Here is a 72,089-nt window from a genome sequence, read left to right as displayed (position 1 = left end):
TGTTTTTCTAAGAATCTAGTTACCTTTTTCTTTTACTTCTCTGCTTTGATAGGAACTTCTAGTGCCACTGGGTGAAAGAAAATTATTTGGGACAGTTTTTTACAGTCTTCCTTGGACATTTTCCATGGTATTTAATTTTAAGGATGTGTGCCCAGTACTGTGCAGTAAGAGAGGCAGTTGAGTTGGCTGAGGCTAATTCTCTGCCTCCCAGTATAACAAGTAAGGGTTATTTTCGGCTGGTATTCCATGGTCCATGCCACCCACTCCCCATTAAGCTTTTATTTCTTCCCTTTTGTAATCTTCTATTTCATTTTATCTGTCTGTTGTACTCTTTTACTTTCACAAATCAAAATCCCCATCTTCACCTTATTTCTTTTCCCTGTTGTTGTTCATCTGCAGCCATATTTTTGTCTGGTGAAATAGGGCATCTTTGCCACTCACTAGGAGAAATAGTAATAACAAAGTGTTTGGATCAATATCTCATCTGTTCAGAAGAAATGTGTAAATCTATGCCTTAAAGGGGCTACATACCATCTGTTTCATTGAACAGCATATTTATCTACTAGATTTTATTTACATGGGGAAATTTCATTTCAAAAGCAGTGAAAGTATTACGTAATCTTATTTGGTAATGCCAGAATCTAAATTTCTATCATTTCCTTGAAATATATACTACTTTTAAAAGGCTCCTGAATCATCTGCAGCCAATACTGTTGTGTTGCAGCTTTTGTTAAACCAAAGTGATAATTAAACAAAAATGAAAAAATAGAAAGGTAAACAAAATTGAAGAGATATATAGTAGCAGCAAGGAGGTGAACAAAGTGTTCTTGACTACAAGCTACCACAATTCCCTTACTTATAAATATATTTCTATAGTAGAGTCTAATAATTAGATTTGTAAAACCATCTTTGCAACAGAAATCCATTTCACCTCTCATCATCAATGAAACAAATTTTAGCAATTATAAGATGCTGAAGAGTCAGTTTTTCTATTACTGTCCTTAAATAACTGCTTAAAATGAAGAAAAACTATTTCTGGAACGAATTTCATATAGGAAACAGGGTTGAAAGGAAAGTCACAATTCCTTCTCACAGGCCACAGCTGAACCAACTCTTTTTAAATGATTCCTAACAGACTTAGGTTTCACTTGTTCCTGAAAATACAAAACTAAACAACCCACCATGCCCTCCAATTTCTGTTATCAAAATGTCCTTACTGAAATAAACACATTCTACCAGTACTTGATTATTCTTACTTTGAGAAAGTTTTCTCAAGGTTTAACCTGTTAATACTGGTTTAGGTAAAATAAGAATCGATCTTTTGGTGCCAAATCTTCAAAGCCCTGGAAATTCTTGGGGAAAAGCTGGCCAGCATCCCCTTATTGTGCAGTTCCAAGAACTCTGTCGGCTTTAGACAAGGCATTTGAAATGTGATAGCTAATATGAAATCAGTCAGTCCTTCGGAAGCATCTTGCTTACAAATAATAACAATTCTTGGCTGGACTTCATTTGCTTTTTGGCTGGTATAAATCCCTACTTGGCAGGGAGCAAGCTGGTAAGATGGACTGTTGTTCAAGCCAGTTCCCTTAAATGCATGTGAACTTAAGAGAAGAATTTTATTTGATTTATTGGTTCTTATTTCCTAATTGCCACATCTTCCAGCAAAAGACCAACAAAAGGGAGCTGTAAAGTCTTCGTCACTACATTGTGGAATTAGTTTAAGTACAAATGTAATAAGTCACTTCTCTAATCCTAGCGTATTTTAGTTTTAGACTTTAAAAAACAATTTATGGCATTAAGGAATTAAGGTCTGCTTGAGACTTCTGTGTGAAACTAGAACTGATTGGTTAAAAGGTGTGAAAATAGCAGTATTGTTTCCAGATGTTCGTGAGAGCTGTATTCTTGTAATTGAATCATGTCTTTGCATGGTTCTTTATCACATTACTTCTGAATTCATGCACTGTGACTTTAATTTCAGTATACCACATGACTTACATCTGTTTATTTATTCCTTTTCATCCCCTGTGTCACACTTCTTACTAGGCTTTTGTGACATATTAAAAACAAAGGTTAACTCATCTTTCTCATGAGCTTTTTGAACAGCAAATTTACTGGTGTTGGCTCTGACATAAGTATATCAGCAGAGATGAACAAGAGTGTGTTTCTGTTCTTTCACATTTAGGTTGGTTCAAGCTGTCAGGTTAAATGATTTCTACATTGCTAACCTTAGCTCAGGGGAAATCCTTGGCCCCATCTACAGAGCTAAGAAAATCAGTTTTATATGCAGACAATCTTACTGCAAGAAAAAGGCATGGGTATACACAAGTTACTTTACTTAAGGGAAATCATTATTTCTCCTCCATAGTAAGGATAGTTCTAATTGCCCATTTTTTAAATGGAACTGAAAACTTAAAGTGTAATCACATATACCAATTTTCAAAATGAATTTGAAATATTAGTACAGTTTTTTCAGATGTGTGCATTCTCATATAGAGAAGCAAAACATTTAGTGTTTAATAGTCCAGGGAACAACTTTCAAATAACATGCAGAGAATGCAGGCAGTTGTTTACTCTTTATTTACTGGTTGCAAAGATATCATAGATGTGTCTGTTTATACCTACATGCACATTATATACCTAGACAAACAGGATTATACTTCATTACACTTTCTTCCTGAACTTTTCCTTTACATGAAAACTAGTGTGAAAATATTTCAATCACTTACATATTAAGTCTAATCTAATATATTCAATAAGCTGTTGGCTCCATTTTTTCCATTGGCTTTACATGTACTTTATCTCAAACCCAGGAGATACCAGGATCTGGCTGGTGTAACATTTTGTGAAAACTCTGTGTGTTTTCATGGTTTATACTTCTAAAAAAGTACCTTCTGATTTCACTATCTGATTCAGACAGCTGTATTAAGATGGAAAAAATCCTTTTTAAGGTGTCAGGTCTAGATTTATCCAACTTAATTTTTGCCAACTAAAAGTTAGAAACATAGATGTTGGGATTAACTCCTGGCTCTGAAGAGGAGCAAGATGGGTGCTTCCCCATTCATTCTTATTAAGACTGGTAGGAATCATGCTTTGAACGAACATCTCTCTGAGTATAGAGAACTCTCTCTAAACTGGTAGTTTAGACATGATGCCTAATGTTTAGAAGACTAATAGCAGGTGAGATCAATTCAACCCTCAGGAAGCATGGCTGGGATCAGCTGCACTTAATGTCTGGTTTCTAAATTATCATCATTATTTATGATGAGCCACAACACAAGTAGCTGCAAATGATTCCCAAACCTTGTAAAACAACAGTTCACTGCACTTCCTTTAGTTTAGTTTTGGACAGTCCTCTGCTTCAAAGAAATATTGGCTTAGCTATGATTCAATGTATCGCTGGTAAATAAGGCTGTAAGGATGTTTAACATTTTTAAGTGGCACATTTTTTGTTTATAGCCCTGGCAAACTTGTTTTCTCCTCAAACAGCTCTAAAGACAATGTTCACCACACCATTTAATGAAGAATAGCTGTAAAAGCATCTCCAAAAAGACAACAATGATGGTCATTGTTCAGATAGTAAATTCTTAAAAATAAAAGCTTTAGAAATAAGAAATTAATCTTTCATTTTCCCACCGTGGAAACTTCAGTTGATGTTGTTGGAACGACTGTGTCCACAAAAATGAAGAAAGAGAACACAAACCAAACATGCTAAAGACTGCTCATGCCTTCTGCTGTCAGTCCAGTTCTAGATAAATCTTCTAATATTTTTTGTGTAAAAAGGTTTGTCACACAGATGCCTCTCTAAGCCTTACCTTGCTTGCTGGTAAACTTGGATGGAAAGAATAATTTCATGTGTTTGTTGTGGTCTTGTCTTCTCTGAGCTGTGTTTTTATACCTTGACCATCTCTTCAAAGACATCCCTGGAGAGGATTCCCTCACCAAATATACATTTGAATGAGGATTTAGTCCAGGTGTTTATGCCTTTCAATATGCTGTACCTAAAACTCTTTTTTTCTGCTTGTTTTTTATTTTTTCCTCTTCTCCTTTCTTTTTTCTTTTAATACAATTTCAGGTTTTTGAAATGTGCCTTCTTATTATAAATAACCTCTATTATCATGCTGTTTAGCCATGCTGGCTTCCTTCTTTGTGATGTTTCTAAAAGTATTTTGGCAAACAGTGCACATTTGTTTTGAATTTCTAATGTGTTTTCTGCCAACAGTTTGCAGTTTTGGCTTCCTCTTTTCATTTCTCTCTAGAAGTTTTTCTCATTTTTAATTTAATTCTTATTTTTGAAGAAGCACTGCTACAGTAGCTGTATTGCTTTTCTTACTCCTGAAAAGATAATTGATATTTATTCATCAGGGTCTTTGAAAGTAAATTTTAAACCAGGTCTACAAAGTTGTCATTCATTTTGTCTGAAAAACTGTCTTGGTTTCACACCTGAAAAGTGATTTCTATCCAGCCTATATAACAGTAGATGGAATCTTATTATTACAATATTTCCCTTAGCTTTTCCCACAGTCACTATGACTGTCCTAGCTGAGCAATCTTGATACTATACTTTTTCTATTTGGGCCTTGAATTTCCATGCCTGTAAAGATTGTATGTTACTTGTAATTCACCCATTTAGCTGATTTGACTGTGTTTTATCAGATTAAGCTATCCCAAACCAGGATAAAGCATTTTGAAAATAAAACAGGCAGTGTAAAAGAAGTCAACCACCTTGAAATCCCATCATTTTTAGATGAAAGGTACTTCTGGTAAAAGCTAGGAGCCTCCCAGAAGGGTGATCTTAGAGTCTAATTGCTTATAGAAATTGTAGCTATATATATATATCAGTGCCATATGCAAATGTGTGTTAGTGTAAGATGTGACCCTGTGTACTGTTATTTACTGTAATCATATCTCTGAGTTAGGGGTTCCTTCAAAGCTTCTCCAATAGAAAATAACCTAAATATTGTTAAAGATATCTCTGCTATTATGGGATTCCAGGCAAAGCAGATGACAAAAATACAAGCAGGTAAACTGCAACAAAATAGTCTAGAAATCAAATCAATAATGTAGCAGACATAACAAAAATATGAGACTGGTAAGCAATACCTTGCCTGTGCCTCAATTCTCTTTAGTCCAGAAGGAAAATATTAACAGGACTTTGCATCCTGTTGCTCTAAGAATTGGAAGAAACATTTTTCCTGGTTTGTCCAAAAATCCCCAGAAACAAAGAAATTAAATATAGCAAATGAGAGAAAAAAGGAGAAACTTGACCTAACTTAGAAGAAGGGCAAGCCAGGAAAAATTTAGTCCACCTCTGGGATGGTTGGAGAGTTTTATAAGCAAGAGTATGCTTAAAATCCGGGGGAGATAAGAGGAAAACTGAAAGGCTGAGAATACCTTGAGCTCTCTCCAACAGATAACAGTAATATTGCCTGCTGTTCCCAGCAAGTGAAATTGAATTGCTTTCTTGCTTTTAAATTTAGTAGTATTAGTGTATTACTCTCAATAAATTGAAGTTTGGATGATAAATCCCAGTGTAAAAGCTACTTTCAATTCTCCATTTATTGGAAAGGAAAAAGCTTTTGTGTAAGACATCACCATTAGAGTTCTCTGATTTGTCATACAGCTCTTAATGGAGGATGTTTAACTTGCCTTTAAGTTCTGCTGCTATCTTGCTCTAACAAAACAGATAGATACAAAGAGAAATAGAGGAAAAGAAGCAATCTGGAAAATATGGCTTTTTGTTGACGTTTGCAAGACTTGAAAGGACTAATCTTTTTGTCAGCCATCCAGACTCTGGATTGACAGTCAGCCAAAACAGTTACTCTGGATGCAGACTGAATTTACGCATTTGGTATCATCTCATTAGTCTTGTCTAATCCTTTTTTTCAAGTGAGTTCAACTAGGCAGCAGTCTCATTTGTTGCATCGGTTCCCTCTAGTGTCCTCAGTAGTTCAGAGGTGATGGTAACATGCTTGCTAGGATTCTGGCAGTACACAAGGCTTGCTAGCAAAGCGTAGCCTCTTCAGCTCTTTCTCTTATGGTGCTCTCTCTATCGCCATTTTCATTAACGGTTCCAGGTTACCAGAACATGTTATGAACTTTTATACCTGCTTACCTGTATTTGACCTCACAGTCAAGATATACCTGTTAAACCTAAATTCCTACAGAATCTGTGCATTGGGGGAGTCTGCCAGTCCTTATGGGAATCGAAGGCCGGTGTGAACTTCATGGAGCAAGGTATGAGCCTGTTCTATAGGTGGGCTGAAATGCCCATTGCAGTGGATCTGCTGTGCTGAGTTTGCTAAAGGATATTAAAAAAAAATACAGTAATTTATAAGGAAGTTTTAGTCTTTCCTGCTCCAATGCTTGGCTGTAGAAAATACAGATATATTCTGGTAGCCAAGCAATATTTTCATATTTCTTTTACAAATGAGCTACGGACTATCTGTTTATAATGAAACCCAGCTTTCACAAAAACAGGCAATTATCATGAATAAGTTTAACTTTTCCCATTCCAGTCCAGAAACACCAGCTTTACTGGTCCCTTTAATTATAAGGGTGAGCAATGATCCCCTGAAGCGAAAAGGAGTTACTGCATGACATTTGATGATATACCATACAATGACTCAGGGGAGACTGTATGTCATTGCAATTCAGTGCTGCACATTTTCTGGTGCCTATGCATTGTGAAGTGATGAAAATTCATTCTTCACTTTATCAGCAGAGGTAAAATTACTTTAGTTAAGTTAGAAGAGAGAAAACATCAATAATTTAAGATTTATCTTCTTAATACTGGCTTAATTTTAATGAAATTTAAAGATGAGCACATTTTGATTAAAATGATGATAAACTCACAAGGCAACACTCTTTCAGCCTGCTCTGTTAGTAAAAATTGCCATGTTGAATTAGTATAAAAAATATATTATACCTTTTCATATGTATATGTTACATATTTATCAGCAGAGGTAAAGTAAAATTCTGCAATAAGCTCAGAGAGATAAAATATAAATAATTAAATACCTGTCTTTCTAAAACATAATTAGCTATTATGAAATTTAGAGATAGAGCAACTTACTGAAACAATAAATGTTATTCATAGTATAACATGCTTTTATTATCCTTTGTCAATCAAAATTCACCTTACTCCATAAGCTGCAGAAGCAAATGCATCATTATTTGGTTTCTGCTTGTATCAGTTGAAAAATCTCCTGTTGGTACCCAGATACAAAAGGACCTAAATTAAACAAAGATATTTGTCTCTAAATCATATTTTTTAGATTGTCAGAGCTCTTCTGTTGATCTCTGGCTTTTCCAAAGCAAGATATAACAACATATTTCTTAGAGAGATATCTTAATGGGGTAAGTGGCTGTGGCAAGCAATCAAAAGCAGCAGAATTTCATGAGTCTTAGAAGTGATGTTACAAAGTCACATCTTTATGTCACTGAAATGAAGTGCACGAAAACAACAGACTGAGAACTGTGCCTCTACCTTGCTGTAATTCAGGTGTTACACAACAGGAATTGCAGCCATTGGGGAAGCTATTGCAGTTCAAAGGAAATACAGGCTACTTCTACACAAGTTCAGTTTACTTTAGGTATCTAACAAACTGTAAACTGTGCATTAAACAGGAAAAACTTTTTTATTAACTTCAAGGGCCTGTGTATCCACTGTAGCCTAGATGGAGAAGTCAGTAAGGCACCCACACCACTTGTTTAAATATGGTTCAGATGGCAAGTAGCTGAAATCTTCTATCATCAGCCTTCAGAGTCTATGTCATAACAGTGCAGACAGTCCATAAGCAGTCTCTTACAGTCTCCTGGAGGCTGTCTTGCTATAACTGTATAGCTTTCATTTTGGGATATCCACAATCCAGAAATGAAGCAGTGAATATTTCTGAAATAGATTCTAACTGAATAAAAACTACAACCACTTTCCTGCACTTAATATTTCTTTTGCTCCACATGCTAAGATGCAAAGATACCAGAAATAAAAACTGAGATAATGACACAAGAAATCCAAAACTTTGGGCTTATTTCATTACCAAAAACTGTCCCCATGCGACCTAGTAGGAAAAGTGTTTTATGCTCTGTGTCCTGGTTTTGGCTGGGATAGAGTTAATTTTTTTCCTAGTAGCTGGCGTAGTGCTGCGTTTTGGATTTAGGATGAGAATAATGTTGATAACACACTGATGTTTTAGTTGTTGCTAAGCAGTGCTTACACTGGTCAAGGACTTTTCAGCTTCCCATGCTCTGCCAGGTGCACAAGAAGCTGAGAGGGGGCACAGCCAGGACAGCTGACCCAGACTGGCCAGAGGGCTACTCCATACCATATGATGTCATGCTCAGTATATAAAGTGGGGGAAGAAGAAGGAAGGAGGGGGGACGTTTGGAGTGATGGCATTTGTCTTCCCAAGTAACTGTTACGTGTGATGGAGCCCTGCTTTCCTGGAGATGGCTGAACACCTGCCTGCCAATGGGAAGTAGTGAATGAATTCCTTGTTTTGCTTTGATTGCATGTGCGGCTTTTGTTTTACCTATTAAACTGTCTTTATCTGAACCCATGAGTTTTCTCACTTTTACTCTTCTGATTTTCTCCCCCATCCCACTGGGGGGGAGTGAGCAAGCGGCTGTGTGGTGCTTAGCTGCTGGCTGGGGTTAAACCACAACACCCTGAAAAGTACGGTTTCTAAATACAATTAATATGTTCAGAAAGTCTGTCAGAATTATGAGAGTTATGAAGTTTTTCTTAATTTATAGGAACTTTAGAGGGGAGCATTACAGCTATATCAACACGGCACACTGTCTAGCTTAATTAGTCCAATGGCTGCATATTAAGCTGAGAAGAGTTAGGGAGTAAGACTGAGCACATGCACCCAGCTTTGCAGCATGCAGTCCCCTGCGTGGTTTTGGCCTAGGGCCAGCTAGCACTCTTCCAGATAGATAAACCCCAAAACACATCTGAGCCTTTGCAAGGATAAGGGAGCATTCTCAACAGAAAGTTTGGACAAGCTACCATGTTCTGGTGGATAACAGAGTCTAGCTGTATGGATGCAATCCATGGTGTACCATTTGGCTCAAAAGCTAGAGAGTGCTCTGGACTGTTTTCTTTTCCAGTATAGACATAGGTGGCGAGTCCCTACTAGGGCTGTACCGCTTTTGGGGCCCAAACACAAAAGCGTCTCTTTCCCACACTATGTGGTTCTACTTCTTCTGGTATTGTTTTCTCTAGACAGCGTCCCACTGTGCTGTGTAGACCCAGGCTGAGATATCTGAATTCTTGTGTGTGTCAGGCTATGCCTGTCTCTCCCTGTCTAAGTTTCTTATCCACAAATTGTGCACTATAACCATTAAATTCTCCCACCCTTAACTTATAGTGTCAAGTTACAATGTAAATTTTTTTGGACTGAAATTATCTACTGAAAAAAAAAAAAAGACTCATTTAATTTGGTGTCAATCTGATACCTTTTAGAAGCTGGAAGCATACGCAGGACACACAGTAGTAGATGGGGTCCCTTAGTTCACTAAGGAGATCACAAAGCAATCACAGACAAGTATTTGTGTAATTCCTTTCATAAGTTTATCAAGCTGAAAATTAATATTAAATTGGTTTGTGTCCTCACTGCTTCAAGAGGAAGACTGCCCCAAAACTTCTCTTTCTGGCCATTAAAACATTCTGATGCAAACTCAGAATTTCACTTAGTTATTTGCTCACATGCTTGCAGTGTTTGTTACCTCATATAGTTCCTTGTTCCCCACTTGGTATTTACTGCCTGCTGTAGTTTTAAAGTCAATCTCCACGGGGTCTTATATTTTGTTGACTAAACAGACTGAACTGCACATTCACCTGGTCCCTGTGTGACAAAAAGAAAAGAAGAATTTCCTCAGTTGTTGGTCTCTTTTTTTTTATTTTCTGATGCAGATTTATTCATCACCAGCTTACACCTCTTTGGACTTGCACAGGGTCTGCCTTTCAGCTTACTTTTCTTCCTTCATGACCTATGTCCTCGGTATATGTAGACATGGTGTGGAAGCGCCTGAAAACTCAAGATGCGACATGCAGGAAGTTGCACAGTGTTTATGGTAAAAGGGCTCATGGTATTAACAAAAAATTACGTCTTGTCATCTAGTGTACTGAACAATAAAATTCATATCTCTACTGGCTTGAAATTCTAGAAAGGAATGGGTATAGAATTCAAAAGCAGATGTTATACCTGGGCTGAAAAATAAAAAATGACATTGATAATGCTTAAAGTAATTTACTGTTCGTTGTTTACATTTATTGCAGCATTTTTTTAGACTTTAGGCAATTGAATTGCCTCATCTGATTTTATTTTCTAAATTGTAGCTTAATTTCTCACAAACAGATTTCGTCTTCTCTACTTAATAATGCATGGCAGAACTAGCTGAGTATTTGCCTTTGTTCCCCAACAAATTTTAGAATAGTTCCAAGACATCTGAAGTTTTCTCAGGCAAAAAACCATATGATCTTACATTTAGGGTTCATTAAAGGTTCCATTATTTTTTCATAAGAAAATTACAAGTGATCTCATAATCCTCCTTTTGGAAATAGAGTGTACTATATGCAAAAATAAAGGCAGAACATTTTCTTGTTTGCTGTCTGCTGGTCTGCAAACAATTTTAGAAATATCCATTTTCCTAATGTAGTTCTCTTTAGCAATGACACTCCATATCATTCAGTGAAGGCCTAAGATAATGTCTTCTCTTTAATAACAGAGATTTAACCTAGCAAAAGTATGGTAGCAAATACAGCAGGATACACAGTTCCTGACAGTAAGTCACCCTTCTTTTTTAGAGTTTGAATTGTATAAATATCATAGACCCCTCTAAATAAAGATTCCTTGAAACAGAAATATCTATAGAGTACAATGCAGTATTTATTTCACAGGTACCTAGAACAGCCCTAAATGCACTTACTAAGCTACAAAAAGTGGTGCAACTATGTTTAGGGGTGTCTATATTTCCAAACAGATCCTCTCTCTGTTTTGGTCCATAATAGTGCCAGTACTACAGTTATCCATACTGCAAATATATATCAGTTCATTACCAGGCACTGGTATGGAGTGAATCCTTGGGATTCACTGTCTTGGGATGAGAAAGCTCAGAGAGGAGAGGAGAATCTGCACCACGCTTTGCACCCTGCACACGGTGAGTTTGTCCACATCATGTGCCTGAGAGTCAGGCTTTGCCCACATTGAGTACAAGAAAGACAGAACATACATGATATAGTGCTCTGTCCAGACTGGTTCCAGAAGGCTTCTGTCCTGACCTGATTTGCCATCCCTGTATTTTGCTATGCAGGCCTGTCTGCAGCTGTGGGTATCACTCGAGGCTAGGCAGAATGCTGCAGCTTACTCCCATGTTGGGTATGGCTACATACGCTCTGTAGAGCACTAGGAATTTAGAGATTATTTTTCTTTGGGGGTAAAAGAACTGAGAATGACCTTCTAAAAGCTCATGCAGCAGAACAAATTTCTGGCAAACTACATTCTAGTTAGTCACCTACTAACCAGTTAGTTATTAGTTGGTGCTGCTAACTTATAGCTAAAGGATAGGGGTTGACAGCCATTTTCCCTGTCTCATATGTTGTCTTGCAAATTGGAAGTCAGCTCCTTGCTCTTTCATGGCCATTTAAAAAAAAAATTGCATTTAGGGTACACCTACAAGGATTATTGTGCACAATCATCACAAGCTTGCTTTGCTCATTTGCCAAAACAGCAGGATACTAGCCTGCTTCAATCAAGAGAGGTGTAACTTTAATTAGAAATTAGTGCCATACTGAGTCAAAGATAATACACCTGCACTTGGCACAGCATAAGAGTGTCTATCTGCATTTTGTTGTTTAACATGTAGGCAGAACATGCTTGTGATACTACATGGACCCTCATTTATCTATCAAGTCCTGTTCTGGACAGACTGTACTATTAAGTGACATAGTTTTCAGACAGTGAATGTTGTTGGAAGAATATTACAGGCAGGTAACTGAAAAGAAGCTGCTGTTAAAACATAAATCAGTTTACCAAAAAATCCTCTTTATATAAATTTATATATTCAAAGAGGTTCTACACAAAAAATGCCAAAACATAATTAGATGTTAAACTGTCCATTTCAGGACATGGCTCTGGAAATTCTCCAGAATATTGCCCCAAGACAAAGAGTGACTTTCAATGATGCAGATGGAAACCATTTTTGAACATTTAGCAAATCTGGAATTTAAACATTATTTGATGTGACAAATAGGTGAAAATAAATGGCAGTTGTCCCTAAGTGTATAAAGAAATAGATGATAATATCTATCTGGTATCATATAATACTTTTCATCTGTAGATCTCAAAGAGTTTGCAAAAGGAGGTCATGACAACTTCAAAGGTGTTTGGAGTTTATTCAAATGTGACAGAATGGAAGATTTGTCACATTTATATTCTACAAAGTGGTTTCTGAAGTGCTGTAGAGGATAACACACCTGAGACTTGCCAGTGAAAAAAGTATTACAGCAGATAAAACTCACAAAAAATAGTGGAGAGAAATAATCTATTTTAATGTTGTTTTTCACAGCATTTTTTGTGGGTAGATTTTTCTTAATTTAGCAGAATATACCTGTTCATATATCTCTGTCTGCTAAGAGACATTACACTCCTTTTAAAATATAAGTTTAAGTATTCTTTCCAAATCAGGGTTAGATGCTGAAGAGTATTGAATGTATACTTATTTGATTGTTGTATTCTGAAAAAATCATAGCTGCTGAAAGACTTCTTAAATGTTAGATAGTCCAGATTATAGCAAATCAAATGAGAAACTATTCTCATAGTTCAGCAGTGAGGTTTATGAGGACAGATACAGAAGCTCTGTCCAGGGATGAGTATTTGTTGGAGATGAAATATTTGGTATGTGGATAGTTCCAGTCAGCAATCTGATGTCTTACCATCTCAGGAAAATACTCATAGTATAAATACATCTGAGATATTTTTAATTGTAAGAGGTAAAAAATAACAGTTACAGAACCCATGAGTACATATTTCTATAGTCTTTCCCAAATTAATGTCTTTTAAAAATAAAACTGATGAAGGCTCCATAGTAGAGAGCAGGTAGAGGTCTACTTGAGTAGAATGGACTAAGCAAAATAATTCGTTTTTTTTCACTCAATCTTCGAATGTATCAATGGATCTTCATGATCCAATGCTAATTATTTAGATTAACAAAGGGGTGAAAAATGAGAATCACAAAATTATAGAAATGTTTGTTGGAAAGGACCTCTGTATGTCAAGTAGTCGAGCCTCCCTCATGAGGCAGTTCTGTCAACATTACATCAGGTCAGCTCTGGCTTTGTCTAGCCAAGTAATCACAGAATCATAGAATCAAAGAATGCTTTGGGATGGAAGGGACCTTTAAAGGCCATCTAGTCCATCCCCCCTGTAATTGGCAGGGACATCTACAACTAGATCAGGTTACTCAGAGCCCCATCCAGCCTGGCCTTGAATGTTTCCAAGGATGGGGCATCTACCACCTCTCTGGGCAACCTCTTCCAGTGTTTCACTACCCTCATTGTAAAAAATTTCTTCCTTATATCTAGTCTGAATCTAACCTCTTTTAGTTTAAAACCATTACCACTTGTCTTATTGCTACTGGCCCTGCTAAAAAGTCTGTCCCCATCTTTCTTATAAGCCCCCTTTAAGTCCTGAAAGGCTGCAGTAAGGTCACGCCGCAGCCTTCTCTTCCCCAGGCTGAACAACCTCAGCTCTCTCAGCCTTTCCTCATAGCAGAGGTGCGCCATCCCTCTCATCATTTTTGTGGTCCTCCTCTGGACCCTCTCCAACAGGTCCATGTCCTTCCTGTACTGAGCACCCAGAGCTGGATGCAGGACTCCAGGTGGGGTCTCACCAGAGCAGAGTAGAGGGGCAGAATCACCTCCCTCGACCTGCTGGCCACACTTCTTTTGATGCAGCCCAGGCTACGGTTGGCTTTCTGTGCTGCGAGAGCACATTGCCGGCTCACGTCCAGCTTTTTGTCTATCAGTACCCCCAAGTCCTTCTCTGCAGGGCTGCTCTCAATCCCTTCATCCCCCAGCCTGTATTGATACCAGGGATTACCCTGACCCAAGTGCAGGACCCTGCACTTGTCCTTGTTGAACCTCATGAAGTTCATACAGGCCCACTTCTTGAGCTTGTCCAGGTCCGTCTGGATGGCATCCTGTCCCGCACGTGTGTCAGCTGCACCACTCAGCTTGGTGTCATCTGCAAACTTGCTGAGGGTGCACTCGATCCTGCTGTCAATGTCATTGATGAAGATATTGAACAGCACTGGCCCCAGAACAGACCCCTGAGGGACACCACTCATCACTGTTCTCCATCTGGACATCGAGCCATTGACCACTACCCTCTGGATGTGACCATCCAACCAATTGCTTATCCACTGAACAGTCCACCCATCAAATCCATATCCTTCCAATTTAGAGAGGAGGATATTGTGGGGGACCGTGTCAAAGGCCTTACGGAAGCCCAGATAGATGACATCTGTAGCTCTTCCCTTGTCCACTGATGTAGTTACTCCACCATAGAAGGCCACTAGGTTGGTCAGGCAGGAAATGAATGAACTTGGCAGTTTCACAGTCCCTCTAGCCAACATGTTACAATGCTGCATTATCCTTATGGTGAAAATTTGCTTCCTTAAGTCCAACCGGTACCTTCCAAGCCACAAGTTTATGTCCCTGTCACCTGAGAGTACTGAGAAGAGGCTGAGTCTTTCATGTTTTGTGCTGCTTTTCAAATAGTTGCAGGCAGATATCAGATCATGCCTTAATTTTCTCTTCATGAGACTAAATAAGCTGATCTCTCTTCACATCTCTTCAAAGGCCATATGCTCTAGGTCCCTGACCATCTTTGTAGCACCTCTTAGAAAACTGTGTACTCTTTAAAGTCTGAATGGATGCAAATGGCTAAATTTCCTCTTAGAAGAACATTGGTCAGTTAAGTGAAGACATGGTAAGCTAACTGTGGATGATGGCACTAACATCAAAAGGAAAGAAAAACTTTGTGCGTAAGTGCATTGTGTGTAGCTGGCAAGGTTTTCGTAGCAGGGGACTGTGGGGGTGGCCTCTGTGAGGAGAGGCCGGGGCTGCCCGTGCTAGACACAACCGGTTCCAGCTGGCTCTAATGGACCCACCGCAAGACAAAGGTAAGTCCCTCAGCCAAGATGGTGGCGCCTCTGTGATAACATATCTAAGAAAGGGTAGAAAATACCTCACAGACATGGGAGGAGGGAATAAAAATAGTAAGAAACAGTAGTGTGAACAGCAAGGTCAAATAATAAGAAGGGAGAAGGTGTTGTTTTAAAATTTGTCTTTGTTTCTCACTACCCAGATCTGTCTCAACTAGCAATAAATTAAATTACTTTCCCCCAAGTTGAGTCTGTTTTGCCTGTGATGGTAACTGGGAAGCAATCTCCCTTTCTTTATCTCAACTCATGAACTTTTTCACTCTATTTTCTCCCCCTGTCCTGTTGAGAAGGGGGAGTGAGTGAGCACCTGGGTGGGCAGCAGGCTGCTGGTGAAGGGTAACCCACCACAACAAGAAAGAACAATAATTGTTTATGCAGCTTGGACAGGATTCCTGCATTATACTTACATTAAATCAAGAAACAGAAAGCTAATAAAATTCTGTATCTCAGCTAATGATAAACAACCAATACTACTGAAGTCAGTGAGCCGCTGGCTGCCACTGGCTGATGATCTGGTTCTGTTTCAGTTCCTGAGCCACTCTGACTTAATCACTATGAAAATTTATCAGTGGAAATCTCTAAGTGTTATGAAAACACATATTCACTTTTTTAAAAACACATCACACTGATTTGATGGACACAGATGGTAAGAGAAGCAGAAGAGATATACTAGTGAGCTTTTTTTTTTTTTTCCCCAGTGCTTGGTGATTGCATTGGAAGTGGGGTCCATTATTAGAAGTGACTACAATGGAGGGTTTCCTTCCTGTAAAAAATATTACTTTTCAAAACTTTGCTCTGGCCCAAATCATTCTAAAACAATGTCATTGATCCCATTGATCCTTAGTCAGGTAAATTACCATTATTGATAGATGTGAGATTCCCTGCCAAGTATTTCAGTAGGCAACTTCTGTGCTGGGGTATCCTCAGGATTTCAGCTGTTTGGCATTACTATTCTGTGGATCGTACACCTTAATCCAAAAGTCATGCCAGCAGGAGGGAGTCAAACTTTCTTTAGAGCCAATGTTCCTAGACACAGGGTAAGCAGAAGTAGAGTTAATCTGACCTGAGATTATGTGTCACAAGATAGATGTTGCAATCTGACTATATATATCCATGTCTTCCTGTAAAGTCAAAGGAGAGAACAAACATTCCTTCTAACACAGGTATGTAAGATGCAGAAGATCAAACTCTGCAGCTGCCCTTATTTCTCAGTTTGCTAGATAGAGCAGTTCAGGCTCACATGCTCTTGTTAATAAATGAATGCAAGCAACCTTCCTACTTTACTTTTTTTTTTTAGTTTGTGCACCTTGTCTTGGCTAAGAGGATTTGGCACATTCTCTGGTCTTGAGTCATTCCAACTGTTGCACCTGCCTCAGTCACAGACTTGAGGTAAATTGTATTAGGGCTGGAGACCATATGCTACACCATGCAGACCACCATGCCACTAGGGTGGATTTAGTAAACTGTATTAGGGCCATGGATCCTGGCGAAATTAGGAGAGAATCCAGCCCAGACTTTCTTGGACTCCTTCCTTAGATTTGGTGGGGATTTGCTGAGCTGAGGTTGTTTCAGTCAAAGCAGTTCTTACAGCTTTAGAGAATGACATACACACATACAGAAAGGGAGTAAAAGGGTTCCAAATCCTCTGAAGTTTTAAAGTATCTTCCAGACTTTCAGGCTTCTTGACATTTTTTTTCCTACAGTATATAGCTACAGCTGCCAAAAAATCTCTTCCCTTTTCAGCAGAAGTCAACACAGACACAAAGTGCAGAATTTTAAGGCCTCAGACTGTAACAAAAATTATTGACTGTAATGAGGATGCAAGAGTAAATAGAATTGTTAACAATGGAATAATTTACTTGGTACATACCTCAGCTTTCTACACAGCAACTTCTCCCTATCACTTGCAAATGTGCTTGACAGCCAGTTAACTTTTAGTTTACTACAGTGAAAACCCATGCTACAAATACCAAATTAGTTCAAGGACCAAGATGTGTACTTTTGAATTATAGCTGTTATGTGAGTTATTCTCCACCCTCTTACTCTGATGATGGATGAACTAAGATCTGTAAACATTCTGTTTCAGAACAGCATACAAAAACTGGTGCATTTGTGTAAGGGACTAAAGGTTAATTCAAACTTACCGTCTGAGGGATGCTGTCAGTTTGTATTTAACACAGGGATTTCTGGATTCTTTTCTCATTTTTTATGCTTGTCAAATAATTTCATCCACATGCAAAGCCTTCCAGCACACAGATGCCCTGACTAAGAAGGGCAAAACCAGTTTGAATGCTAGGGTAGTTCTTGCCCCCTGTAGTTTGTTTGTTTGTTTGTTTGTTTTCCTTCCTTCCTTCCTTCCTTCCTTCCTTCCTTCCTTCCTTCCTTCCTTCCTTCCTTCCTTCCTTCCTTCCTTCTTCTCTTTCTTTTCTTTCTTTCTTTCTTTCTTTCTTTCTTTCTTTCTTTCTTTCTTTCTTTCTTTCTTTCTTTCTTTCTTTCTTTCTTTCTTTCTTTCTTTTTCTTTCTTTTCTTTCTTTCTTTCTTTCTTTCTTTCTTTCTTTCTTTCTTTCTTTTTTCTTTTTCTTTCTTTCTTTCTTTCTTTCTTTCTTTCTTTCTTTCTTTCTTTTTCTTTCTTTCTTTCTTTCTTTCTTCTTTCTTTCTTTCTTTTTCTTTTTTTTTTTTTTTTTTTTTTTTTTTTAAATACAAGCCTTCTGATACTATTTTCCTGATAGCCAAATTCCCATTCTTTCCCACCTATGCACCTGGTAGGAATAAAATGGACAACCAGAGTCATCTCAGATGGGGTTACACTTCACTCCTCTTGGTCAGCTCAAATAAGTCACCTCATTGTGTGAGGCAAGATCTCTGATTCAAAATGAGTCTCCTTGTTCTGATTGTCTGTGAAATCTCAGTATGGTTTTACTTACCTTTTTAGCTGGCATTAGTCATTATGTTGGGTGCCTTCAAAACATGAAAAAATATTCTGTAGTCCATTCCATTCTTTGCCAGCTCTCAGACTACGACTGAAATAACTGTACAAGGATTAGCAATGGGATGCAGTGCTGTTAAAAATATTGCTTAATTTCCAAAGGAGATCTGCAGTCAGATCTTGCTCTGACGATTGTGAAGGACACCTGCCTATTTACTGAATGCCCAGAGAATTCAGGAATTTACAGTACAGATACTGGCTCACAAAGCACCTGCAAATTAGGGAAAGTGGATCTTGCCCTTAGTGCTGAAGTATTTTTAAGATCTTGGCTTTAGTATCTCGGTCTCTCATGCTAACACAGCAGTCTGTCTGCTACTGTTTTGTACAGAGCTGAAGTTGTAGATCTTAAAAAAAAAAAGGTGCATTTTTCTTACATCTTACACTGGACAAGGATTAAAATATATTTTAAAACTTAAGGCAGCAAGTCCTAGGTTTGTGAGGTGAGAAGACTTCTGGAAAACAACTCATACCTTCTGTCTCCAGAAGTTCTTTGTTTAGGATCCTTAGGGTACTTAAACTGAGATTTATTGCACTTTTTTTTTTATTGCTTAAAAGTTATATTCACTAGTAAAAGATACATACTCAGTAACACTGAAATAGTGTTTGAGTTACAAGTAAAGAAAATCTTAGGGTATTGAACTATTTGATATATAGTTTAGTAGCACAGGACACTGTACCCATATAGCAGTTGCCATGGGAAAAATATGCATACTGATAGAAAAACTGCATTAAGCATTAGTCAGTCTGCTACACAATAATATTACTCATATGAGTGGACTTTTTAGATTAAATACTTGATGTAAAAAGTTGAGCAAAAGGGAAAAAGACCAGAAAATATAATTTTTCATTGAGTTTCTCTGATAGTACATAGATATTCACACAGTTTCTAACTTGGCTGATTCAAACTCATTGAATTAACAGGAGTCTTGACAATGGTCTTGCTAATTTTTCGTAACAGTCATCAGCTCAGTGTGTGCCCAGACTACGCACACAATCATGGACAAAATGCAGAATTTTTTGCACCAAACCTTTTGCATAGATTTAAGTGTGTGTTTAACTGCTTTCCTAAGCAGAGGAGGTCTTAGTGGTAGTGATTTTTCCCTGTCAAGTGTTATGACCCTTTGGTATTGGTATCTGTCTTTTGACAATTTTAATGTTTAGGAGTTGATGGAAAGTCTCAATTTTACAGTTTCTTATTAACTGGCAAATTTTACAGTCAGGATGGGATGAACCTACTGCTGACTTCTGACTTCTTTCACAAAGTTAAGCATAAATGTTTTGCTTGATTCAGGTTTCTAACTCAGGTGAAATCTCCAGGAGTCAAGCAGAAAAAAACATCCACAATAATTAACTCGTTCTGTACCAAGACTGTTTTTATGTGTTCCTTAGTAATGTGGGGAAACGAAAATTCACTCTCTCCTATAGGACTTCACAGACTGTTCTTTGGGTCCAGTTTTCACATTAATCTGCATTCTTAAACTTTAGATATTGCCTGGCACCATTCATATCTATCACGTACTGGCCTGGCATAAATTTGCAAACAACTGCAATCTGTTTTAGATTGTTACCCTTTAGAAACCTTCACAAATTTTTTTACAACTTCTAGTGCATTAGCATGTATACCAAACCTTACTGCACTTGCAAAGTGTTTGTTTTTCACAGCTGTCATAATAAGCATTTACGTCCTTGAACACAGCTTCTCCCATTAATCTTTTGACTAAGAAGTGTCTTTTTCTAATTTTGCCTTGAACTTCTAAATGTTAAGTGTCTGCTTTATTTTCTTTAGTTTTCCTGACCAGCCAGAATGGTCAGGGACCATGACACCATTACTCCATGTATATGTCTGAGTCCTGAGGTCATCACCAGCCCTGACTGGCCTCCAAGGCCTCCCCCCACCTGCCCACAGCCCACGACCCCATGTCAGCCCCAGGGGGCCTTTAGCCCCTGCCCCAGTGATGCCACAGCAGGGCCAGCCTCCAGCTCCCCACAGCCCTGCCCTGCCCGGCCATGGGCCCCACCAAGCCGGGCCCCCCCACAGGCCCGCGTCCTGGCCCAGACTCTGCCCAGCCCAGTCCCCAGGGAGGTGCCCAGTGCCTGGGGCTGCCCTGGTGCCCCCAGCTGTCCTGCTCCTGGCTGAGGTGGTGGGATGGGCCCTGGCTGCTGGACCCTGACCTGTTGCCCCCCTCCATGGGGAGCCCCTGCTGCTCCTGGCACCTGGGAGCCGAGGGCTCCTGCTGTGCCCTGAGAGTATGCTCCTTTTTCTGCAAAGCAACCTAGTTCTTTGCTGAGGCCATAACCAAACCCCAGTGCTGTCTCAGCATCTTACAGAAAAGAAGTCTACAATTTTTTTTTAGAATCTGAATTTTAAATCTAATCATTAGCTCCCAACATCTTCCAAGAGAAAAATAAATAACACAAGTGTTTGGTATATTTGTAAATGGATTTCATACTTATCCACACTTACAATAGCATTTTAAACATTCTGACATTTCTTTTTTTAATGAACCATATTGGTAGTTTAGTTTTAAATGTCTCTTTTTGCATAAAGGACTAGAACATTTTTCCACCTACAAATTCAGATTTCTGGAGTAAAACCACAAACTGGCTAGCCTATCAGTAGATGATAGCACTCAGCAAATTGTTCACCAATTTTTGCTTCAAAGCAGCATGTCACTTTGCTGATTTTATTTAGAGATCATTTGTAACTTTGAGAAAGCTAGTATTTGTATGTCATCTCTGTTCTTTAGTTATCTGTCTGGAATTGGTATGAAAACTCACATTTTACATTTCTTAGTTCATTCCCAGCTGATAAAAAACCCCAAATGCCAGCCACCCAGTGATGGATGTTCATTGTTTTGTGGCATAAAACATCGTTCTGTGTTAGTTTCTGAGATGAACATGGAGAACTGACTCAAACCATAGTGCTGCAGAGGTTAGAAGCTGCTAGATGTTCACACCGACAGAAAGATTCAAAATAGTAAGGAAGATCAGAAAGGAATAAAAAATTCCTAGAAGAAATCTTTGGCGAAAGACATATATACCTTGTTCTCAGCTTTCATGTACTGTTCCTGTAAGAAGCAGGACCAGGTAGGGCAGAAGCCTCCTGGAGAGGGATGATTGCTCTTTCCTTCAGCAGCTGCTCAAGGAGAGAAGGTTGCAGGAACTGCATGACATGGGAAACAAGCAATCAGAGAGGCACAGCAATGATGAGGTGGGGGCTTGCAGTTAGTACAGTCACTGACAGATTACTAGAAGGAGAAAGGAGGGGACAGAAAGGTTTTGGGAATGGTGGAGGGGAAAAGGTATCACATGGATCAGAGGAGATTGTGCAGATTTTGCTGCATCTCAGAAAATCTTTGAGTTAGGCAGCTGAAGCCAAGTCAGCAAGAAGAGGTCCATGGGACAGGCATATAGTATCCAAAAGCAGCATGGTATAAAATTACAAGCTGTTCAGATTTTACTTGATACAATTCCTTTGAATATTTTTTTACTTGAGTGAACTGGTTTATATTTAAAAAAAAAACAACCAACCTGGTCTTTTTTGACTTTAAAAGCCATTCTGATCTTCCAGGGTATCACTGTAAGGAAAAAGTCCATGTGGAGTTGCCTCAAACCTGTGGGCTCCTATCACACCATCAGAGACAGGGACTTGAGCCTTTCAGAAAGGGACATCCTAGACAGCTGAGCTGGATATTGCTTTCACCTTGGGAAAAGCCAAGTCAGCTCTTTCAGGAGGACCCACAGACATCTGTCCTGCATTTCAGTGTGTATTGGGTTTACGTGGCAAGGTTTTGGTAGCAGGGGGGGCCGCATGGGTGGCTTCTGTGAGAAGATGCCAGAAACTGCCCCTGTGTCAGACAGAGCCAGTGCCAGCCGGCTCGAAGATGGACCAGCTGCTGGCCAAAGCTGAGCCAAACAGTGCCATTGGTAGCACCTCTGCAATAACATGTTTAAGAAAGGGAAAAAAACGCTGTGCAACAGCAGCTGGTAGAGAGGAGTGAGAATATGTGAGAGAAACAACTCTGCAGACACCAAGGTCAGTGAAGAAGGAGGAGGAGGAGGTGCTTCAGGCACTGGAGCAGAAATTCTGCTGCAGCTTGTGGTGAAGACCATGGTAACACAGGTTGTTCCCCTGCAGCCCATGGAGGTTGATAGTGGAATAGATATCTACCCTGCAGCCTGTGGAGGACCCCATGCCAGAACAGGTGGATGTGCCCGAAAGAGGCTGTGACTCCACAGAGAGCCCACGCTGAAGCAGGCTCCTGGCAGGACCTGAGGACCTATGGACAGAGCAGCCCACGCTGGAGTAGGTTTTCTGGCAGGACTTATGACCCCGCGGGGGACCCACGCTGGAGCAGTCTGTTCCTGAAGGACTACAACCCATGGGAGGGACCCACGCTGGAGCAGTTCATGAAGAACTGCAGCCGTGGGAAGGACCCACATTGGAGAAGTTTGTGGAGGAGTGTCTCCCGTGGGAGGGACCCCACGCTGGAGCAGGGGAAGAACGCGAGGAAGAAGGAGCAGCAGAGACAATGTGTAATGAACTGACCGCGACCCCCATTCCCTGTTCCCCTGTGCCACTCGGACGGAGGAGGTAGAGAATTCCTGAGTGAAGTTGAGCCCGGGAAGAAGAGAAGGGTGGAGGGAGGTTGTATTGTTTTTTTTTTTTTTATTTTTAAATCTGTTCTTATTTTTCATTATCATACTTCATTTTTAATTGGCAACAAATTAAATTCATTTCCCCAAGTCGAGTCTGTTTTGCCTGTGATGGTTATTGGTAAGTTATTTCCCTGTCCTTATGACAACTCATGAGTTTTTTGTTATATTTTGTCCCCTTTCATTTTTGATGGAGGGTGAGTGATAGAGCAGCTTGGTGGGCACCTCATGGCTAGCCAAGGTCAACCCACTACACAGCGTGAGAACATCAATGCTTATTATCCTCTTAAGAGAAAGTAAGAGAGCCATGCAGGCAGTGAAGTGGGCAGCAGCAAGGTGGATAATGTGGACAGCTTTATCAACTTACAAGACTATGTTATGTTTTTATGTCATGTTGTTATTCTAAGATTCAGGAAATTATGCTTAATGTATGTGATGTTATGCAACTTCTAGTTGATACGAAAGGGCGAGGAATCTCCCAGATTGCTCAAAACAGGCAAGTTTTTAAGCATTCCTTATGCTGAGGAAAGGTGGATCATCAAAAAGCTGGCAAGTCAGTTAAATTTTGGAATGAAATTTACAACCTCCTGATGAGACCATATTTGAAATTGAGTAATCAGAAAAAGAAAGTGTGAAACAAATAGTTGTTGATGTGATAAGGAGGGGAAAGCTCCAACTATTGAGGCCCATCTGTTCCATTAAACATGTCTGCCTGCTAAAAATTGTAACCTGAAATAGGGTGTCAGACCAGGGGACATAACAGAGTACAAGAAAGGGCTCAGTAGAGCAGTATACAGTGAGTTGGATTCAGTTCAAGATTATGATGCCTAAATGTAAGCGTCCACTTGTGTTTAAAAGCATTTCCAGTCTTTTAAAATAACATTTTAGTCAGTGGAGGCTAGTCAGTACTGGGGGTCCTGAGAATGATTCAGTTGTCCACTGTAGGAACCTAAGAGGTGTTCAGTTTCCTAGAAAGATGCATCTGGATGTTCCCTTGATGTCCTTGGGTGTCTAGGATGTTCAAATGGGGCTGTTAAGTGTGACACGGGACCTGTGAGAGACCCATGTCCTTCTGAAACAGCAACTGAAGGCAAGGTGGGAAATAATACATTTAAAACAACAGTAGGGATCCGTCTACCTTAGCATTTTAGTTTAGATAAGGAGTGCTTTTTTGAAGAAAATCTCCAATCATTCCCATCTTCAAAGCTTTGGTTCACATCACAGAGCAATCTTGGATCACATCAACATGACTTTACTCAGATGAAATTAAACTAGAAAGTGTGCTTCTGGAGTGCATTTATTGTGCTCTAGCTGCTAGCAGGAGCTTAGTCCATGGAACTAAATTAGAGCTAGCCTGAAATAAGTCCCCTGAAAAGCATTTGGAAGTCTGGTCCTCAGCACCTACTGTTTTTCTCTAAATGTCCACTCCTATCATATCCCAGTACTTGCTAACATAGATGCAACTTTTGTTTATGCAACTGAAACTTACTCTTCATGCTTCAGGTCAGCTGCAGACCCCTGAATTTATGCATGGTAACTTCAGCCTAAGTTTATGTGTGGTAACCTCAGGCTGAATTCTACACCACTTGACAAGATCAAACAAAGGGATGTCTAACTTCGTAATTCCTATCCAGGACATGAGTTTGAATGCCATATTATTAATTACAATTACCTAATTAAAAATTGACTTCTAAGGATGTTGCCATAAATTGTCCCCCCTAAGCCATAAGGACTTCTCAAGAACACAGATATTAGCCATCCACCAAACTTATTTTATACTATATGTTACTGACATAATCTATGAAGATTCATTCTTCATAGAATGAAGACAAAGAACGGTCCTAGTCAGAAATATTAAATTACATTCTATATGCTTCAAGAATAGCTAATCCTTGTTGAAATATTAAGTGTTAAAATCTCAGGTGGAATGACTCTCTTTTCTGTTGTTTAAGAATTCAAGTGAGTCATGTATAATGAATCATCTACACGAATGCTAAATAATGTTATCTGCAGAATTGGAGACTCAAATACTGTATATGAAAAGGAATTAATGTAAAGATCATCATATTGAATAGCACAAATATACTTATGCCACATCTTAAAAAAGGACTGGAGTACACAATTTAGGGCCTCTGCCCAGAAAATTGAGATCCTCACAGAATCACACTATCATTGAGTTGGAAGAGACCTGGAGATTGTCTAGTCCAACCCAGAGCAGGGTCAAGTAGAACAGGTTGCTCAGGGACACGTCAAGTCAGATTTTGAATGTTTCCAAGGACCGAGACTCCACAACCTCTCTGGGCAACTGTTCCGGTGTTCAATCGTCCTTACAGTAAAAGAGTTTTTTCTTAAGTTTAAATGAAATTTCCTGTACTGCAGTTTCTGCCTGTTGCCTCTTGTCCTGTCACCGGATACCACTGAGAGGAATCTGGCTGTGTTTGCTTTACTGCTTCCATCAGGCATTTATACACGTTTATAAGATTCCCTCCCGAGCCTTCTCAAGGCTAAACAACCGTAGCTGTCTCACCCTCTCCTTGTACTACATATGTTCTAATGCCTTAATCATCTTCATGGCCCATCACTGGACTTGCTCTAGGATGTCCATATCTATTACTCTAGGGAGCCCAGAACTGGAAACCACACACCAGATATGGTCTTACCATTACACAGTAGATGGCAAGGATCACCTCTCTTGATCTGCTGGCAACACTCTTCCTGATGCAGCCCAAGAAGCTGTTGGCCTTCTTTGCTGTGAGGGTACATTGCTGATTCATGGTCAATTTGGTGTCCATTAGGATGCCAAGATCCTTCTAAGCAAGTCAGAAGTCTGGCTGAAGTCAACATAAACAACATCTGGTGCTCTTCCCTTGTCCATTAAGCTAGTCATTTCATTGTAGAAGGCTATCAGGTTGATCAGATACTCTTTCCCTTCATAAACCCATCCTGACTACTCCCAACCATCAGTTTCCCTGTTCAGACACATCTTAATCCTGAAGGCATCCCAGGTCTGTAGTTACTTACGTTTTTCAGCATGAAGTTCTGCAGCTGACCAAAGTTCTATTGCTTTGCTTTGGAATTGCTTCTGGCTTGTTAGGAATTAGTCAGCTTTTACATACTTGCCCTGTATGTAAAAAGTGGTAGGATCTTTTTAATCAGCATTCCTCCTATTTTGGCTCTCAGAGCTGTAATTATGCTAAGTGTTTAGATCACTGGCCCAGGACGGAAAATACCTTGTTCACTTCTCTTTTATTCCTAGGTAGATAGAAACCCACATCTGCTAAAAGTCACAGGAGAATGTGCTAATGAACTGGCTGTAGGCTTTGCTGAGGGAATACTCTATGTCCTCTCCATTTCTCAAGGCAACAGAGAAACCTCTGAAACTGTACTTTAAATTCTGTTGGATGGGTAGTTGCGCTGACTCACAGACCTAGGAAAACCGAACTGCTTTGTGTGAACTAAATATCCTAAAAATACATGCAAGAATAAAGAGATTAAATGCTAGGCCTTATTTTCACTGAAGACTGGGTGGTATATTTATATAATTCCTCTTGTTAAAGAACACAGGTAAAAAGGGGTATATATCAGACTAGAGGAAACCAAGGAAAAACAAGTGAGCTTAATCATATTTATCAAGTAAAGAAGTTGCTTAGTTGAGCACTTCCATCTTAAACTTTACTGCTCTCAGTAAGCAAAGGTAATTTGGGAGGTGTGAAAAGTACTCTAACAGAGGATCAGATACCAGATACCTCTGTGTTTTCTATTTTACTCCTTGTGTACTAGGTTCCCAAAGATGGGGAGACAACATGTGATCAGCAGGCTAACATAGTTCCTCAATGCCCCCTGGCTGAACAAATATGTCAGCAAATATTGGATATTTGGTTGATTAAATAAGCCCATACCTGAGATCTGAGCATTAGTGATCTTCAAAGTTGACAGGAAAATATATTCAAGAAAGATTATAGCAGTCCGTTTTTCTTTTTTTTTTTTTTTTTTTTGTAACCAAGATAATGGTATTGAATCCATGTAGGAATCCCTCTGTTTCATTTGGAGAAGCATACAAACATTTTCTGTTCTAATTAAAGGTGACGAGTTAAGAAAAAAAAGGTAATTCAGGATCCAGAAGACATTCCCTTTTGGCCAGATTGCATGGCAAAAGACATATTTCCCTCTCTTTGCCTCCGAAGACAGAAGAAAAAGATCCAATTCAAGACTCGGAGAGGATAGACTCTATGTTTCAGGCTTCTTCTCTGTTGGATTTCATGACCAGACAGGAGACTGGGTTGCTGTCTCAGCCATCGTATTAGTTCCCAGGGTTACAGTCTGAGTGGGGAAGTTGAGGAAAGTTCCACCACATAAGTTGACAAAATAAAATCAGAAAGATTTCATTAGGATGCCAATGAAATTGGTATTTTGGTATTTTGGAGCTGTTTTGCCAGGAATGGCCAGAATTTTTACTACCTCAGTCTAAAATATCTTGTGCAATTACTATTGAAAATAGCCACTCTGTCTCTCTTCACTAGAAATTTGATTTACATGGTGAAATCCCCACCTATGTACTGAAGATGTCTGGGATCTCATTCTATCTGAGACAGGCAACAGGCATCATTGATTTCCTACATATCTCAAATTTGCCAATAGAGTACGTTACATGAATCTTCCTGATTCTTCATAATCTTGGAGTTTCTGCATCATAAAGGTATTTAAGCATGTATATAACTTTGAGCTGTGAATAGGGTACAAAGGACTCTTGTATTTTGCAGAACTGGAATTTTAACTCATGAAAATTATATTTCCCATATATATTTCCCAATATTTTAATATTTACTCCATGTAGAACTAATCCAATTTATTCTAATTATATAAGTATTTAAAAGACTGTTATGTACATTCAAAATGTGAAGCAAATGGAAAAATATTCATTTGTTTATGATGGGATTTTTTTTTAAGATTAGCTAATAAAGTGTTCCCCATTATTTTGTAATGCACTCTTGAATCTGATTTTAATGGCTATTGTAAGGGCATATTTTAAATGGAAATACAAACAAGGCCCTAATGTCCACATCTGAGCCTGCCAAGCTGTAGAAAGTAGCCCTTCTGTCCCATTGCAGAAATAAGACTAACACTAATCCTGCACTTATGTAACCCCAATACATAATGCATCCCTCTAAATATTCAAATAAATTGGCCTGGAATAGCCTGGACCTCTATAATGAAAATTGTTATGTTAATATTTTACTGATTATTGTATATTTTTTCATGGGTTATGTTTATTAGAAATATTTTGAACTGAGAAGAATGAGTAAAATTAAGTAATAATTAATTTAGCTTTGGCATTATTTTGTCTGCAGAATGAGCAGCTTATTTTTATGGAAAAAAATTGTTTCATTCTATATGCTAGACTACTTCTGTTTAGCATAAAAAATATTGCTTTAGGTGAATCCAGTACGTCTTTGTAGGCTATTGCAACTTTAAATTAGGTCTTAAAGACTTAATAGCACTTATTACTTTAAATAAACCTAATAAGATCAGGCTATTTCAGCGTAATTTTATTTTAAGTGTATTAGTTGGTTATCCACAGCTGACAGGGACAAATGAGTTCTGCTCAGGGCACTCTTTCACCTGCATCGATCCATGCTAAAAAGACTAATATAAGTTATACTGGAATACGTTGTAGACCTAAAAACAAGAAGTAAATATAAGATAAGGAGGTTAGCTAAGAGCTGTAACCATTGCAATTGTTTACACGTTTTTTTAAGATGTGAGCACTAGAAACAAATACTAAAATGACTTGTGACTTTTAAAATGGTTATCTTTTCCTCCACTAAGAGAGATTTTGCATCACGTGATTCAGCATCTTGAAATGTCAGTAGCCAGTTTAGATGGAGAGATAACAAGCAAAAAACATAAATTAACTTTGCTTCCTTAAGTCTAGCAGGAACAAGGAGAAACATTAGGAATAATTGATAGTGACAGGATGAGAGAGATAAAAAGAGATGGACTGGGAAGTATTTAATGACTCTTTGTGGTATTACATCTGTCACACTTTTTGTGCTACATTAAAGTTTCATTATTTTCATATTTCTTGTGTTCATATTTTCCCATCCCCTTCTTTCTGCTAAATTTACCAAGTAATACAATGTAGATAATAGAGAGCTATTGCTGCAAATGTCATTGAATCTGTTACTGGACTGAATAAAGTATCTCAGCCATGCATTACTTTTCATAATACATTTTCAATTAGTGGCTTTGGAATTCCATACAATATATACTCACTGTCTGTTTTTTTTTAATAATTCTGTACAATGCAGTGAGTTATAAAAAGAAATAGTGAGACTTTCGTTATGCAACTATTAAGAACCTGAATGAATTTCATTTGGCCAAAGAAAATTATTGCACAAGTCTGTTTACTGAAGAAGTTTATTCCTCTAAGGGCTTGTCTTCTACCGACTCTTAAAACAAATGGATTAACTTTGCTCGTCTGAAAGATAACAGATATAATCTGAGGGATTCAGGTTCCCCTTGTTTCAATCTTCTTTTTTTCATCTCTGTTCTTTTACAACCTACACATATAGCTCAGTGTTTTAGTAATTTGGAAAAATGTAATGTCTGTCCTACGAAGCTTTAAAAATTATGTGTTGTTCAGGGATTTGCAAAAGGCTCACCAGCTCTGATTGTTCAGTCAGTCTGGAGAGCTCAGGTAAGACAAGGTATCCCTCTTCAGCAGCAATGCCAAAAGCCCATTTATGTCCCCATGGGTCTTTGTGGTCTCCACCCCTCTGGTAATCTAGTCCTAATTGGACCTCTCATTGGAGTCATGTGTTCCCAACAGTCACTATTAAGGCTAATTGGTCCCTGCAGTACAGCTAGCTGGGGCATGCCCCCAGCTGCTCCAGTGGCAGCAGTAGGCATCTCTTCTGTTTGGTATGAGAGTAACAGGGTGCATGGGGTACTGGTGTCTGGTAGGGCTTAGTGCTTGATGGGATTGCTTATGCTGGGTCCCTGTACCCTAAATGTTCAACAAACACTTTTTTTCCCCTGTTCCTCCTAGCCAGAGGCAGGGCACTCTCATTTCAGGAACTGATTTCACACAATTTGTTAAGCAGTTGTTTATAAGATTCCCTTGAACTGGGGGTAAACTCACAGCTCGCTTTGGTGGCTGCTTCTGCTTTCAGCTGTTCCTTGATCTGTCACTTATCTCCTTGGCTTATACTGCTAGCTTGACAGTTGGGCTTTTGTTCCACTTTGCCATTTTTTCCCCAGGATCTTGGAGCCACCTCCAAAATTTCTTTCAGATGAGATCAATTTTCAACTATCTTTCGCTTCTTTTTCTGTTTAATGGGTTACTGCTGCAATTTGTTCTGATTTGCCCCCCCTTTGCCATCAGGTAAGGTTTTGCTAACATCATTGTCAACCATGTCCAACCCATGCCAATTGACACACTTGGGCAGAGAACTGCAGAACTTTCACAACTCCCAAGATCATGAAGTCCAGCCTCCCTGCCATGGGCAGGAACAGCTTTCACTAGATCAGGTTGCTCAAAGGCCCACCCAACCTGACCTTTACCACTTCCAATGATGGGGCACCCACAACTTCTCTGGGCAACCTGTTCCTGTGTCTCATCACCCTCATAATAAGAAATGTCTTCCTTATGTCTGGTTTAAATCCACCCTCTTTCAATTTAAAACCATTGCCCCTTGTTCTGTCACTACAGGCCTTTATAAAAAGTCTCTCTCCGCCTTTCTTGTAAGCCCCCTTTGTACATTGAAAGGCCACAGTAATGTCTCCCTGGAGATGTTGTTACGGCAGCAAATGCAAGTTAAGAAGCTGAGCTGGAAGGCAAAGTCTGGCTTGGGCTGAGTACTAGACTAGCCTAGTACCTCTGCTGTTGCACAAGCACTAGATTCCCTCAGATGAGTGAGTCCTCAAAGGTGCTTACATCTTCAATCCCTAGGTGATCCTGGAGAGGTGTGCAATCTAAAATGCAGTCTTTGCTCTCACCAACAGTATAACTGATGTATTTTCATGAATTCTTTGATGGAATTTTATTTTTGTGTGCAAATTCAAGACCTGATCCTGGATGTGCCATTCCTTATATAGTCCTATGGCAACTATGGCTACCCACTGTCCTTAAATGGACCTCCAAAAGCTTTTGGCAGAGTTTAACTGATGTAGTAGCCCTGAATCTTCATTTTAATTCTGCAGCTTAGATCAAGACTGTGTTTGTTGACCTTCAAGGCTTACTATAAAACTTATTCAAGTTCTTGCCTGAAGATGTCATTGTGAAGGATTTATAGTGCTTGTTCTATGGGGTACATCTGTACTCATTAACATTTCTCAATATGTCAAAATTCATTGTTATCTATGTTATACATGTGCTTGGAGATTTAATGATAGAAAGACATTCATAAAACTCGCATTAAAAAAAAAATTGTATTTCATTTGAGACAGCATGTGCCAAGATTTGTGGAATCTTGATTTTGCTGGTAGTATTCTCTTCCTAGGTTGTAGTAATTTTCCTAAGATTTTAAAATTTCTAAAGAAAATGTCTATAATTTCTAACAGTGTTTCTCTTAATAGCTTCTGATTATTGAGACTATAATGGGCTTCTGTTTATTACTGAAGATATTGGTTACATTTTAACCTGGGAAAGCAGAAATCTGATTTATTAAGTAAATAATACTATATGTAGATTATGGATACATCAGGATTTGTTGTGAAACTGGAATGCATCTTAAGTACATGCAGCTAATAAATGGAACAGTCCACTGCCAACAGGACCTAAAATAATTCAGAATTCTTCACTCAGCTAAGTACAAGGTTGACTGAGATAATAGCACTGGAAGCAGAAATTCAGACTGATGCTCTCCTGATAATGCTCTTTTTTTTTTTTTTTTTCCCCCACAACCAAAAATAAAAATAAAAAAGGCTCTTTTCTTGTTAGTAATTATGAAGCATGACTCTCTCAATGATTGGTTGCAGACAGTTTGCTGTTATCTCAAATATTTAATCTAGAGATGCTCTGAAATGTTAAAATACACCCCACATGTAAGTACCTTTTAGAACAGAGAATAGAAAACAGCATCCAGAATTCATAAGAGTTGTACTAGTCATATTCAGCCATAGAAGCTGTGTAGTTACTGACATTGACTTCTTTATGACTTAGATTATAGCCTTCTCCTCACTCCATTGTCCATGGAATACATCATTTCACTTTTATGCCTGTTTTAATCATTATATCCCAAACTATTCCTCTGTCAATACAATAGTGTCATTCTCTAAGAAAATCATTGATAGTACTCTACAGTTTTGAATAATCTCAACCTGTACTCATGCAAGCATGAATAACATAGACAAAGCTGTTTTAAGGATTGCAAGATTACATCTGCTGATAAAGTTGTAAGCTCTCTAAATTACAATTTCAGTATCAGGAGAAAACAGGAGGAAAAAAAATTCTCTTCTGTGTGATAGGTAACATTTTAGATTGCAATTTATGTGAAGTACCTTCATTCAATTAAAACATTTACTGAAATATGGAGAGCACTGCTTTTGTAGTTGTTTTTATAGATATAGTACGGAAGTGTTTCTGCACTATTATTTACAGATATATCTGTTGAAATGTACTGGCATTATCTCCTTTGGAAATAGTGTTTTTAAAATGATGTTTTCCTTCGGCTGGGGCTGCACGGCTAGAAGGCGCGTCCCCTGGGTGGTGGATAGGGGATCCCTCTCTGGAGGGTGCACCGGATAAAATTGAAGAAGGTGCCGCGAACCAACGCAGCCTAAGGGAAGGCCACCCTGACAGAAAAACCACTGGCCCTCCAAGTCATGGGGGTTGGGCAGGAGGCCAACTACCTCCTCCCGGAAAAAAAAAAAAAAAAAAAAAAGTTGCAGAAACGACGAGCATCAGAAATGGCGGAGATGGAGAAAATCGGTAACGAAGTGAGGAGGAGGAGATGGAGCTGGATCGGTTGTGTCCTGAGGGGGAAACCGACGGAAGACTGCGCTGTGGCCCTTGACTCCAGAGCACGCAGCAGCAGACCGATCGAAGTGGAAGAACGATGTTCGCGCCTTGTGTGCCTCCTGGCACTGAGAGAATTCAGATCAGAAAATGATGTTTTCTTGACAAGAAGAGAAAAAAAGCAAATGTGGCATTTGCAATTTACGGGGACCTGGATGTAGAAACCCTTCTGTTCAGTAGTGATGTGTAGCAAACTTCTCCTTAGAAATCTGTCTTTTCTATTGACATTTGATTTCTCTCTTATTTCACTTTTCTTTCCAACTGCCTTCAGTTGCCCTGTGTGACAAACATTGAGGATGCTGGTTCCAGAGAAACCGTTTTGTAGCAAATGTGATTCTATGGACTGCATGTGGAGCTGTGTGTATGACGGGTGCGTAGAAGCACTGGTTCCTTACAGTCACATACAGACATCATGTATAAAAGATTTTCACTCTGATTTTTCTTTTTTTTCCCCTCAAAATTAACCTTCTGTATTTCTCTTACACTTATCTCCATGGCTCATCCCAGGTCAGACTGAAGATTAAAATCTCCTTCTCTCCACAAGCCTAACAGTTCCTCTGATTTTCAGTGATTATAATTTCATTTCTCTCAGTAATCATTTTTTAGTTATTCAGCCTATTTTTAACAACTACAGATGGAAATAAAATGGATCTGAAGAAAAGACATTCATTAGCAAGTAAGTATTCAGGGATTAGAAAAGTCTGTCTGATTCACAAAGCAGAAATGGCATTTAGTATCCAAGTCCTCTTCTAGACAAAATTAGCAAAGGCCGCAGTGAAGTTAAAGCCTGCTGGTTGCAAAATTGGAAATTGGTTTCCTGGGGCTCTCTGTAAACTCTTCATTACTTTACTCAATCATGGTTCATTAGCAAGTTAACAGACAGAAGAGCAGCACACGTTGGGATATGTTCAGAGCCAGCACTTCCATCTCCTTGAACATCATTTAAAACTTGAATGTCACAGCAAATTAGATATTGTGTCAAACTGCATCTTCTTGTCAGCTGCAGTACGGACAGCGCACAGATCATGGCCACTTAACCTCTTGAAATTGTCAGGTGCTTTTTATCATGCATTTTAAGGAGTACCACATGGGTTTTAATTCAAAGTGACTCTGATGGAACAAACAGAAGACCTCAAAAGGCACCCAAGAAAGAAACAAGTTAAAAAAACCTAGTTAACAGTTTCATGTAAAATGGATTTAATGTCTCTTATTAACTGAAACCTAATTTGCTAGAAGAAAACATCCATAGGTGACATTATTGCAGTAAAATGGAAAGCTGAAAATAGTTATTAGGTTTCTGGGAAATGTTCATATTTTAGCTACAATATAATTTTGAATTACAGCTGAATGCCAATTATCTAGAACCCCACCTGAGTGCCTGAGTCTCTGTCTCCTATTAACTACCATTGTGTTTCTCTACAGTGTTGCTTGATTTTCCAGAAAAATATTTGCTCTAAATAGTTTGTCAGTGAAATGAACTGTATAAAAATTATTAAAGAATTAAAATGCTTCTGTGCAGCTGCTATTTGTATATTTTCATGCTATAATTTTCATGAGCTTTCCTGAATTTTGAAAAGAAAAGGTAAGCTGGGCATTAATTGAAGCAAACTGCTGAAAATTACCTGTGGAGTTTAGAGTCCCTTTAATGCGATCCATTCATGGTTTGCAGGGTTAATGGGAATAACTAGTGACACTCTTGTTTTTGTCCCATTGCAACAGGTGCAGATAACTGCAGTGGCCTGTATTCTAGCTACCTTATGGTGATGCCTAACTTATAATTTGGACTATTTACTAACCACAGGTACCAGACCCTCATTCTCTATGCAGTTAAGGGAAGAAATTTGTTATGATGCCCAAAATAGGGAGGGCAGCTACAAGAAGTGCCTAACTGGAACACTGTGACTAGTTCTCTGCGTTGACTGCATAGGAAGCCAGAGTACAGGAGGCCTAACAGTGTGGTTGCTCATTGCTATCTTGAATGTCAGTGCTGCTGCAGTCTTAGTACGTAAGTTAAGCACCTATATTAGGTCTGTATCGGGCGCCAGGTCTGTATCAGGTAGTTTTGGGCGCCACAGTACAAAAAGGATACAAAGCTACTAGAGACTGTCCAGAGGAGAGCCACAAAGACGGTGAAGGGTTTAGAGGGGAAGCCGTACGAGGAGTGGCTGAAGTTACTTGGTCTGTTCAGCCTGGAGAACAGGAGACCGAGGAGAGACCTCATCGTGGTCTACAGCTTCCTCACAAGGGGAAGAGAAGGGGCAGGCGCTGACCTCTTCTTCCTGATGACCAATGATAGGATCCGAGGGAACGGCAGGAAGATATGCCAGGGGAGGTTTAGGTTGGATGTTAGGAAAAGTTCTTCACCCAAAGGGTGGTGGAGCACTGGAACCAGCTCCCCAGGAGGTAGTTATGGCGCCAAGCCTGACAATATTCAAGAAGCATTTGGACAATGCCCTCAGACATATGGTGAGATTTTTAGGGTTGTCCTATGCAGGGACAGGAGTTGGACTCGATAATCCTTGTGGGTCCCTTCCAACTGAGGACATTCTATGATTCTAGGTCATGTCAATATGCCTACAGAGATGTGTGGGCTGAATTTTCAGTTGTGTCTTAGATAAGGGTGATGCCAAATCGTTGACAGGCTCCAGACAGGGACTGGTTACTTCTGAAATCCCTTTGTGAGTAGTTTCAGGTTTTTGGGGCTTTTCTGGAGCTACTCAATGGAATTACTCTATTTGTTGTTTTCAAGTACTATATGTGTTCAATGGACTCTTAGGCTGGTGGTTGGGTGCTCTGTTGGTTCTTTCTGTCTAAACAAGGGACATTTGGGAACCTGAGGATCAGACTAGAACTATATAGAGTCTGGACGAGTGCCATGGTACACCCCAAAATCATGATCTTTCAGTTGTTTGCACAGAATCCCAGCCAGGACACACCACAGCTCCTTTCCAACCTGGGACTTAGATCCCCTTTGTGTAGGAATCAGGAACGCACGTGTGCTTGGATCTCTCTCTGGGAGTGCATGAAGGGATGCAGATGACATAAGACCTGAAGTTTGAAAGCTGATTTCTACAGCTGATCCTTGGCTTGTTTTTGCATTGCCTTGGCAAATCCTGCTATTATCGCAGTGAGTGAACATGCTGTGCTTCCATTGCCAGTGGTATGCCACTTCCAGATGACTGTTATTTATTATCACAAATTCAGTAAAATATGGCAAACTACAATTCAGAAAATATGTTTCATACATGGTGCCTAAGGGAACAGCAAAATATTCTCATGCCATCATCTGTACAATTTTCACATAATGAATTTGTCAGTGTACACATATGCTCCTATCTTTATGGGGTTCTGACATCTGTTTGATGGATTATAACCTAATTTACTCTAAAGACAATTGACCTGCTGAGGGTTGGCCTTTTGTTATAAATGTTATCAAAACAATTAATCACTCTCTAATTTATTGCCAAGTCTTCAGTTGTTCACAAGTCTGAGGCAAAGAAGTTGTAACTATTATAGAATCATAAAATGCTTTGGGATGGAAGGGACCTTTAAAGGTCATCTAGTCCATTCCCCTGTAATTGGCAGGGACATCTACAACTAGATCAGGTTACTCAGAGCCCCATCCAGCCTGGCCTTGAATGTTTCCAAGGATGGGGCATCTACCACCTCTCTGGGCAACCTCTTCCAGTGTTTCACTACCCTCATTGTAAAAAATTTCTTCCTTATATCTAGTCTGAATCTAACCTCTTTTAGTTTAAAACCATTACCACTTGTCTTATTGCTACTGGCCCTGCTAAAAAGTCTGTCCCCATCTTTCTTATAAGCCCCCTTTAAGTCCTGAAAGGCTGCAGTAAGGTCACGCCGCAGCCTTCTCTTCCCCAGGCTGAACAACCTCAGCTCTCTCAGCCTTTCCTCATAGCAGAGGTGCGCCATCCCTCTCATCATTTTTGTGGTCCTCCTCTGGACCCTCTCCAACAGGTCCATGTCCTTCCTGTACTGAGCACCCAGAGCTGGATGCAGGACTCCAGGTGGGGTCTCACCAGAGCAGAGTAGAGGGGCAGAATCACCTCCCTCGACCTGCTGGCCACACTTCTTTTGATGCAGCCCAGGCTACGGTTGGCTTTCTGTGCTGCGAGAGCACATTGCCGGCTCACGTCCAGCTTTTTGTCTATCAGTACCCCCAAGTCCTTCTCTGCAGGGCTGCTCTCAATCCCTTCATCCCCCAGCCTGTATTGATACCAGGGATTACCCTGACCCAAGTGCAGGACCCTGCACTTGTCCTTGTTGAACCTCATGAAGTTCATACAGGCCCACTTCTTGAGCTTGTCCAGGTCCGTCTGGATGGCATCCTGTCCTGCACGTGTGTCAGCTGCACCACTCAGCTTGGTGTCATCTGCAAACTTGCTGAGGGTGCACTCGATCCTGCTGTCAATGTCATTGATGAAGATATTGAACAGCACTGGCCCCAGAACAGACCCCTGAGGGACACCACTCATCACTGTTCTCCATCTGGACATCGAGCCATTGACCACTACCCTCTGGATGTGACCATCCAACCAATTGCTTATCCACTGAACAGTCCACCCATTAAATCCATATCCTTCCAATTTAGAGAGGAGGATATTGTGGGGGACCGTGTCAAAGGCCTTACGGAAGCCCAGATAGATGACATCTGTAGCTCTTCCCTTGTCCACTGATGTAGTTACTCCACCATAGAAGGCCACTAGGTTGGTCAGGCAGGACTTGACCTTGGCAAAGCCATGCTGGCTGTCTCAAATCACCTCCCTGTCCTCCATGTGCCTTAGCATAGCTTCTAGGAAGATCTGTTCCATGATCTTCCCAGGCACAGAGGTGAGGCTGACAGCTCAGTAGTTCCCAAGGTCCTCCTTTTTACCCTTTTTAAAGAAGGGTGCAATATTTCCCTTTTTCTAGTCCCCAGGGACTTCACTTGACTGCCATGAGTTTTCAAATATCATGGAGAGTGGCTTAGCAACTACATCAGCATTATAATACATACATCATAATACAAACATTATAATACAGAGAAACTTGAAAAATGGCACAAAATAAAATGTGTTGAAAAGATACATTACCACAGCTCTAAGTAGAAATGAGGTGGTTGGTGACCCAGCTGAAATCTTGAAAATCCAAGGTCTGGTAACTGTTAGCATCCTTTCATGAATATACATTTCAGATAATATACATAATCAGATAATGTATACAAACTCAGGAAAAGAGATAAGTGAGTGAGAGGCAGGGCGGATATTGTGACAGATCATGCTGTGGGCAGTGATGTTGTTGAGAGGTCCCTGGCTGAGAAGCAGCTGCCAATGAAGATATGAGACTCATGAAACTAATAGGAGACATAATAAAAGGAGACGGAATACGTTTCCTTTTGTAACGTATGTAACAGGGCTGAATTAAAAAGTTTCTTTATACAGTTAATCTATGCATAATGTGCCTGAAAATGTCTTCTTACATAAATTCATTGATAGATTTTATATACAGGTCTACGTTATGGTTAATACTATTTTGCCTAATGTAATTATTGAGCAATATTTTGGAAAGTACTTGATTTGAAGATTATGAATGTACAGACATTAGTAAGAATTTAAATATGTAGTTCTGAAAATAATAGCTTTGTCCTTCTTTTTTCCCCTTGAAATGTGATTTCCTGCCTGTTGCATTGATTTTACTGGTTCAGTAGTGCACTATTATAAAAAAGGCATTTTCTCTTAATTATGAATTAAACTTAATTAGAATGAAAACTCAGATACCAAGAAGTCTACATTAAGAGTTAGTTTCTGTATTGGATTAGGTGTAGAAATCCCACATTGGATTCTCCTAAAATAGTGTGTAAGCACTTATTAAGTCTTTATCAATGATTGCAAAGAAAATTAATTCATAATTATATTTAGATATTTGGATAGGAATCCAGGAGCCGATCCATTCTCTGGAGTATGGGCTACAATAGCCTGAGTAGACTATAGGCAACATCGTTAAGAGCTGAGAATATTACTTATTTGATTGGCAATATAACGTCTGTTTTCATAGAGTTCCATGACCCCCTTCATAAGGCTAAGGCTATATCTACATTAGCAAGTAATTTGGCAGAGTAGGAGCAGATCACAGGTTGAATCCATTGGTGCTGGGGCCCCTACATCAGCCCTGTTCAGAGGCTTTATTTTGGATTGAATTTAGTCTAGTCACCTCGATTGGATGTCCTTATCATGGATGTGGTTTAAAATTGCCCAAAGAACAAACACTGGTTTGGACCATTATGTTTTCCACTTCCAGGAGGCAATGAAGCACGTTTGTTGCGTACCTAGAGCAGAGGCTTCCAAAGTGAATCTTGTCTGTGAGCACCACATCTGTTCTGTGAAGTTAACCATTCAATGTGTTAAGTGTGGATGGTGAGTGATAAGTGAATGCTTCAATTCAAATCCTACAATTGCTCTAAACCAAATGCTAAAGGATCTGCAGCCTGAGCAGTTGAATAAGCTCTGATAGGCATGGATAACTCTCTATTTTCTGTATTAGTTTCAATGTTTTGTGTAAATACTTGCCAGAAGTTTTCCTGATAATCCACAGAGTTTTCTACCTGAGCACCTCCCAGGATTAATAGTATTGGGAGCTCCTATGGTTCCCGCTTTTGAAAAACAGGATAATACATCAAAGTTTCACTGCCAGCATATCAATAATTAGTGTAACACTGAGGAGCAATTACAGTTGACTTAAATGTGCAGCCTTTTGGGTGAGCATTAAAGTGAAGCCACATTTGAAAAAAATTTTAGAGATCCTGTAGCCCTTAAAATAATATCCCTGATGCTCTGACCTGTTGTTCTCCTGGCCAAGGTTCTCTAATTTATCTAATGCTAGCACCGATTAATCTGTGTTACTAAAAGTGTTGTTGGATGCAGAGGAGAGATTCAGCTGATGAGTGATTACTATCACTGCACTATGGGTATGGTGTGTAATTTATTCCTGTGGGAAGCACTCCTGCAATAAACCATAAAAATATTAAAGTCTGCTTGAAGAGGTGTTACCCTCGCATGGAGAGCAATGATTCTTTAGGCTGGTCACATTTTACACTTTACTCATCCGAGCAGCAGCCTAGGCTTGGTAATAGTCGAATTATTTACTGAACCTGAAAGAACCTATTTACATTATGAAGTCTTAGACTTTGAGTCCAGGTTTTAGAATTCAGTATCAGCCTTATGGTCAATCATTTTTGAGGTTTTTATTTTGCAATTCACTAGCTTATGTCTTGAACAAATGAACAATTAAAGTCCTAATGGAAAATTCCATTTCTGTCCCTGTATTACTTAAAGCAATCAGTTACTCTGCAGCTCGTCGCTTTTGCAAATTAGGGTACTGAACATGAAACAGGTGGCAAAATAAATCTTTTGCTGTATTAGAGAAAATAGGGTAAATTTTAGCTAAACTTGATGCGTGAAGTGTGAAAGGCAGCGTAGCCCAATACAGGATGAACACTTGTATAATGCTGCTCATAAAATTATATTCTGAGCTATGTAATTTTCTTTTCTGTTGGAGATCAACTCACAAGGACACCAAAAGTACAGACAACTTTGAAAAAGAAAGAAAAGAAAATGTCTTCTTAAACATGTTCTATATCTTAGCAGAAATTATGCTAACCTACAAACTCAAGATTGCACATTACGATTATAGCTTCTTTCCTGACAGCTGCTTAATATTTACATCTACAGAACTATGTACAGCCATAATTATCACCAAAGCATCATACTGTAGAGCTATTATGCATTGATTAGATAGCTCAGTTTGTGTGAATTCACTTTATATCAGGACCCTGATAGCTATTATAACAGGATTAATCAAGTTGTCTTTGCCAAAAATTTCTCAGTATAGCATGGCAAACTAGAGATGTCCTCCTCCAATGGAGCTGCTAGGCCACTATATGGGAGTTCATGATGGCCTTCTTTGCCAATATCACCATTTCTTTAAGATGTATGCTGGGGGTTGTTTTTATACATCCAACAATCTCATAAATTCTCACAAAGAGCCAAACTCAAGTAAGCCCAGCAGAAGGGGTATCTCATTGGGTGATGTTGACAGCACCATCACTCTGTCTGTCTACCTGCCATTAAACAGGGCAAGAAAATATTCTCAAGATAATATTTACCTGTGTTCACATAGTCGATGTCTCTCAATTAGAGAGAAGTAAAAAAAATTAATTTTCATATATTCCCTGCTGTCTCACGGTTACTTTTCTTGCGTATTGTGTTGTTTCATTCTGAAAGGATGGAGGGTGCTGGGCAGGCTGATGGATGTGCTAGCTGCTGCTGAAAGGGCACAATCCTTCTCTGCTCTTGCAATTGGTCATATGTGCCCATCTCTTTTCTAGTGTTAGCTCTGCTGTTTATAATATCTTAGAGTGAGGTGATTCAGAAAACTGTTTGCTTTCTTCATTGTGTTAGTTAAGTGCAGAGTCAGATGATTTCCACTGCTGGGCCGAGAAATCAGCAAGAGCATGGCTACAGGTAGAGGGAGGGCAAGGAAGACAGCTTCTGCAGTGGGAAACCTCTCCTTAAAGAGTGACCTTTCCTCCAGCCTGAAGTTGTGAAGGGGAGCGATCTGTGCTCAAAATTTAAAATGTATTGGTTTTAAATCTCCATGATTTGAAATCTCTGTGTCTTTGAAAGCAGAAACTGGGAAAAAAACTCACAGTCCATACAGGAACAGTATGTTAATCAGGAATGTGACCCTGGTCTGCAGGTAATTCACAGCACGGAGAATTGTCTTTACATGTGATTTAGTTGTCATGTTAATCTATATTTTATTAACAATTGATTCCTTGTTATGTGCAAGATATTTACTTATAATGCATCTTATGATGCTGATGAAAGAAAATATTAGTAGCAATATTACTTGCTTTTCATAGTTGAAATAGTCTTTCAATAACATTTGCTCTGGCTGAAACTTTAGAGTATTTGAAATATGAGTTACCATATAAATGACTCCCTAAGTCCTCAAAGAACCACTCTTGCATCTTAAGTAAGACAATATAATTTTAAACACATATTAAACAATTTAGCCTTCAGAGGATAAGTTAAAAATTAATTTGCTGAAAAATGTCATCTTAGCAAGGAGACAAACACTTTCTATTCTATTTTAAGAGATGGCATTTTGTCTTCTGTTTCCTTACTAGTGTGAATGACTACTAAAATTTGAGAGGCGAGTTTTGAAGGGATTATAGAAAACTTTTGTGGTCACATTGAAGGAACTGTGTTATTAGATAAAAGGAAACATGGCATAAATATAAAGAAGAAAAATTGAAGAAAAAACAGCCCTTTGCTTGAAAAAAGAACTTTTGTATGTGAAAAAATACACAGCCAAGCTTTGAAGTGTATTATGCAATTGGAAGTAATGCATTATGCAATGTTACTTCATGAAGTTTAAATATATAGATACCACAGTAAAAGTTGCTTGTGTATTACTGCTGCATGATGTTCTGTTTCCTGAAAGAATCTGAAAGTCAAATTCACTCTAAAGAGATCTTAAACCAGCAGCTCCATTAACATAATTTTCTGCTGAAGCTCTCTGCACTGCAGACTGCTTCCCAGAGTCTTGTTTCTGAATCAACACAGGAGTTAGTTGACAGCATACCATCTTCCCTAATATTTGAAGAGTAGAAATAAATCATGGTCCCTCTTGAGGCATGTGTCCTGTATAACTAGACTTTGAATTTTTACTTGATACATAATAACATTATGTGAAATACTCATAAGAAAATCTGAAATCACTTGGAAATGAGCAGATTTCAGCTATCAAGACAAGTTTGCTCACAAAAGTGAAAGATCTGGCAGATTTATTCTGTGCATATTTTTTTCCCTGAATTCAGGAAAAACATGAGATATGTTACTAAGGCTCAAACAGGTTTGATCACAAACCTCAAAGAAAAACATACCAAATGATATTCAATCCAAAATGAAATAAAAAATAATAATTTTTAGTGTACTTTTGTACATTTTGATTTTCTGAATGTGTGTGTAAGGTTTTTATGCAGTAGGACTGTGAATATACAGCAAGTCATTCAATAATTTAATTTTTAGTTTACAAACAAAGGCAAAAAGATATTGTCCTTTATGTGGAAACACAGAAATGGATTTGTAAGAAGAATTTTTTTTAAAACTTAAAGTAGGATCCTGTCTTAAATATCTTGTTTGGTAATGCTTATAGCTATCCTATAGACTGACGTGTGAAAATAATGCATGTAAATATGCATACTTACATTACAGCCAGAAATTAACATTATAGGAAAATTTACTGTCTTCACTAGGTTTGTGGTTAGTCTGCTTTGTGCTCTAAGTGCAGTGATACACTGAGACAAGTAGTGCTTAGTCATAACCAACACCACATAATAAAAATATCCAAGATGTAGGAACAAAAGTGTTCATGAACAAAATATCTGAGCTAGGAATCTGGGGAAGGAATTAAGAGCTATTGTAGATATACCTGTCTGGCAGTTGACCGGCTCGGTGCTTCGGCATGCTTTACAAGAGAACAGCAGATGGAAACTGATGATATGCAGCTTGTACCAGTCCTGAGAACTTGTTTCCATATCACTACTGGTGCAAATCTTGTCTTCTTTGGAGTTACATCAGACTGATGTGACCTGTTGAACATAAGCTCTAAAAGGATGAGCTATAGATATATAACTATTAGACTCAAGAGATTACTAATTTTGATCAAGAGCCCTGGGAAGATATTCTTGTGGAAGGATTTGAATGCATCTGGGGAAGAATGGAGATGTGGAAATTTATTTCGTCTGCTTACCTTAGGACAGAACACTTCTGCTAAAGTTGTGAAAGTAGTCCTATGTTTATGAAATCTTTGCCATTGCTTTTGTTATTTTCAATCTGTCTCTGCCCAAAGTAATAGCAAAAGTTAAGAGCATATGGTTAATAAAATTGGACTAGATACATTTGTATCCCAAGCTTGTGAGTAGTGAAAGATGAAATAACTTCCCCTGGGGCATTTCTCTGTTTACCAAAAGGACAAAAGGTACAGAAAAATATCAAGGCATTGTGCTTTTGAAACTACTCAGGACAGTCTTTAAGTTCTGAGATGTACAAAGTAACTGAAATAGTATAAATTCCTGATCTGTAGTTTCTATAGTGATGCAGTTTCTTAAAATATCTTCTGAAATCTGCAAAGGTTCTGTTGAACAGGATATAGAAGATCTTACTGTGCTTTCACATAGGAAGTGTCAGTGTTATTTTTTTATACTCTACAGGATATTTGTTTGCTGGTGTATCAAAAGTTAGAGAGAATGTGTTCAGAATATTTTTAAAGTGACACTTAAGACATATTAGAGATTAAATATGGTATTGCTATGAATTTATGTTGACGCCACATAAACCATTTGCTAAAAATTATTTTCAAAATGAAACTGCATTTTATATATTGAAACATAAAAGATGATAGGAAGAATTAAAATGAATATCCATTTTTCCTTTAGATTTTTCTCATAATGGACAATAATTCATTCCTTGTTAATGCCATTGTTTGTCCATAGTTTGCAAAATAAAAGATGCATTTGAACATACCAGGAAATGCACATCACCTTTTTCACATCATAGAGAAGACTAATTGTAGAGATAATCTTTACCTTGATTTATGTGCTGTTGATTAGTGTGCCCAGATGTCAGGATAAGAGTGTTACAGTGGATGAAGGACTGTTAAATAGCATGCATATTCTATTCAGACTTGAGGTAATTGGAAGAAAGCAGGTCTTCAGCAGAAGTGACAAACATATTCATAAAAGAGTAATCATGGAAGAAATCCAGAACAATTTCATAACTATGACTGGAAATATTCTGTCTCACTGCCAAGAAGCCAGAGATGCTTGCTAAAAATCTTTATGCTGAATAACTGTATATGAGCTCCTTTTCCTCCATGCTGGATAGGTAGAAGCTCTTAATTTGCCACAGTTGCCTCAAAACTCACTGAAGTTAGTCAAGAGCTTAGCCATTAAGTCCAATGGAATTTGGACTCGGTCTGCAATGTTTAAATATTTCAGTGTTAATGCCTCTACTTTCAGTCTGTTGGTGTCCTTATTCATTCTAAGCAGAGAAGGCTATATTTTGTATTGAATGAAGTCATGTTTTGTTCTTTTCTCTGGGACAGTGGGAATTGGCAGTCTTGTCCACCTCACCCTGGGGAGCCTTGTGCTCTGTAATATCCCCTTGTTTATATGATTCTATTCTATGATCTTCAGAAATGCTACTAAAATGTACTTTAAAACTGAGTTGCAGTGTAGGTGGAAATTCAAAGTGGGCAGGGCTGCATAAGAGTACTGGTGATGGGAGGATGAAGGAAGACCACAGCTAAGAGATGCCTAAGAGAATTTTAAGTACATAGAGAGGAAGAGAAACTATTGGCTCTGAGAAGAAAAACTTTGGAAATCTTGGAGATGAGAAAGTGTATAAAAGACTTCCCCGTGAACACTGGTCAGTGTGGTGTGTTGATAGCGGAGTCATTAGAGAGATTGAAAGCGGTTCTTTCTTTTAAAGAAGAGTGCTTTCTAGCACTAACAATTCTCACAGCTTACCCTGAAGTAGATCTTGTACGCTGACTTCAAAGTAAAAATAAATTGTCAGTGGTGTTATTGATAAAATCAATTAGGGTAGTAGCTTTACTTTCTTAGGAGAAAGCTCTTTACAAAACAGTGCTTTTAATTGCAGTGGAGTTACAAGAAGCAGCCTTCTGTCAATTACTGAGTTATAGCATCTGGGTTAAAATGAACCAGTTTTCAAATTTGAATCACCCTTCAGATATATGTTCGTAGCAAAGAAATGGAAAAAGTGAAAGGGTTTCAAACCTCATCTCTAAAAAGTACCATGTATTAAATGAAATCCTTTTACTGTGTCTCAGCCACCAAGTAACAAAATAAGAAGTGAGAAGCAAGGAGTGTAGACTTAATTACTATTCTGTTAGAAAAGCCTCCTCCAGAGTATGAAATGCCTCCCATCATGGTCACCACAGTCAGTTGTTCTTTATGGCAATCATAATCTAAGCTAGGTCTGCCCTGACTCTTCATTATTTTTAGTCAGATAAATATTATTTTTACTGAAACCTAAAATTAAAACCCAACCATAAGAACAAAAGCCATAACAAGTTTTTTTTTTTTAAAAAGTGACAAAGTACCAATCAATCCCTACTTTTGGTATTGTTAGCTATGGAGAGGTGTAGGCGGAGTAGAACCACCTGCTGATCAAGTTTCAGCAGCTAATAGAAATAGTTACCTTGGCTATTATCATTAGTATCTGAGAGAAAATGGTTTGACAACCAGACAAAACAAAATTGGAGTTGGAGCCATTATAAATGACAGTTTCTCCACAACTATAAGTGATACAAGGTAGTGAATGCTCTCTAACTAGACAGATGGTGGGAATAAAGTCTCAAACTCAGTTCTGAATAGAGTTAGGAAGACAGTGAAATCCTGAGCAATGCACAAGGAAAGAAGTTACACTGGATGGTACTCACAGGTGGATGGAGTGTTGCTGCTAGTGGAATAAGGAGTGACACTTCACCAGGAAAAGGCAACAATAAGTCTGTTCTCCCATCCTACCTGGTCTGTCTCAGACAGAGAGTGGACTTCCCTCTTTTGCCAGGGAAAACTATAAAGCAGTGAAAGTCTCAAATTATATTAATTCTTCAGTTATGGTATACAAATGAACATCAATGTGCATGGCCAAGCTATACTGAAAGCAGGGCTGGTGGGCTGGCATATCCCAGTAAACAATTAGCACAGAAGAGTGCATGAACTAAGAGAAATTATATTATTATCATTTTTCTATATCTGGTCCTGTTGATCGCTGGGATATGTATATTTTATATATAATTTCTTGTTCATTTTATTTAAAATGTAAAATAAAATGCAAAGGGTTTTCTCTGCAATTTTGTAGGAATGTTTCATCTTCAGTAAGAGTGCTTCAAAACATTTCATTAGTGGGTCAGGGTCCTTGTTTTTTAAGCCAATGTCTTTCAGCAGGGACTTTGATTAGAACTTTTGCCTTGGAAGGACTAGTAAGTGAGTTGCTCCTGTCTAACTCATACAAAAATTGCAGGGCAGGTCTGGCCCAGTGGGAGCTATGGTAGGAGCTTTCTGGTGTCCAGAAAAAGGAAGAAGCCAAAAAGGCAGGAGAAGGAAGAGAACGATTCTTATTTACTTCAGTGCAAGAATTTATGATTCTTGGGGGACAAATTTGCAATAAGGGGAACAAATCCCCTTGTTTGGAAAAACAAGCTTAAACTTTAACTAACCAAGTTCCAGATTGTCAACAGACCTCACAGATCGGCTCTGTTTTTGGTAGATTAATGTACGTTCATGCCTACTGAGATTGAGACTGGTTTAAATTTCTCATCAAAATCTTAGATGTGAGACTCCCAGTAGCATCTACTACAGATCCCCTGCTATAACATACACAGTGGAAGAAGAGAAGTATGTGCCTGTGAAGACTATCAAAGGGAAATCCATTCTTCTCAACATCAGTTCTTCTATGACATGGAAAATAGACTCAGGGGTTGATTTAAGATACTCTCTATTGAGAATAACAGGAAGTGTTAGCACAGCCACGTGGCAAAAGGGATAGCACTGAGTGCCTTTGGCAGGCAAAAAGAAACTGGGCAAAAGGGATAGTACTGAGAACAGGGAAAATCTGAGGGAAAAAGAAGCAAACAAGGCAGATTATGCAGGGGAAGAGGAAAAAGATAAGCAAAGTTAAGTGCCCATTATGAGCTCAAGATTCTGAGAGATCTGCCTAGGGAAGGAACAGAGCTGAGGGTTCAGGAACAGGAAGGCAATTAATTTGAAGGAGAGTGAAGAATCAATGGCTTGGATATAAATGGGAAAGGAAAACAATAAATTATTATAGTTGTGGTTACACAGGCTGTATACTATCTGATTCACAATGGATACCTACAAGATATAGATTATAAGATGCATGTTATTTATAAACAAGAAAAATGAAAAGCTCTGGGGTGTGTTTGTGTTGACACAGATGTGGCTTAATGAATGGCCTTAGCCATATGATGGGAGTGTCACTCAACACAACACTTATGACACCAATGTGTTTTTATAGCCCAGAGTGTCTTTTGAGTTCGGAGTCTCTTTTCAGTGCAGTTCCATGAATAATTGTCAAGGTTACTTGTTAAAAAAGGTGAGGCTAGTATCCACAGTGCATCTATGTGTTTTTTTTTTTTTTTTAAAAAAAAGCCAAACAAGTAAATGAGAAAGATTCACAAAAGACAAGATGAAGTTGAAAGGTCTGTTTTGTTCTTTTAGAACTAGATTGTTGTTTCTCCAATAAAGAAAACAATATGATAATACATAAGTATTTTTTTCTGCCTTTTGGCTAGGAGCAAGCTATTAGTTTAATATCTGATCTGTCCCCTGGTCAGTAGAAAGTATGCTGCTTTTGAAGGCAGATGGACTTGACAGTCTAATAAGATTTTCTCCTCACTAGCTAAAATAATGTTCCCAAATAAACCTTTCTGTAATTTTTTCTACAGCAATTTCAGTTAATGAAGCACAATCATCTTAGATTTCATGTTAGAAATAGGAAGCCATTGACTGGGATGAAATTTCTGTAAGGTTCCTTGTGGTTTTCCTGTTGAGCTGCATCAAAATCACATTTTTCTGCTGCTTTCAGGAACACAAGTAACCTGCTGATCTCATGCCTGTAACTGTCTTATTCTGAGAGTTTATTTACAAGATTCTGCCCTCTGTAATCTAAACCTAAAAATTATTCATGGATGTTTTAAGCTTTAATATTTTTTGAAGTTTTCATGTCAATCTGAATGCACATTCTGCATTTCTTTCTCAGAACACACTTTTGTATTAGCTGCTTTATCTCAGTGGGAATTTACCAGTAAAATAGTTGAAAGAATATAAAAATTAAGAATAGGTCTTATTTTCATTAACAAAGGGTGAAACACCATCTTCTAGGGAACTAGATGTCCCAGGGTTTGTTGAGTAAGTGATCCAGAACCTCTTATGAGTCTTCTGTAATCTTGAATTCAGACCTGGCTGTTAGAATTCATAAGCTGTCACCACTCAGCAATCTATGTGAGATGACGACGGCAGTGTACTCCTTCAGGATTGCATCTGTCTGTCCTGCACTCAGTGGGGTTAACGTAATCCTGAGTATGATAAGATGGTTTGTCATCTTGGTGGTCAGATGTGAAGATTCACAAGGGACACTCTGGAGTTCAGCAGAAGACAGCTCCAGCAGCACAACGGTTGCTCCATCCACTAATCCCATAGCTGCGGGGCCACTGTGGGTCCCTGTGCCCATGTTCAGCCCATAGCCCAGGCTGAGTGCATATCCCTGATAGGCATGCACACACATGCACACAGCCAGCCGCACAGGTCAGCACAGATAGAGAACAGTGACTCACAAGCACCCACATAAACATATAGGTCTCACACAAACATGAACAGCATGGACTGCCCAGTCCTGTTCCTCTCCTCCAGCTGGTTGGGATTGAAGTCTGCTAGTGGAATATATACATACATATATATTTACACACACACACACACACACATTATATGCATCTCTCCAATCGCTGGCCTTAGGCACTCGATCAACCCAGCAGCTGGCCCCAGTTCCCTGGTCTTCCAGTTGCTAACATCTGCACATTTGGACGCCCCGAGGTTTGCAGCCTCACTCCAGTTGCTGGTACTCAGACACACACACAGAGTCATGTGTTTCCAGTAAATGGTCCCAGATTTGTGGTATCAGAAGCAAAGCAGTTTCTTTGCTATTCAGATATGGTCATGTGATTAATTTTTTATACAGTAAAAGTACAGCTAGACAGACATAAGAAGCTGACAATCCCCCAAATTTACTGTGAATAATTCCCTTGCACTGTGAAGTATACCAGAATATGCACTTCTCTGCTTTCCCAGAAGTGTAATCCTGACAGTGTATTGAAAGATTTCCTTCTAACATGGAACCATATCTTGCTAAAGTGCTGTAAAGCACTGCATTCTGGAAAGCTGAAATAAAAAAAAAGATTATAAACATGACCTGTTATTTAAGTATCAGTATTTGATATTCAACATAAGGTCTTGCAGGTCCTTGTCCACAACTAACACAACAACTGAGATTAGAAATCCCTATTCTTTCAATATTGTGTTGAATTATAATCCTTGCTACTGGTGAATTTGATCACATTTTAAAATTTAGTTGGCTTGTCCCCTGTTTGCAATTCTGGATCTTACTTCTCACAAACACTGTGAAATAAACTCATTTTGAATTTGCATAGTGTCTCACAGAAAAATGTAAAGTGAATACTAGTGAGTAAGCAATAAACTTGAAGTGGCAACTTGATTTGAGCAGTGTATTGTGTATATTGTATTAGGAGGTTTTATACACTATCAGTGTACCAGCCTATATATTCTTTGTCTCCCTGTAAAATGGATTTTACTCCAGTAAATTGGATTATGGCAGCATATGATTGGTAAGAAAGACATACCTTGTTTAGTTATAAACTGTCTTCTTACATCATTTCAGGCACAAAGTACAGAAATAATGTATACTCCGCAGGCCCATTTTATGTTATTCTTCAGCAAATGGTTTACAAGCTGATAACCTTTCACAACTTTTTTTTTTTCCTTTTACATAAAGTAATTTTAGAGAATCTGTAATAGGCTAAGACTAAGGAACAGCAAATGACAAAAAGAACACCTTTCAATAAATGGATATTGCCACACTTCATTCAGACTAAAGTATCAGGATTTCTTCTGTTCAGATTGCAGGCATTAATGCTCCCATGCTGACATGAATTTTACTTCAACTATCTAGGAAGCTGATTTAATAGAAATAGTGTAAACAATAGGGACTCAAATGAGAGGTGTGTTTCTCCTGTTGACTCATTTCCATGCAGCTGTGTGTTAAGGCATGGTATCTTTTTACTAACACAGTTTTGCAAAATTTAACTAGTTTTACAGACATAATTAATCAAATAAATACCTTTGGTTTCATTTTTTCCCATGCACAAGCTGAATTTATTTAGCTTTCTCAAGAAAGGGATACTAATGTTATCAACCTGTAGGCTATTTTAGTTTGCTACTCCTTTTATAATCATGTTGGGGTTTGCCCTTAAAAATTTGCAAAAGCAAGGTTGAATTATGAGTGAGCATGATTACTACAAACTAGGGATTTCATATAAATCTTTATAGCTATTAAATAAATTGGAGTAATTGGAATAAGTGGAGTATTTGGATATTCTTTCTCATCCCTTTCCTTAGCCTGTCTGGTTTTTGTTTTCCATTTCCTTCCTTATTTTCTCCTTCTCTGTTTTATTGATCATCTCTCCTCTTTCTCTAGTCCTCACTCTCTTTTATTCCCCTCTTTTATTTTTTCCTGAGTTTTCCTTTTCGTTATCTTCTGTTGGTTTTTTTGTTGTTGTTTTTGTTCTTGCTCTTTAATTCTCACCTTGTTTTGATTATGATTATAAAAGGTTTAGTGAATTTTTTTACAGAAATCTGGCAGACAGAGAGTGGAAAGAGGTTCAGCTGACTGAGGCTAGCTGACAGCTATTGCTAGGGACCCTCATATAGCTCTACCACAATGGCAGTAACATAGTACTGAGACTGACTTTGGTGGAAGTGTCAGTAAAGACACTGCAAGCTGAATTTTTGTCTGAGATTGGCATGTAACACACAGTGAGGATTCATTATGACTGATTCACCTCATTGCCATATTTCAGCTAGGCATGCTAGAGTCCCTCTATTATCAATGGATACAAAACCATGTGTCTGTCTATTGATTCATCTCACCCATTTTAGATAGCCGTTGTAGTTTGCCAGCTTACTAACCACTTTTTGTTTTCAGACTAAGATGGGATGAATCCTGTCTACCCTATTAATACCTGGGTGAGAATTAGGGCACACTGTCAGAGCACATTTAAGCCAACAATGCTGTTATTTCCTGTACTCTGAATTCAGTGGAAAAACATGTTTTGTGCCCCACAGTATACTTAAGTGAAGATGTCTGTAAAGGTAACTTGAAAGTACCTAATGTTGTTCCTGAGGTAAGTATCATTATCCTTCTGTAATCCTTGTCTACCTGCATTTTTACTCATTCTGACAACAAAGCACTATCCTTCCTAGTTTTACTTCAGACATATATGTGGAGACTCCTGTGTAGCTGGAAACAGCTGCAAAGATTGCATGCATAATTGTAGATGTGTTTGAAGGTTGGGATTTCATTAGAGACATTCAAATGCAACTGCAGCTGAATCAGGACATGCAACCAATCTCATCTAAAGAAATGTATTGATCTATATGACAACCAACATTTTAACTTTCTTTCCTTTGCCAGAGGCTTAGAAAGCCTCTTGAATAGGTTCATTTTTACCATGACTGAAACTTGAACCACACTCTGACATATGTTTGGAAGATCTGTTCATTTGACTCTAGGATTGTGATCAAATTTACTATTTGGATTTGTTAGCTGTATAGCCCTTTTTCTTCCTTTCATTTTCCAATTGCTTTTTAATGCATCAATAAGTTGTGGCTAGGGTTGAAATTTACCTGAGGTTTTAGACCCCGTTTGTGCAAGGTGACTGTGCATGAACTAATATAATGTCTGCTGTTCCCATGGTTGCTTAATAGTAAAAATTGTGTGATTCTATGTGTTGTGTTGTAGCAAAGAATAAAAAAATACAGAGACTCATTATTTTGTATATGTGTATGTGTATGCATCTTTGTGTGACAGAAATCAATGCCTCTGACAATTTCCATTATAAGATCTGATTTTCAATTGCTTTTGTCTTTCCTAAATTTTAGCTATTTAGACTGAATTTTGCCATGTTGGACATCACAAGTAAGACTTCTCCTCTGCCAAAATGACTAACTGCATCATAAACGGTTATTTAAATTAACATATTTTATTTTGCATTGATGAAGATTAGGTTCACACATTTTATGGAGAAATAACTTCTTACTGTGGAGAAATTCAGTTATTAAACTATAGTATGCTGAATTTGTAGTCTTCCTGCCATTATGGAATAAGTATCTTACCTGGGTGCAGTCCCAGCAAAGGGACCTTGAAGTGGGTGAATGGGACAGCTGTTTCTGAAATAATCAATGAACTGATCTCTCTCTCCTGGAAATACTGAAGGCAATGGGTGAAATTCGTGTTGATCCTTTCTTCTATTTACTTGTTCTTGTCATCAATATAAACCTTGTTGTGAAGGCAGTTCCAAGAACATTTGTCATGGACAAAATCTTAAAAGATGTTTTAGAACATGCCAGTTTCAGCAGTAGTAGAGAATTTCATTACAAGTCAAAATTGAGCTGCACTAGAAAAGTTGATTTTTGCTATAGCTGTGTAGATTTCCCACTACTAAGGAAAATAATATAGTTCAAGAGGGATTTGTTTAAATGTCTAGTTAAGATAAAACATTGAAAGGCTCTTAAAGGTAATTGAAATTTAATATTTTTTTACTTCAATCTGAAGAAGAAATTATTTAAGTCAAGTAAAAAAAATGCTTAAACTCACTAGAAGGTGAACATAAAAGGGTCTTAAAAGTGAATTAGATTTCTGCAGATTTGATTAGTATAAGCCTTTGACAAACAACATATATCTACAAAGTGGCTGTCTTGGTATTGTGGATTAAGGAGCAAATTGATCTATCCCATATAAAATCAGATTCAATTAGCAGAGCTGCTATATAGACCAGGGACCTAGGACTAAGGAGAGAGGGGGTTCCCTTGCTGTGTTTTGGTGTGAGGGTAAAGTGCAAGAACCGTGAGCAGGCTGATATTTGCAGGCTTCATAATCTTTTATCTTCTTTTGCTTCTCCCTAGTGGGATAGAGTACAGGCCTGCCTTTAACGCCAGTGGTGCCTGGTCCCGGCAAAGAGAAGTGGTCCCTCAACTTCTGAATCTGTGCATTTTAAGTTTACTCCAGAGTTACTGTGGGTAAAGCTGAAATTATTCTGGGGAAGCTGAAATTACTTGAAGTTCATCTGTGTTACGGGGGTTGATAGTGAGAACTGAAATCAGGCCAAAGACCATTTTCTCCCAGGGAAGATTTCTAGAATGCAACTGAGCCACTGATTTGCCTGTGTGATTTCCAGCCTTTAATGAAGACAATCATTTATTTGGGTAGCTGACATTGCCCTCACATCTGTTTTTCAGACTTTTTTGCTTATTTTAGCTATCTCAGTAGAATTTTTTCAGTATCCTTTTCCTTACCAGATAGGAAACTGGCAGTATAGTCCCAATAACATTTGTTTCAGTCATACATTATTGTGGCATCTGGATACATGTACCTTTTAAAGACTGCAGAGATATTGGAAATAGCTTTCAGCAAGTTAGATTGCTTTGATAAGCAAGTAGCAAGCAAACTCATTAGAAGGAAGCTAGCCATAGAAGCAGAGAGTTCTAATTACCTTTGCAGAACAAATACCGCAGTGTAGCATAGCATTTACAGTGCTTCCAATACCTGAGCTAGCTCATTTAAAATCAGGTCAAGTTCTTCCAACATTACACTGCAACCTAGAGTGAAAACATGTGTCTTTATCTATATTAACATATAACACAGATTCTGCTGGCTGGGCATTTTTTTTTCAGGATGAATACCTCACTGGGCTTTCTGATCTTTTTAGCTGCTGAATAGCACTTCTTCCACCTCTGCAGTTTAAACTGTTTCACAGACAGTGTTGTTGATCCTCAGTAAACTTTCTAGGCAGGTTCCAGCCACCTGTTGCATTATTTCATCAAGTTTTATTGGGATTTCTTATGTCAGTTTGTTTTGACCACACTCTACAGCATTACATCCTTTCTCCAGTGTTTTATTTCAATAATAAATCTACAACTAGATTGTACTCATGTTGGGCCCTATGTCTTATTTATAGGTTCTCCCCCTGCCCTGCCCCAATCACCAGTGCTTATCTCATCCTCCTTTTTTTAGTCTGTGTTGTAATTCAAACACTGTTGAATCAACAACTGCTTGTCAATCAACCCTGCAGTCTCTGGAGGTCCTAGACTGACATCTTTTCTCTAATAGGCTAAACTTAATCTAATTTTTTTCCCCCTCTGCCACTGTCTCTGTGATGTCTACAGCATCATCATAACATTTCTTTGAAATGTATCTAAATATTTCATGATAAAGGTATCAAATATTTCAGGCAACTCCTTTGCAATTGCTGTAAAAGTTGCAAAACTGCTTCCAGGTCATTAAGTATCTATTTAATATTTCCAGTAAACAAAATCTGTTGTAGTCCTATCCTGTCCAATCTGTTCAGTTCATAGAATGACCTTACTGCTGTACAGGAAGCAATCAGTCTCCTGAGCCTTTATCATTCAGACAGGAAAAAAAATTCCAAGCCGTAATGCAACTGATATTTTTCATTATAACGAGGAGATATTCTGCTAGGTAGTAGGTTTTTCATAACATTTACAGCAGGACAATTTATTTTTATGTGGCAAGCTGATCTTTGGGGGATTGTCATAGAACTTACATGGTCTGGCTAAGAAATCGGTGATTCGAAGTGCTTTCATTTTTAGAGTAATGAAGGTGCAAGGCTAAAGCAAGCAAATTAGTTTTAGAACTACAGTGTCTCCAGGCTGCAGCACAAGGACAAAGTTGCCTGTGGACAAAGATCTGTAAAGAACCAATTTGGACCTAGGAGTTTCCTATAATGCAAAGGACTTTATAAACTTGAGGTAGGAGGACTGGAAAAGCATAGAGGTGTGTTTATTCTCATCTTTTTCGTACATAGATTAATGTGTTAGTATTGTGCAGGTAAAAAAGGCTCGGGCTCTGAAGCAAAGAACAACCAGCTATTCTGGCAGTTGCCTACTCTTTCAGCCAAACTCTCCATCTGGAGGAGATACTCTTCATTGCCAGGCAAAGCCTGAACATGCACTGCAAGAGAATGTCTCTGGAGGTGCAGGCGCAATGGACAATGTGGGAAGCAGGCACTCTGGAGAAGAGGAGGGAGCTTGCCTGTACTTGTAGGTGGTTATCTTGGGAATGCACAGGGGTTTCTTCAGAATTTGTTGGGACTTGGGAAAATGCTGAAATTTGCTGTACTAGAAAGCAAGGCTGGAGGAAAGAGTTTATCCTCCTCTGGAGGAAAGAGAACTCCACCGGGCAGATGGGTGATTCTGTGTTTTGGTTTGTCTCACCCAGCAGATTGCTGTTTTCCCTTTGTAAGAGTAGCCATTTGTGTTTAATGCAATCTAGCTTTAACATTGAAAGCTTGAGAGACAGGCCTATACTAAAGGCTGTAAAATGTTGAAAGAAAATGGCTTTTATATATAATATGGGATATACACGTGTCCATAGAATATATTTCATTATTATTTTTACCATTTTAGAGATAGAATCTAGAAGTACAGAAAGCTCAAGGACACACAGTAAATTAGTGACAAGTGAAGAAACAATACACATATTTCCCCAGTATTAATGTAATTTCTTATGTTTCAAAGACATCTTGTACTATTATGTTGAACTGGTCATTTTACTTTCATGACTTCTGTGCAGAAAAAGTTATTAAAGGTTAATCATAAAAGTGTAGGGAAGAAATAACTTTGAATAAGCTAACTACTAAAGTAAATTATAGAAACAGGAAAATGTAAAGCATACCTAAAACAGGGGTGGTCAGCTGGTGGCCTATGTATTAGACTTCACATGCACAGGAGATGTATTTGGCCTTTGGAATTTGGAATATACCTCTCCCTATATATGCATATATAGGTGTATATATATACCTCTATATATCTAGAGGTATTACTGCATGGAAGAAGAAAAGAGAGAAGGACACTTATGTGATGTAAGCGAGGCCAAATCTTTCACAGTTTATTGAGTCAGGTACAGTGACTCACACATGTAGCTGTTTCAACCTTTGGCATCCATCTAGGAGTAAAAATAACGCCTCAACCTGAAGAAGATGTCCATATCTGATTGGAAAGATGGATTAAGACCTTGTAACCACTGATAATTTTGACTAGTCACCAACATATGAATTGATTAATATTTGGAGATAAACAAGTTGCCTAAGTTTGAGGTTTTAATATTAACCTGTATGTATTTTAAAACATTATAGATGAGCTCAGATAAATGCTTTCCATGATTAAAGCATTGAACTAATATTTTTGGTCCAAGCTGTGAAACGTATATTGAACTAAACAGATTAAAAACATATAGTATCTGTATCTAGAGAAAAATACATCACTGTATTGACTACAGTCTGAGACAGTTAATAGTGCTCATTATAACTCCAATTTTTTTCCTAGAAAAATAAGAAAGAAAAAGCCTATTTCATGGTCAAAAATAATAATAAAAAAATTAACGCTCTTTCCCCTACTTTCTGTAGATTGTTAAACTGAAATTCCACAATTATAAGTGAAATAAATATGTATTTTGAAAAGTTTCCCATTAGAAATTGAATAATAACCATATGAGCTTTGGCCCACAGTGGAACTTGTCAGCAAAGATAAGCTAGGCTTCAGCTCATTTCACTTTTAAAGAATAGTTATGTATGTAGTTAGTTATTCTGTATGTTGGATTCAGTTACTGAGCACATCCATTTACATAGTGATAAATGGATGCCATTCCATAATCACTTTATGAAAAAAAATCCAGAGGTTTGGAAGGCATGGACCTGCTTGTACTGACTCTGTGTCAGGAAGTATGAACATGAGAGCAGTTTCCATGGATTTTTGTATGCTTTTGCATTTTGTCTACTAGCTTTTTTCAAGTTTCATTATTGGCAGTTGCTTTTTAAATGCGTCTTTATATGAATATTTAATTTTTAAAATGTTTTGAATAATTGTTTTTAAAAGCCAAGAGACTAATACTAGGATTTAGTTCCAATAGACAAGGACAGTGAGCCTGTCATTAATTCCTTCTACTTGAATGCATTGGCCATCAGCTGTCTGGTATGAAATGACCCTGCCTGGCTGGGAATTCAAAATAGGGCATAACCACAGTGAATTTTCAAGTCTATAAACCTAGCAATGTTGATCCATAGTTTAGAGAAATTCTGAGAGCAAGAGATGCTAGGAATGAAATAAGAAGTAAAACCCAGATAAAACACTCAATGAAATTGTATTTCATACTTCAAACTTGATGAAAGTGAGGTTTTGGTTGTTTTTGTTGTTGTTGTACTTTGTTAGAAAATTGATTTGATTGTGTGCACAAATTTCTCATTCATAGAGCAGGAAGCACTTTTCAACTAATGCTAACTATGGGCCACTTGCCAAGGAGCCTTGATGAGCTGAGACAGAAAAGCGTTGTTCAGTGGTTGTCCCTTAGAAGAAATGTAAATGTAGACTGATTTAGGGCTGCTGTTTTTCAGAAATCCAGACACTATCTGAACTCTAGGTGCCTGAGGGAGAGCTCTCAAGGAGGTACCTCTCTCAACTGAGAAACTGCATTCAGGAGTCTGGCTCTACCAGCAGTGTTCCAATCTGCCTGCATGGTCTTCTCAGGAGGGATCTGCTTTCTGTGTTTATGTTCTCAGGCAGCCCAATAGATGAAAATTTATCTTCAAACCAGACACTGTGTATATGTGTATGCATGATGGCTTGCCTGAGCTTTGGTTGGGAGACTGATATCTCACATGATAGGATCTCCATGCTCCCTTCTGATTAATTGTTGCTTTTCTTTGTACCTGGAATTCTCATTTCAATTCAACTCTCTTGAACATTTTCAACCCAACTTAAAAACATTCTTGCTATAGTATGTCAATGGAAGGACACATTTAACTGCACAGAGTTGTAGATTGGAAAAGTCTTATTAGACTTTGCTTCATTCCAGGAATAGGAGTAGAAGGCACAATTTGTACTCCTTCTGACCCTGGCCACTAAGTAATCCATGCTTTCCTTTGCCTTTTTATCACTCAATTTAAAGAAAAGGGAGGTGCCGATTTCTTTTGTTCTTGTCTTCTTAGTGATATAATTGCAGCTAAAAGCAACTATAATTATTACAAGTTTTGTAATGTTCAATATTATTGTTGCTCTAACTACCAGTTATTCTTTGCAAGGGAGGAGATTAGTACATTAGTTTAACTTCTATACGTAGTTTTGTATTTAGCTTATTATACAAATAATTGCTATAAACTAATAGCTTTATTCCTTCCAGGGAAAATCTAGTTTGTTAGTTGAAAGTTCAGAAGCCTACTGTCTCTGGTACCTTGTATCAGAACACCTATTAACTGCAGACCTTCCAGGTCTGATATCTGACCACTTTAATTGTCACTGTAATTGATTTTACCTTTGACTTGGTATGGTGATTGCTTTGTAATTTGTTGATAATTAATGGCTGTCCTCTGGTTATCCTGCTTGGCTAGGCCTAAGGCATAAACAAGGCAATTGGTTTGCTTTGACTCTGAGTTGTCCTAAAAGATGTCAAAAACTATTTAGTTCAAATTTATCATATGAGGAGAAAGGAGACTCAGCACATTCATGGCATCTTCAGCCTCTCAGTTGAGCAGATGGAGGGCTACAACTGACTTTGCAGAATGCCAGTGTTCTTTTTTACAGAGAGATGCATGGGGACTTAGCTTCCCCTGCTTCTAGGGTCATTTATCTTGCAACAACATTTGGCACGGTGGAAAACAAAACTTTTATGGATGAGCCATAGGCCAAAATTTGTGCCCTTATACTTTTACCTAATGTTCCTTTTTTTGCCTAAAGTTGAGATGTCAAAGTTGACAGTGAGTTGAGATGTCAAAGTTGACCTGAGGCTGATCTTGAGATTGAACTGAGATTTAGCTGAGATTGTGAATGATTTATTCTTTTTTTTTTTTTTTTTTTTTTTTTTTTTGATACCAGTACTGCAAGTAAAAAGGTGGGCTTGTATTTACAAAGCAATGAAGCTACATCAGATGAATGTACTCCTGGGTGTTTCAGGAGTACCTGCTATCAGAATCTGGGTTTCAGATTGATATCTCTGAGCCCTAGATGTAACGTTTATGGAGCTGAAAGGTGAGTGATGTCCTTTTTTTCTTTTCCAAGTCACTGTAATGGCCTATTTGAAGAATTAGAATTTCCTCTGAGTTAAAAAGAAGTTCATGTTCCTCACTAGGTGCCCCAATTTTATGCTTTCCTTTTCTTCCACTTCCTACTTCCCTGTACTTCAGTGTGAGACAAATATAATACCAATATTCTTCAATATGTGCCCTATTTTCCATCATAAACTGTAAGCTTAGAACCACTTAATAATCTTTAGTTGTAACTCTGTAGCTGTAGCTATCAAAGTGGCTGACCCCCCAATAATCCATTGATTATCCACCATGGAGCATAATTCTGGAATAGTTACTGAAATATCTGCTCAAGCCAATCAAGACATTTGTCAGTTTGTTACAATAGAAAGGGCAGATATGCCAACATCCTTTTGAAGGGCTTCCAAGGTTTCACCACATTGACATGCAGTTGGATTTAACACTTTGCATCTTGGTTTGTTGAGTTCTTTCTCACCTCCCTCCCTTCTCTCTGCTAATGAAGGCAAGTGTGGTGCAGGCGCACATGCTTTTATCAGTTGTTTGGTTAACTTGGCAGCAAAACACACAGCGAAGCCTTAAAAATAAAACCCCATCAGAGAGCCAGGCACTGCAAAAACAAGAAAGCCCACAAAAAAAACCCAGAACCAAAACCAAAATGCTTTTTATCCTATTAAATCTATTGGGTTTATTTATACCAGTAGAGACTCAAATGTAATGTCTAAAGCACTGACTAAATACAAATCAGAACACAGATGGATTTTTATTTCTAAATTATTTTGAAAAAATGAAACAATTCTGCTGTGCAAATATTTCCATTAGGTATAACAAATGTTGAGAGTTCAGTTATGGGAACTGTAATAAGCAAAACAACCAAAGTTGCTGAAATGTTTGCTGCTGATTCTCAAACATACAGTTTCTTCCAGGTGTAAAGTCTTCCCTTAGCATCCTGTAGCAAAACTGCAGGTGCAGTTTGTGAGCAGACATGAAAACCAGAGACACGCAGAAGTCACCTATACCTGTGCAGGCTGATGTGAAGGTTTGTTTATACCCAGCAGTCTGTCCACAGCAGGGAGAAGGTGCCGTGAGGATGCCTTTTGGGCTAAGGAGCACCCAGGAGATGCTGAACAGCCAGGACTCTCCAGCTGAGACCTTAAAGGGCTTGGTACCAGCTGAGCAAAGCCGTGGGGTGTAAAAGCTGAAGGCAACATCTGTGGACTTCAATCCCTTCCTTCCACAAGACACTGAGTTGCCTGAGGTACCCCAAGTGAGACCTGCACCCCGCAGCCTCCCAACTCTCTCCCATGGGTGACCCAGAGTCCTCTGCCCATGTCCCCTTTGCAGGGGACTTGGAAACTTCTTCTCACACTTCTGCTTTTCCCCACCCCAGAGAAAACCTGCTCTCCAGACCCTTTCCCAGCTCTGTATCTTCCTCCATTGCAAAAAATCACTTGGGCTTTCCTTTGTGATCGGAGGATCCCACTTCTGTAACTGGAGGGCTGGGAGAAGAAGAGTCTGTGTAACAGACTTGCTGAGTCATATAGGACCATGCAAAAGTTGACAAACATGTATACGTAATTGGACCTTGTTCATTTCAAAATACACAGAATCATTTCAAAATACACAGGAGTAACTCCAACAAAGCAATTGAGATAAGCTGGTATAAAAGCTCTGCAAATGGTGAATCATGCTATTCAGTGATTTGAGAAAATTAATATATTAAGTCAAATTTCACCTTATAAAATAAGAAAATCAATGCACTTTATAACACCTGGATTTTTCTTTTTAACCTGTGTTCTAACGATGTTGAAATCTTTAATGCCAAATGTCGTATCTGTAAAAGTGGTAAATTTCAAGACTGTATTAAAAACTTAGGGGACATTTACTTTTGAAATGATGTATGACATGACCTTCAACTCAAATAATTCAAATAATTTAATAATAATTTAATAAGAATGCAAGGCTAACTAATTAGACTTCAAAATGACAGATAAGTGCTAATTATAATTCCTTTTGAATAGACAAAAAAAGGTTTTAAAAATAAATGCTTTAGAGAGGTGGCAGGACTTTGCTACTACTAGCAGCAAGACAGACAATGTCTGCTAAAAAAATGTATTTTTTTTCTCCCAGGCCCACCCAGAAATCATCCTCAACATCTTCAAAAGAAGAAGCAAGTGCAGCTCAGTTTTAAGCCCAAGATTAAGTTCTAACAAACACTACAATGAGAAAAATTAATCTTCCTGATTTCTCATTTCCCACTTAAAATCATAGACAAAAATTTGTTTTTATATTGTTGTTATTAAATCTAAGCTAATAGAGTTGGATTCCAAATACGAGGAATCTGATTTTTCAAAGTATTTTTTTCAAAACAAAGCTTCCTTAAAAATGATTACATTATTGTATACTTCATGTTTCTACAGATAAGCTTACAAAGTGATCATTCAGCTATTCATCATGATAACGGAGTTTCTTGGCTTTATCACCTAGAAAGATCTTATGTCCAGAAATGTACTTGTTAAATTTGGATAACTGCATTTTTTGACTAAATTAAGCAAAAATGTAAGCTCTAAAGAAGAGGTGATCCAAAAAGAAATAAAGCATTAAAACCTCTCACATTTATGGAAGCACATGAAGTAAACAGAAAATTAATAAAATAACTTACATAATATTCGGCAATCCCACTCTTTGTAAAATATTGTGGGGTAAACAATTGTTCTCAAAATATTAGACTGCTTTGTCAAGTCAGCAAAATATTATTCTTCTTTCTTGGTTTACCATCCTATCATGATGAATAATGTTTGTCTAAGCTCTTCATTAACAACATAGAGGTTTGTCAAATAGCAGAGACCATCAATATTTGAGTCGTTTTTTTTTTTTTTAAAGAATAATTTGTATTTGCCTTTTATTTTGTCTTTCATGTTTCTAATGGGTAATTACTGAATTTTCATTTCCTGTGCCTTGCCCCACACAGATGAAGGAATTTGCCAGACTGGACTATTTAGACAACTGCTTTGCTACTCCACTACATTTTTAAGATTAATATATCTTCCAGTGCATGTAAGAGGAGCAAAATGGGAAAAATTCAGAATGGAGTTTGGGAATTGGCAAAAGGTGGGTTTGCTACCACCTACTAGACTGACAACCTGAGAGGAATTTTTTATTTTGCTCATTCAAGTATATAGTGCTGAAACTGGAGAAAAATGTATGTCTATATATTCCCTCCAGTGTACCTTGAATAAATATGGAGAAACACTGGCAGAAAGGAGTAGTTGAGTGAGAAAATGCAGTATTACTCAACAGTGCACATAGATTCCTTTATATTTTTTTTATATTCTATAATAACATAAACCCACAAACTCATAACCTATTAATGTCATGTCTGATTACGTTTTCTCTTGTATACAAACTCAATTCAAAGAGATTACCATAGGTTTCTGTATTATTTTGCAGAATTCTTGTTCCTATTAGATTCTTCTCCTGCTTTGCCCGTGTTTTTCCATGCCCAATGCTTTTTCCATTTACCTTCACATTTGTTACTATCCTTTTCCTCTTGTCCAAATCTGTGCCACAAAGTATACTGCTCACTACTTCCAGCTTCTAATTTATTCCCATAATGCCAAGTTTTTGTGAGAAAAGGCTCTCTTTGGAAACCCCTGAGGCTATTTGAGAGCTCACTAGGTATACCTACCCTGTCAAATAATTTACCTCCTTGTTTTGCCACTAGTCATCCCAATCTCATACATTCTGTGTTCATTCCTGTACTCTGCTTCAGAGTAAATCAGTTCTCTTCTTGATGAAACCAGAGTGCATTTCTGGAGGTAGTTCCCAGAACTGTGTCCTGTAGAGATACTGTGTTTTCCAACAGAGACCCTACACACCCCAAGCTCCTCTTTGGTCAAAAGCCTCCAGGGCATAAACCACATATCCTCAGCCTAATACTAGAAGAACTCTGCTTTAATGGCACACAATGTAGACCTCAGATGATTTAAAATTCTTTCAACTTTAAAAGCTCACAGAAAATGATTATTAAAAGCTTTGGGTTACCACCTTGGGAAAGAAGACTCAGGCCAAGTGCTAGGCTGTGTGGAAGTGGTCAGTCTCCCCAAAGAGTGTCTGGCCCTCAGCTGTCTGTACATGAGTGACCCTGTACAAGTTGGCCTAGGATGTGGATAACGTATCAAAGCAAGTGCCTTTATCTGTATAAATAGAGGCATTGCATCCAGAACAAATTAATAAAGAGGTGAGGAGAGAGAATATTTTATGTGAACTAACAACAACTCACACAAAGATAATAAAAAAACCCCCCAATTTTTCACAAACTTTTTTTTGTGACTCATCATTCCCTAGACCATTTCTTCATGTCATCATCATCATCATCCTGCATTCATGCTATTCTTGTCACTCTTTACTTACTTTTTTCTCTGTATTTTGCCATATAGCCTTGTTTACAACATAATATTTAGTTACAATTAACTAAATTCCTCTACATACAAAAAATTTTTTGAAAGAGTGGATGTTAAATTGGAAGTTTTACTCAAACATACTTTTCACTGAAGAAGATATTTAAACCAGTTTTTGCAAATAATATATTTAATTTTACCACTGCCCCAAACAGTCAGAAGTAAAAGAAAAACCCACAAAGCCAATCCCTAAAACCTTCCAAAGATGCAATAACCTACATGCATTTATTTCTAATTTACCTGTAAAAGTGAAACAATCCTCTGTGTCTTATAGGGACATTTCTACAATAAATTCAAGAATAGAAGCCCATTTGAACATACAAAAATACTTAATGCCTTTTTGTTTCAGAGGAGACCCAACAATTTGACTAAGAATGAAAGAAACATTCCTGATTTGTTCATACAGAAAAAACGTTCTGGTGTTTTCATACAGGGTATTGCAAGAGTTTTATGCTGCAAGTCACTTATACACTAAAGAACAAAAGAAGGAAGATTTAAGATGAGTGAGCAAAATGAGATTGCCATGACAGAACAAATAACAGAGCAATCCCTCTGAAATTTGCAGGAAATGGACAGAAAGGAATGAAATATTCAGAGAGTGATGAGCTAGATATGAAGGGAATGGAAAGAACCCATAAGACATCCTGAATACCAGCAGGGAAGCCTGGAATTAGAACTGCAAGCTGATGGTTTCTGTAAAATGCAGTAAATTGAGCAGAGAAATAGAAAAAAGACTTACATTTGGTCTAAGTTTATGAGTTATTATGTAAAATTATGTTATAGTTTCTAACCTAAATTTCTAAATATAGAAACTACATCAGGTTCAGAAAATCTCCCCAGTAGGGATTAGTGAGATGGGACAGCCCTCAGGGGAATACCATGCGCTCTTGTTCTGATGTTACACTTCTCCATCCAGATCAGCGAACAGCTGGTGCTGAAGACGGGGTACTGGGATGGATGAGCCTTTAAAAAACCCAATATGCTCACTCTTATTCATTCAAAGGGTGTAATTTTATGAGAATGCACATTTTGTTATACTACTCTGAAGGTAGCTTACACTGGAATAGGTACTTGCCTCTCCCCAGGGAGAGAGGTGTATATATAAGGGTATGTATATAAAGCCCCTTTACACCACCACCTACATCACGTGGCTGGGGGAGAGTGATGAGAGAACGGCTTTACAGTGTATTTAAACTACCACCAAAAGATTTTTTCTGTTTGCAATCTGGTTTTAGGCAAACCGCAATTGTTTCTGCAAACAATAAATTAACCGGGAAATGTAACATGTGATGTGTCACGAATAACAGCTTTCACAGGTCACTACACCCACCCGCCTCAGTTCCTCTGCTCACATGTCAATTAAATCACCTGTGCTCTCTCTGGAGGTACTATTTATCACCTCTGGTGGGCATCTACAATCATTAGAGAAGTGATAGAGAGCACTTACAACAAGAATGATAATGAGAGGCTTTTGGAGGCTAACAAAAGCCAGTACCACGCAATTTACTCCAGTCTCGTACTGCTCTTGGCTTTTGATGTCTGTAAGCCACAGCAGACCCTGCCTTTAATCTCTACATGTGTAGCTTTGGCAGCACTTCTTAGGGGAACATAAATTGAAAGGGGAGAAATGCAGTACAGGGGGAAAAAAATGAATCTGTGGTTTACAGGCTCTCAGGAGCCCAGGTGTACTAAACAGGTTGTTTTACATGGAGAAACAGCACATGGAAGCAGATAGTCCATTAAAAGGAATCCAAGATACAACATGGGTGGGAACTTTTTTTTTCTGTGTGGTGAAATGGTATAGTCAAGGCATGACAAAGTGAGCAATGATTGTATCCAATTATTATTGCCTATGTCAGCTTAGTACCCAACACCTACTGCAAAAGTGAGCAGGCAGGCCACAAATACCCTGCATAGTCAATCATTCACAAGCTTCAGTATGAATGCTGTCATTCAGAGGCAGTGGAATAGATTGGGGTTAAACCTGTATTTGCATAGCAGAGGATTTCTTGATGGCACCAATGCAATCTGTTGCTGTAGCAGTCAACCTGTCTCTAGTACTACATGAAAATGGTCAACAAAGAGCTGATAAAGCTGTGGGCCAAATGTAACTGTTATCCTTTAAAAATATCAGTGTTTCACAATTTGTGATGCACTGGTTTGCTAAGATCCTGCATTAGGGTATACATGCAAAGCCAAGTGTTTTTTCTTTTCAGAGCAATATGGGACTATCTTGTGCAACAGCAAAATGAAGTTTTGGGCGAAGTCAGGAACAAAGATACCAACATTTCAATTTCAGAATACTAAAATATTCTGTATTGAACAAAGCAGGAGCAATTTCATTGTTTGCACATCTTTCTCCTTAGCATAAAGTTTGAAAATTTTCTTTGTGATTTTGGTTCAAAATCAGTATTATAAAAAAATCTTTCTCAACAAAAAAAGGAAGGAAAAATGGCACAGTTCTGCTAGTTACATCTGTATTTCCCTCTGAGACACAATTTTGTCCTGACTAGTGCTAGGGGGTTGGCTCCACCATACTGTACTGATACAGGGGGTCACCAAGTACGCTGGCTCAGTGCATGTTTCTCTGGCTCATAGATCTCATCTATCCAACAGGCCTAAATTTTACCATCAGAAGCATTCTTTCTGAGAAATAAAAAAAAACAGGTTTTAATAAGAGAGGTTTCTGATGTTTCCCACATATTTCTCCAACAGAGCTGTGATCATAAAATCTAGTCACTAGGGACCTAATTTCTGGTTTGGGTGTCTAAGCTGTCTCTAGCTGCAGCCATGTAACTAAATCAGGTGTGAATATGAGCCAAGCTCTCCCTGAAGTCACAATTTCTAGGGAACTGAAATAGTTGGTTTGATTTTGTGATCACTATGTTATACGTGGATGGTTCTTCTTAACTATTTCTAAGAACATAGCATACACCTGTTTTTTTGTGGAAATATTTGCCATATTTCACTGTTGTCTTCTTTGGTCTGCTATGTGGTGATAAAATTATTCTGCATTCTCCAACTGATATTTATTGAAGGAACAGTTATGTGCAATGGCTCTTACAAAGTTAATGTTTTATTACAAAGTAGTAATTTTAAAAAAAAAGGTTTTTTGTTTAATTGCATTTTATAATTTATTTGGATGACATAGATGGAGTATTTACATTAGGAAATTCTTGGAGGGTACCTTCCAATCATATTTATGAGTAGTTTGTCCTTCATAAACAACCTTACAGAGTGGGTGTTAGTTTGCAATGATACAAAGGCTTTGGGGAATTACTTCTCTGTAGCAGAGTTTTGATTGCATTATTGTGCTGTCAACAATACAAGTTTGAATGCCGAATTTGCTATTTTTATGTTTTTGAGTGGGTGCAAGCATCAATGTATATATCTTATTGCAGCTGAAGTGTCAGTCACCAGTCTCCTGTCAAAAAGCTTCCCTTTATGGATGGTTGCGATGATCTTAATTTGGGGGCTAAGCAGCCTTTGTGTGCTTCTCCAGCTCCTCTCCACCCCTTTGAAAGATTTAGTGATATTAGTGCTTTCTGTTAGGCAAGGACAAGTATGAAATAGCACCCAAGGGATGCAAATTATATTCATCATAATATGAAAACCATAGTGAGTATCAAAGAGCTATAAGGGACTCTTTTTCTTCAAAGAGTATCTATTTGATTGCTTAATAACCACATTACAAGATGTGTCTAATAGCTAAGCTATTAGTGAGAACAACAAATGGTCAACAGTTCTTAACATGGGGTCATAAACTTTCAGACTAGGTTACAAAAAAAAGCACCTTAAAACTCTGTCTTAAAATACTTAAGCCAAGTCCTCTGGGGTGCTGAGCATCCTGACAGCTGTAGCTTGACTCCTGACTTTCATTGATTTATGGGGGAATATCATCTGTATTTTAAAAAATATTTTAACCCATTATATCCCATTATATTGTCCTACAGAGGCATTCTATCTGGCATAATCATGGCTTGAAAAAGAAGGGTGTAAGACCTTGGTGTGTGATCTGCCTCTGCTGCTTTTCTAAGTCACAAATATTCCCAAAGCTAGACTCATTCCTATTGACTAACACAGGTGGCTGAATGGACGAAAAATAAGCTGAAGGTAATACTCTAGTTTAATTTTTGAAGCTGCTGCTAGCTGGACGTCCATTGTCCTTTTAGAGACAAATAATTTCTGTAACAAATGCACACACATAACTGTAAGTGTTATACAACCATATTGTCATACTACCAAAAGAGGTACCAGAGTACTGAGTGATAGCAACAGCACCTCTGGCATTACTGGATCATGTGGTTGTGTTTGTGCAGCATGGGTGAGCAGAGAAACGTCTGGCAGGCTCCTGCTCCTTACCATAAACTTCCACCTCTGTTTCTGAAGGGCATCTTGGCTACACTAAGATACTGGTAGCAGGGAGGAGTTAACTGCAATTTTTTTGTCCCTGCATCACCATGGAAACTCATGAAGATACTATAAAACTGAATTACAATTTCTTCTCTATCCTGACTGCTGGGACAGCACAGAAATGTCCCACACAAACCTTTAAGTCAGAGTGTGTTGGCAGGCTTTGGTGCACATGTTGACCTCCACCTCCTGGCACTTGGAGCTCTGATCCTGGTTCATGATGGAAGAGGATGCTGTTTCCAGACCAAACTGCTGTATGGCCTTCTTAGTGATAAAACTGACATTTACATTCAGAGGAAACACATAAGGAAGGTTGTTCTTCTGAGAATAACTCAAGAGAGGCTTCTGCAGCTGATTTGTATTCAAATGCTTGCAGGTAGAAGCTACAGGGAAAACCATGAAGGTTTTCACATATTTAATTTCTCCAGAAGGTGTGACTGTAAAGCAATCATGCTATGGAATATTGAAACAGTGTTGACATTCAAATGGCACTGCAGTATTTACCCTCTGTCCTAACTGTTCATAAAGCTGTCCAGTAGCCAACCCTCTATGCGTCACTTTGCATTGTTGCCAATTCACATGCACTGAAATTTTACTGCGGAAATCAGTGAAATGTCTAATTTTGCTGTATTCTTAGCCTCAGAACTTGAATACCAACTTGAATCAGCGATTCAAGGAAATCAAGCATGAATGCCCAAGGTGTTCAGAGTTCATTCACTCCTACTGAAGTTACCTATTCTAACACTGCATTAAACTCATGTGGCAGCAAGAGGAAAAACAGTGAAAATGGGTCCCTTGAAGAGTCTGCTTCTTTATTACTTTATATGCATCTGTTAAACTCAAATAGTATTTTTTTTCTTTTTAAGCTGTTCTCAATGGATATATTGTTTCTGCTAAAACACTTTGAAATACATAAATCAAACACTATAGAAATGAATTCTTACCCTCAGCAAATCTGGATCTAATTGGTTCTGTTAGGTTCTCAATAATGCTTTTCAAATGGATCAAAAAATGTCAGGAAAATCATACCTATTTTGTCTCCCATTCTGTGTCATGTTAACTGATTTTGCTGAAAGGGTCTTGGACTGTTAAGGTAAGGAATTTAGACTTAAAATTAGATCTGCTCAGAATTTCCTAAGAATTTCAATTATTTAGATTTTTATTAGAGAGTCTGCTCATGTATTCATATGATTATCTCACAGAATCACAGGACTGTAGGATAATTCAGGTGTGGAGGGACCTCAGGAGGTCTCTAGTCCCACTTCCTGCTTAAAGCAAGGCCAGCTATGGGTCTAACCAGGTTGCTCAGGGTTTTATACAGTTGGGTCTTGAAAGCCTTCAAGAACAGAGACTAAGTAACCTCTCTGGGCAGCCTGCTCCACTGCTGAGCTGTCCTTATGGTGAAAATGATATTCCTCATAGCCAATCTGAACTTCTGTTTTCATCTTGTGCCTGCTGTCCCTCATTCTCCCACCATGCACTGCTGTGAACATCCAGGTGCTGTATCTTCAGTATCCTCCCTGTAGGCACTGGGGGCTGCTGCTTGGTCCCCTAAAGCTGTCTCTTTCCCAGGCTGAAGAAGCCCAGTTCCCTCAGCCTCTTATCACGGGGCAAGTGCACCAGTCCCAACTATCTTGGTGGCCTCCACTGAACTTGCTCCAGTTCGTCCCTGCTTTCCTGTATTGAGCAGCCCAAAACTATTGTATCCTGGATGAGGTCTAATGAATACTCTGTAAAGGGGGTAATACCTTCCCTCTATCTACTGGCCGTGATTCTCAGGACACTGAAAAGCCCAGGACATTGTTGGCCATCTTTGCTGCCAAGGCATACCAGCTCCATTTAAGCAGAGGTGCTCCCCAACCAGCCCCAGCCCATATTGTTATAGGGGGTTCTTCCTTTCCGAGTGCAGGATATTCATGGGGTTTTTTTTTAATTACACAAGGTTGCCCTAGCCTGTCTAGGTCTCCTGAATGGCAACTCTGTACATAAAAACATCAGTAGGTCTCCCCAGTTTGGTGTCAGCTGCAAACCTGATGAGAGTCCTCTCCTTCGCCTCCTCCAGGGCATTGATTGACCCAGTAATCACTACCCTGAGCACAACCGCTGAACAGTTTTTTTGCTTATCTGGTTGTCTTCCCATTGCACCAGAATGCTGTAACTTGGTTACATTGGACATTGAGGGAGACAGTGTTAAAACCTTGATGAAATTGAGGTAAAAGACATGTGCTGCTCTTCCCTCATCCAAAAATCCAGTCATTTTATCACAGAAGACAACAATGATGGTCAGACATCTTTAACTCTTGGTCAATCCACCTTCTTCTCCTTCTTGTGCCTAGAAGTGTGTGCCAAAAGGATTCACTCCATGATTTTCTCAGGGACTGAAGTGAGGCTGACTGTTCTGTAGTTCTCCAGACCATCCTTTTGGCTTAGGTGCAACATTTGCATTCTCTGGTCACCAGGGACCTGCCCCAAGCTCCATGGCCTTTCACACCTGTGCATAAATATACTGACTTCGCTGAAATTCTGTGAAAGGACAAATTTGTATTTTTTATCTATATGTGCATCCTAGATATGCACCACAATTCAGTGCTCTCTTCTTTCTTACAGGATACATTTTTTAAAATATTTTTGCAGTTTAGCCACAGAGACCAAGATTCATAAAAAAAATAGTTACCATGGATCCACTGATTTTTAATAAAATAGTTCTGAAGATCTGGACATAGCGAATCTTTAGTCTCACTAGAAGCTTCAATTTTCACTTTGGCTCCCAAAGTACTAGGATAACTTTGACAATTTTATCCACCAGATGCATCTATATATGTTATTACCTATGGCAATGTCTTTGTATGGCTTACTTGGGGCAAAACTGAATAAACACTCTCAGAGGGGACATTCGGATATCTGCTATGTACATTTTCAGGTGAAAAAAGTGAGGAGGTGAGCTACAAGCAGAGGTACAGAGATAACTGGGGAGCTACATAAAGAAGAAACATAGTACTCCTACTCCTACTTGGAGTAGGTCTCTGAGGTACTGTCTTAAACGGAGGAGAGTCTAGCAGCTGGCTCAGCACTAGACATCTGTGTTACCCTCAGCTTGGGCTCCTTCCTCCAGCACCTGCTCTGGGGAAGCCCATACCACCTTTACAGGAGAAAGTGGGGGGACTTGTAGTACTCAGTGTGCTACAGGGTACCAAAGTAAACAGAAGTTGAACCAAATACTGGTGATCTGATCAAATTCCAGTCTTTGAGTCTTTATACTGAAGTCTCTTTTCCTTAAAAGAAGGATAGACCGGACACTGTCATTGCAGAAGCATTTTTT

This window comes from Platalea leucorodia, assembly GCF_965183815.1.
Source record: "Platalea leucorodia genome assembly, chromosome: 3".
Lineage (NCBI taxonomy): Eukaryota > Metazoa > Chordata > Aves > Pelecaniformes > Threskiornithidae > Platalea > Platalea leucorodia.
This window is presented reverse-complemented; position numbering follows the sequence as displayed.